The sequence below is a fragment of the Eucyclogobius newberryi genome, unplaced genomic scaffold, assembly GCF_026437365.1.
Source record: "Eucyclogobius newberryi isolate DKJ021-1_F unplaced genomic scaffold, fEucNew1.0.hap1 SCAF_11, whole genome shotgun sequence".
NCBI classification, from domain to species: Eukaryota; Metazoa; Chordata; class Actinopteri; order Gobiiformes; family Gobiidae; genus Eucyclogobius; species Eucyclogobius newberryi.
Window position 1 is genome coordinate 31637526 of NW_027315735.1, and position 60948 is coordinate 31698473.

The 60948-nt window shown below is 42.1% G+C and overlaps 6 protein-coding genes across 6 annotated transcripts; 4 read left to right on the forward strand and 2 right to left on the reverse strand.

Annotated features, from left to right (window-relative positions):
• The first annotated feature begins 6068 nt into the window (after positions 1 to 6068).
• LOC140347477 (N-acetyllactosaminide beta-1,3-N-acetylglucosaminyltransferase 2-like) lies at positions 6069 to 8970 on the forward strand. The gene is made up of 2 exons (XM_072433917.1): positions 6069 to 6131; positions 7060 to 8970. The coding sequence occupies exon 2, from the start codon at positions 7063 to 7065 to the stop codon at positions 8482 to 8484; it is 1422 nt and encodes a 473-aa protein (XP_072290018.1). The 5' UTR covers positions 6069 to 6131; positions 7060 to 7062; the 3' UTR covers positions 8485 to 8970.
• Positions 8971 to 20803: 11833 nt separating this feature from the next.
• Positions 20804 to 22270, forward strand: LOC140347488 (N-acetyllactosaminide beta-1,3-N-acetylglucosaminyltransferase 4-like). The gene has a single exon (XM_072433928.1). It carries the CDS (start codon positions 20834 to 20836, stop codon positions 22253 to 22255), a length of 1422 nt encoding a protein of 473 aa, XP_072290029.1. The 5' UTR covers positions 20804 to 20833; the 3' UTR covers positions 22256 to 22270.
• A 3049-nt stretch (positions 22271 to 25319) lies between these two features.
• On the reverse strand, positions 25320 to 27318 carry eif1ad (eukaryotic translation initiation factor 1A domain containing). Its single transcript, XM_072439914.1, has 4 exons — positions 27196 to 27318; positions 26403 to 26511; positions 26219 to 26327; positions 25320 to 25626 (listed from the first exon to the last, which is right to left on the reverse strand). The coding sequence occupies exons 1-4, from the start codon at positions 27280 to 27282 to the stop codon at positions 25383 to 25385; spliced, it is 549 nt and encodes a 182-aa protein (XP_072296015.1). The 5' UTR covers positions 27283 to 27318; the 3' UTR covers positions 25320 to 25382.
• Positions 27319 to 28769: 1451 nt separating this feature from the next.
• Positions 28770 to 40935, reverse strand: ctsf (cathepsin F). The gene is made up of 14 exons (XM_072439911.1): positions 40567 to 40935; positions 39617 to 39727; positions 38066 to 38147; positions 36679 to 36737; positions 34897 to 34972; positions 34141 to 34254; positions 33917 to 34065; positions 32872 to 32968; positions 32634 to 32714; positions 31669 to 31788; positions 31522 to 31586; positions 29571 to 29661; positions 29418 to 29476; positions 28770 to 28858 (listed from the first exon to the last, which is right to left on the reverse strand). The coding sequence occupies exons 1-14, from the start codon at positions 40840 to 40842 to the stop codon at positions 28784 to 28786; spliced, it is 1455 nt and encodes a 484-aa protein (XP_072296012.1). The 5' UTR covers positions 40843 to 40935; the 3' UTR covers positions 28770 to 28783.
• A 492-nt stretch (positions 40936 to 41427) lies between these two features.
• On the forward strand, positions 41428 to 51800 carry aup1 (AUP1 lipid droplet regulating VLDL assembly factor). Its single transcript, XM_072439913.1, has 12 exons — positions 41428 to 41701; positions 42415 to 42552; positions 42628 to 42778; positions 43918 to 44105; positions 46745 to 46817; positions 46894 to 46967; positions 47103 to 47169; positions 48967 to 49069; positions 49703 to 49837; positions 49922 to 50052; positions 50634 to 50722; positions 51533 to 51800. The coding sequence occupies exons 1-12, from the start codon at positions 41661 to 41663 to the stop codon at positions 51576 to 51578; spliced, it is 1236 nt and encodes a 411-aa protein (XP_072296014.1). The 5' UTR covers positions 41428 to 41660; the 3' UTR covers positions 51579 to 51800.
• Positions 51801 to 52471: 671 nt separating this feature from the next.
• On the forward strand, positions 52472 to 59011 carry fnta (farnesyltransferase, CAAX box, subunit alpha). Its single transcript, XM_072439915.1, has 9 exons — positions 52472 to 52652; positions 52996 to 53081; positions 53687 to 53801; positions 54005 to 54109; positions 54186 to 54312; positions 55093 to 55241; positions 55321 to 55383; positions 56180 to 56363; positions 57372 to 59011. Exons 1-9 carry the CDS (start codon positions 52528 to 52530, stop codon positions 57522 to 57524), a joined length of 1107 nt encoding a protein of 368 aa, XP_072296016.1. The 5' UTR covers positions 52472 to 52527; the 3' UTR covers positions 57525 to 59011.
• Positions 59012 to 60948: the final 1937 nt, after the last annotated feature.

Sequence of the window (60948 nt, forward strand, 5' to 3'; positions counted from 1 at the left end):
TTAACAGTTGAAAGACCTGTACCATGAGTCAGAAACATGTCCCCGCCCACTTTTCTGTCGCTCGGATACGGCACCACAACAAAAGCAAGTGAGATTAGACAAGACTATCCCAAAGGTTTTGTCACTAATGATAATGCACAGAGTCGGATAGCGTCTGGTAGAGGTGGAATATAAGACAAATACTTGAAAATATCTAAATGATTGTTTCGGAGATATGCAAATTTTGACTATCGAGTATTGTCTGTCATTTGATCTATTAAAAATGACCACAAAAAGTGATATTTCTGCACTTTTGTGGTTATTTTTATGGTCCGTTCGTGCTTTGTGCCATAGTTGAATCTCCACAAACACATTTTCACATTTGAGCTCAGTCATGATGCGACGGTAGAATATAGTCTGAATATCATTGTAGCGACAAAGCAAAAACAATACTCAGATATTCATTTTCGTCTATATCGCTCAGTCCTAGTGTCGGGCAGGTGTTTTTCCACAATTCTTAGTGAAGTCGCTGATTCAGTGTTAGTTAATACCCAATAAAACGCTTTGTATAATGCATGGATTATATACAGAGGCGGGAGGAGTGGCCAAAATCTGTTCTAAAGTACGAGTACATTCACTTCAAAATAATAATGATAATGATAATAATACACAAGTGAAAGAACAAAGTTGTGGTCCAAGTGTAAAAACATCAGTAACTGTCTTGATGTAATTTGAAGGACAAAACATTAAATAATGCACAAAATCGGTTGTTGTTTTTTTAAAGGATGGACACAAACATGACTGAAATGATGGAGCAAGAAACACAAATGTCCAAATCCTTTAATATCGTCAACATAACTCTTTTGTCACGTGTACATTTACTCACAGAGGGAAGAACTGAAGTAAGGACACTGCTACACTGACAAATATTACGTGAAAATATGGAAAACTAAGTACGATTTCATTAAAACACTAGTAAATGTGACTAAGCATTTTCCACCTCTGATAATAGATATCTCAGTTCATCTCTTATTTAGCTGCTTTTACCTCACGATGCTCGATATGAAAATCATTTATCTTAATTAAAAAACAGTTACGAGCCCTTTAATCACAACTTTAAATCCAACGACACAACATCTCCGTCCCGTAAAACCCTGCGCGCGGTCCAGGCTTCGCGAGTGAGTGATTCTGGACACAGCCCCGTCGTGGCGCGGGCCCTCGTGGCGATCGACGAAGCCCCCTTCGATCCCCTCGCCGCCACAGGCTCCATTGCACTGTTAGTCCCGCCCTCCCGGAGCAGCGATTGGCCAGAGTCCGTAAAACCAGTTAAAAACCCCCAGCCTCAGCCTCTGGCCTCTCGACTGCCCTCGCCGTTTCCTATGCCAGCAGCTTAGAGCCGCACTGTGTCTCAGGACTTTTCCCATCGCATCAGCCAAAAGACTCCGCCTCCGAACGCACATCCCCGCCCCTCCCGGCCCAGTCCACCTGAGTTCGTATGATTTCTACATCGTCATTCGTGGAAGAAAGCTTTGGGGGACTGACGGAAAAGATACTGCTGTCTTTGTTCTGTCAAAAGGGTTCATTGTGCGCGCGGTCGAAACGGTCACATTTCTGCGGCGCACTGCAGTTTTAGGTCCAGAGCTGCGAGAGTAAAGCAGCACCTGGGGGTTGTTGTACGGAACGTCAGCGTCGCGACCGCTGTGGGAAGAAACGCCGCGATTTGACGACGATTCGCAGTCGTCGACACGAGCGAACAGTCTGTCATTCGCCTTCATTCACGGCCAGAGTTCCTCCAGTTTGTGAAATCAAACTTTCTGAATAAAGAGCTAGATTTTTGGAGTATAGATTAGATGGATGTGTACAGTATTCCTTCCAAAAATTTACCTGATTTTGTTCTTACGATTGTATTGAAAAGTCACAATTATTGATGTCGCAAGTAGCACATTTCAAAGGCTTATTGAAATAATATAAAGTCCTACATAATATTCTGTACAAAATATTCTTCATGTCTTCATGGGGTCTTAAAAAACTGCTTCCCCTAAACTAAAAGTTTTATTTGCCGTTTGTAGTTTGTAAACCATGTTCAAAACCTCAAATTTCACATTAAAACATTAAAAAAAACCTCAAAGTTGACAAAGTTTGGCATCTGCAAGACACTTTATGTGGAGAAAAACAATATTTACTCATAAGAGGAAACTAATGCAGCTTAAAGGACAAATATTATGCATTATTTAGCCTTTAAACATGCTCTTAAATACTAAGATAATAATATTTACTTTGGCATCTCATGTTTTAGAACTTAAAAAAATAAATAAATTGAATAATTCATGTCACTCATGCCAGTAATTGACGTTTGGCTCCATCTCCTGGCAGCAGAAGCAATTACAAAGAAGATAAATAAAAACTTGTCTCCCTCGTTCATGCTAATTCAGCAGTTGTAAAGATCGTGATTTATGGACTTGGGATTAATTCACAGACTTAAAAACGGTGCAAAAAATCTCTGAGTTCTGCCTTTAACATCACAGATGGGCCAAAATCAAAACGGAGTGTTTTTGATGCTCGGAGGGGAGAGGACAGGAAACAGGATTCATCAAACAAGCGTGAATGAAGCTAAACACAACCTCCAGCTGTGTTTCTGATGCGGGAACAATGGTGGAACATGGTTAAAAGCACAGAAAAGTCCATTTAGCCTAATATGTGTCCTTTAAATCAAAACACAAATCGCAGTTTTTCTCGGCTCATATTTAGTGGATTAGACTTAGTAACAGTTATTAATAATGAATAAATGTAATATAAAACTCAAAATATAAAAGTTTTGCGTCATTGTCATTCATGGCTGGACCTATACTGCACTGTCCCGTGGAAATGTGGCTAACGACAACCGCTGCGTTGATGAAAGATTCCCCACGTTCAGGTACGGTATCAGGGTCTTACGTTTCTGCTCAAAGATGTCCTGGTTCCTCTCTTTGTTTCTCTCTCAATCCTGAATCTCTATTGCCTTCTTGCAGTTATGGTTTCACACTGTATCAATGGGAAAAGCTGTTTATAAGAGGTTTTGTTCGGCTCACAAACGGCACTAGCGATGCTAACGATGCTAACTGAAAAAACTGCATCCTCTGTTTTGCTTTTTGATATATTTCTAGATACTTTTGCTTGGTCATATTGACTGGATGATCCGTTACGTGTCTGTCTCCGTCCTTCCTGTCACCGCACATCTCCCGAATCTCCTTTCACGTTTACTTCCTGTTTACTGACCTCAGAAGCATCAACAGCAACACATTGGGAAATCACAAACACTCAAACACGTGTATTTAGCCGGGTGGTCTTCGCCGTGGGCTGTGATCGACATGGACAGGAGTGAACTTGACGTCAGTGTTAGCAAACGAGAGGCGGCAGATATATTGTCTACAAGATCATGTAAAAATTGCCGTTTTGAAAGGATTTCAAAGTTAAAAAATGTATTGTCTGTTAAAAGAAAATGGTGTTTTGACACTTTAAAAGATCCAAATCCTAAAATGTCTAAATGTATTTCAACGCTAAGGAAAAGGTTTGATACTCGATGCAGATTTCTACACTGCAATGATGATATCACGTCATTTTCAACACAAAATGACAGTACGAGTTCTGTCATAGATCAAGGCCATTCAAAAACGATTCAAGAAAAGGCCCAAATATGTCAAACGTATACGATTGTTTCAGTTTTTCAAGTTTTGATGTTAGTTGTAGTATTGTATTAGTTCGAAAAGAGCTGGAACTTGTGGCATAATCTTCAAACGAAGAGGATATTTTAAACTGAATAGGCTCAAAATGGAAGATTTATGAACGATGCGGAGGTGAAAACACATAGCTAAAGAAAAAATTAAACTCTGTGATTGTGGCGCTCCAGGCTGAGACTTCAAGGGGGCCAATTAGAAGAGCCATCGGTTGATAGAAACGGGTCCATCGATCTGTTCAAAACTGATTTTCTGTCGTTCTATCCTCGACACTCCACTTGCATGAATCAATCAAATTATAAGTTTGAGTGAGAAAATGATGTGTGACGTAAATTTGACACAATATGTCCCCTTTAAAACATCAGTGTAGATCTGGAACAGAAACAAGAACCACACTTTGGATATTTAATGTTCATCTATTCAATGACATTGAGAGAGGAAAACGACCACTCTTCTCTGGGATGCAGCTAAGGCAGTTTTGAGGGGCAGTGTAATTGCCGTTGCCTCGGCAAAAAGGAAACAAAGGCAGAAAAACTCTTAACATCTAAGAATAGAAAAAAAACATACTGTCCATGTTTATTCACAGCCTCTGACGGAGTGACAAAGCGACGGAGCTACTCTTTTACCACACAGGGTTTGGACTGAATCGCTCTTGATTTGAAAAGCTGTGTCGACTTTTGCTTTGAAACGACACAGGAAACGCATGAACCACGTTAAATGTTCAACTCAAAATAGGGGGAGTCACATAAGATTATTATTATTATTATTATTATTATTATTATTAGGCACAAATGACTGACTAGTTTAGATGCTTTACTTTTCGAGAAGCTGGAGAGAGTGAGGATGGAGTGTGCTTTTAGTCAGCTGACCTGGTCTCACACACACAACTGAAGCACACATCTCCACTACTTCTTCTTGTGTTTGTCGAGCAGTTTGTCTTTTTTAACCTACTCCTACCCCTCTCTCGTCCTCTGCATGTCTAGTGGAACTGGTAGTTGGGTGCATGGAAAAAGCAGCAAGCAAAATCGTTTTTCCACACAATGAATAAAAAAATAAAAATTAATTGTGTCCTCATTTTGACATTCAGCAATAAAAAAACCCTCCTTCTCTCATGTCCATTCTTCTTCTTCTTCCTCTTCTTCTTGGAATATTCTAGAAGATTTTTTGCAAGTTTTACCAGAAAACATTGCGACTTGTAAAAGAAGAAAGATCCAAAAATCCACCCCTTCATATGGAAAATAAAACTCTATTCCTACCACTTTGAACACGTCCTGTCGTCTGTTGTGAGTGAAGACGGTCGCCGCTAATGTCAGATCTCAAACTCAGAAGGTTACCATTGTAACTGTGGTTCTCTGAGACAAGAGGTGTTTTATTTGTACAGGGACAGTCTACCATATTACACCTACAGTTATAGAGAAATACGTACATTTTTACCCGTAGACCCGGTTGATGCCACAATATGGATAATCTGAATCTAAATGTAGCTGGATTATTGCCATTGCATTGTACATGTTTCACTTATATATTCAATTCAATGCGACGTGAGGGAGGGTTGAGGGACAATAGAAAACTCAAACTTTTGCCACAAGTTGAGAAATATGGACAGAAAATTACATTTACAGACTAAGATTAAGAGAATGTATATATATATATAAGTTTGGTTTCGTTAATGTAGTAAGATAAATAAAATATAAGACTTCTAGTTGACGAAATGCTCAAACAAAAAAAAGGACAGTGCACATTTTCAAATCTCCTCACGTCAATTGAAGTACATGGTGGTGGAAAGACCTGTGAACCAGCAAAACAAGTCGATACTAATGTAGAAAATATGTGTGGTGTCTGGAAATGTATAGATTTGGTCTTGTAAAGAGAGAGCAGGGATTGTACTTAAAGGTGGTATGGCCGATTTTTTTCAGCAAATTTTTTATCTTATTTCCTCGTGGCGTGGATAAATCATTTGTCCTGCCACGTATCAATCATAAAACGCACCTACCGCTCACCTGCAGCCGCGTCAGGCTCGTCCCCACGTTTCCGCGTGCCTAAGCGCATGGATCTATCATAATATAGTTCCCTCAGTGTACGGGGCAAAATGAAGACGGAGAAAGACAGTTCGAGCTGACGCAGAAGTGGACAGAAATCTACGGGAGACGAGCGATGCGATGCGCTCCGTTGCGCTAATAAACAAACACACGTGTGTGTTGTATCAATCCGCACGGGGGAGTGCGCATGCGCACTTCCACCTGCGTTCTCAAAACGCCGAAAAATCGTCCATTGCGCCTTTAAGAGAGGCATTTCCATAGGTGTCACAACAGGTCTGGTCTGGTCTGACTGGATCCTCTTGAAAGACTCACAGAAACTAAAGCAGGGACTCTGTGACGGTGGTCAACGCTTCAGCCGCAGAAAGACGAGAGGAACTGTGCGAGTGACACATCAAACCAGGTAAGAACACAAAACTATTTACAATTATGACAAATTAAATAATGTGTTTGCTCCATGTTGATTGATGGTAAATGGACTCAGATAAGATAAGATAATCCTTTATCGTCCACACATGGGGAAATTTCGGTGTTACAACGCAGTGGATACAGAAGGAAAGGACAGAAAACGTAACGTAGGAAGTTTAAAAAAATAAAAATAAACACTCTTAATAGAAGAACTCTTCTAAAGAAAACGAAAAGCTCTTATTAACAAAATTCCTCTCATATCTTAATAGGGAATGGAGGGGAAAAAATAAATAAAATAAAAAGATAAAGATAAAAATTAAATAATAATAGAATAAAGTAAAGTAAAAATAGCTAGCATAAGACTAAATAATACTAATACTAATGGTAAGTAAACACTCGTATTTACATCAGTTATATGCACATGAATAGATTCAGATTATCCCTGATTTTCCATCGACGCTGACGTGACGGACTTTTTCTAAGCATTACGTTTGTGTCCTCAGATACAATAAGTACTGATTTGACTTCAAACAATGTTGATTTATTCACAAACACCAACGCGTCGTGTAAAAGTATTTCATGCTTACATTGTGTGCTTGGGTCTCGAGATGGTAATCTGATGGTAGTCTGAAAGATCGACCGATGTGCGCCTAATGTAAACAGCAGAGAGCAGGACACAGAAAGTAAAGTCAAACATTCAGCAAAAGTTAAAATAAAGTAAATTTGAATTATTTTCCATTCCCTTTGGAGATGGAACCTGGACAACTGAGGGATTACACGCCGTCTGGCACGTCGGCTCCCAAGTGACCGACACATGTCCATCATCACTTGACTTATCGAAGCAGCTGGATAACATCATGAGCTTGAATACATTTAATTCCCAGCTGTCAGTGGGGCGTATGTTAATGACTGTGTGTTCTTAGGTGATGGCGCAGATCAGATGTCGCTGGAGGAACTGTCTGATCTGTGTGTGCACGTCCTGCCTCTGTGTGCTGCTGCTCTTCCTCTACGTAGCCGTCATGGTGACTCTGGCCATGAGAAAACAGACCACAGAGTCCGTTCATCTACATTACAACCTGGGAGAGGATATTGACATTGTGGTAAAAAAAAGAATTCCAGACCCGAAAGACCACTTCATCGCTCCAGGAGCCATCAAGACGGGAAAATACTCATCTACACCCAAATCATTTTGGGACAAAGGTGATAAAGTTGCATTGTGGAACCAGCTCCAAAAAGCGGTGGACCTTCAGTTCAACCCCATCCTGCGTCCGGGGGCCTCACACAGAGCCTCAGACCTCGTGGGGGCCTCTCTGCTCTCTCACTCTCTCTCTGGGCTCAGGGGCCCTGGGGGACACAGCCTCTTCACACTCCCAGAGCAGATGCAGGACTATGTGAGCTCCATGAGCAGAAGGCAGTACCCAGTGCTGTTGGAGCCCAGGGGCCAGTGTGGCGCCGGGGACACACATGAGACGGCACCTGCCCTGCTGCTCTTGGCTATCAAGACGTCGGCCCTCAACTACAGGAACAGACGGGCCATCCGGCAGAGCTGGGGCAAGGCGGGGTGGGTGTCCACACAGATGAACGGGGGCCGGGGGGCTTATGTGCGCAGGCTCTTTCTGCTGGGCACAGCGTCTTCTGACCTAAGGGACGTCTCCTCTGAACTCCTGCATCTGGAGAGCCAACATTATGGAGACCTCCTGCAGTGGGACGTGTGGGACAACTCTCTGAACGGGACAGTGAAGCAGCTGCTGTTCTGGAGCTGGTTCAGAGACACTTGTGGACACACGACCTTTGTGTTTGAGGGGGACGATGAGGTGTTTGTCAACACTCCAGCTCTGGTCTCTTTCCTACTGGAGCAGCTGCACGGGCCCCGGGCCCACAGACCCCTGCAGGACTTCATGATGGGGAATGTGGAGGTCCGAGGGCAGCCCAGCAGGAGCTCGCACTCACAGGAGTTTATCCCGGAAAGCTTCTACAGAGGCTCGTACCCATTGTACGCCAGCGGGGCGGGGCGGGTGTCGTCCGCTCTGCTGCTCGGGCGCCTGCTCCAGGTTTCTAACAGGGTGCACCTGTTCCCCATTGAGCAGGTTTACGTGGGAATGTGTATGATTCGGCTGAACGTGTCGCCCGACCATCACCCGGCCTTCTTCCCCTCTAAGTGGACTAAAGAGCAGGAGGAGGAGCCCTGTGCGGGCCGCAGAGTGCTGCTGCTGCACACACACAGCCCCACACACATGCTGCAGCTCTGGGACAGCGCCAACACTGAGCTCTGTGCCAACGCCACTGTGCCCTCACTCACCACCAGGGGCACTAAAGTCACCAATGGGATAAAAAAGCATGTGTGGTGACTCATGACCTCACTTTTTAAGGAAGATCTTATAAATCCATTTGAACAATAGCTACTGGAAGACAGTGTCTCCACCTTCAGCCTGAAGGTTACTTTTAGGTTTGTTTTTTGTGTCAAAAAGTGTGGATTCATTATATTTTGCTACACAAACAGCTGAAACAGGACAGAGGACCCTGGAACATCGTCCCTCGCCACCACAGACATTGCTTGATTCATTTTTACTGTGGGCCTCAGATGCAACCGTTGTTGTTATTTTAGGCGCTACAAAAATAAATTGAATTGAATTGAATGGCGCAATCAAGTTTTTCAGGTTCTACAAGTGAGCTCAGGGAAACGCTGGAGCAAAACAACAACTTCTCTTCTATTTAACAGAGCACATGCCTTGTTTTTCCGTTGCTCACTGTAATAAAGGATCATTAGGATGATCTCCAGTGTCTGTCTACACTTTTCCAGATCTTTCCCCGTGAATACAACAGACAAACAGAGGTTATGCACCAACTGCTAAACACTGAAAATGTCCTTCGTCATTCAGACTGAGCGGCAGAATTATGTGCAACACTGAATACACAAAATTGTTTCTCCGACTGTGCAGAGCTTTGCTAGCTTGTTTGCTAATGGCAGATGGAGATAAAGGACACTTCAACTCAACACAACAGTTATTTTCCTCAACAGACTCCGAAGCAGCTTATTTAAAGACCATCATTTTAACTGTGTGTGATCTCAAAGTCTGTGAAAACCTGTTGTTTATCAAGTTTTCTATTTATGTGATTTTCTACTTTTAGATTTCAAGTACAAACTAAAGATTTAGCAGATTTGTTGACTTTGACAGTGACAAAAGTGAATTTAATTATAGTACATTGTTGTGAACCGTCAAACCGGTGACTCCAGTCCAACTCCATTACAAGCATTCGTCTCTCATCTTAATCCCCATGCAAGGGCAACAAACAAAAGTGATGATCTTTGTTAAGTAAGTGTACGGATACGAAATAAAAAGAAAAAATAAATTGAGTAAAAGTATAATATAACAAATTCTACTTACGTAAAAGTATTGACGTATTCAAAGAGTTTCTCAGGTGCAGATCCTACATGTTCTCACCAGTTTAGAGCTACGCAACCTTTTTATTGGACGGAACGGGGTGATTTGAAATAAATTGCAGGACCCGTGGATGAGTGTAAAACCCGACCCGACATCACTTAGAGAGCCGTTTCCCCTCTTTTCTTTACTTAGCCTCATTTTGCCCGTGATAAACGGCTGAAACACCCGTTTAATCCCGTCAGGTGTTGAAGCAGTTTCAAAAGCAGAGAATGAGTCCATAGTGTGCTCCCGTATCTCACCCAAATGACTCCAAATGACTCTGAGTTCACTAGCAAGGACCACGACCCCAGCTACGAAGTGTTTATTGACATACGAGAAACATGAACAACACAAATGTACAGAAATGGATGCCGTTTTGGGGCTGCAGGCTCCCGGGGCCTCGATACCCCCAACGAGGAGATATAATTAGAATGATTGGAAGAGAGGGTGGGAGGGAGGGGCACAAAAGTCATGAACACCGGTGTGTGTGACATTGATGGATGCTTGAATAGTGTAGCCGCAGGAAGGGCTGTGAAAAGGGCGTGGTCATGCTCCCGAACTTAAGATGACAAACTTCTTTTCATTTCGTCAAACCAGATTCTAGCGACAGGCTTCTGACCATTTGACTCACTGCCCGGCAACAGAGCGATTCATTGGATTAGAACGACTTTGTGTGTGACAGGGACTACACCCTCAAAGAACAAGCACCTGCCAAATTGCCTGGCACCAACGATTTAACAAGGAAGGAAAGAGAAAAGGGACAAATAGGTAAGATGACTGCAAATTAAACTTCATGGTGATTAAAAATATGTCGTTGTGAAAGAACCAAGGGTGCACTGTTGTGGCAGAGTGGTTAGTGCTCCTGTCATTGTAAAAAGTTGTAGGTTCAATCAGGCATTTGCTCATTGTGTAACTGCAGGTTTCATAACTCACGTTACAGCTGTAGCACCTGATTTTCAAACTGTGAAATGAGGATGTAGATATGTATCTGTAGGTCTAACCTGTTCCTATCCTTCTCATAAACCCTCTGGCACATCGCTTGTATTCAGCCATTCTAAAGCTGGTTTTGTCCTGAGGTTTTAGTTTTCACACTCAGGAGAAACACCTGCGGATTTCTTTGGGTCTCTACAACTTTTGGTGTGAAAAAAACAAAAAAAAACATTTACTAATTCTTGCCAACGAGGTGCCAATTTAAAGAAACGGAAGGTACGATCCTACACACTTATTTAGACAAAAACTATATTGTTTTAGTACCAAAGCAGGTTAAAAAACTAATTTAAATAGATGAAGACAGCGTGCAGTCAGTAGTCTGATTCTTGTCGCTAAGTTGTGTTTTTACAATACTGTTTCTGGGGCGGAAACACAATTTCACAAATTTATCAGAAAAAAGTTGTGTACTTCAAACCCAGTTAGATATTATGTGGTGTGTTTAGTTACTTTTGCTGATCCTCCCTTTGTAAGCCAGAAAACAGATTTAAGTTTTTCCTTTTTTAATAAATCCTCTCCTGCTGCAAGTGAGACAACAGAACTATCACAAAAATCAATACATTTATTATTAACTATTATTATTGAGTGTCTGCGTCATAAAGCAGACACTATTAGTTCTGCTGTATTTTATTCTTGTATTTCAATTCCTTAAGACTTTAACTGATTTCAATAAGTTATACCTCTTCACTGTCTAACGTCTGCTATTACTTTTGACATTTGAACAACTTGTACTTTTTGCAGTAATTGCAAAAGTATCAATACGTTTTCCCATTGAAATGAATGGGGCATTGAACACAATTCAGTTTTTCAACAAATATTCAACCTTCCACACTTCAAAAGACTTTCAACACATTCACAATTCAACAAATTAGTACTTACACAAATGTAGTAGTCATTAGAGTCATATTTATGATCTTAAAGTACTCTTACACACATGTAGTAGTCATTAGAGTCATATGTATGACCTTAAAGTACTCTTACACACATGTAGTAGTCATTAGAGTCATATTTGTGACCTTAAAGTACTTTTACACACAATAAGTACTCTTACACACATGTACTAGTCTTACACACATGCAGTACTCTTACACACATGTAGTACTTTTACACAAATGCAGTACTTTTTCCAAATACAAATTTTGCACACTTCTTTACACAACTAAACTACATTACACAACTTCAGCTTCAACAAACTAAATGTTTAAGTCTAAAGAATAAAGTCTAAAGTCTAAAGAATAAAGTCTAAAGAATTAAGTCTGCAGACACTTGCAATGGCTTCAGCCATTGCACATTATTATTATTATTATTTTCAAATTGGGTAAAGTCTTCTATTTCAAACGGCATTAGTGACCTGAAATAGCTGAGTCGTTGTGTTGCGTTGACAGAATTTTGAGGGCCCGGGGCAAGAAGGCTCTCATGGGCCCCTTTTTATCTTCATCAACAGCTTGTCTGACACAGCCTTTCTCTTACAGCAGAATGGCACAATGCTTCTGCCACTGGAGGCGTGTGCTTTTTTGTTTTTGCGCCCCCTGCCTGTGCCTGCTGTTACTGCTGGTGCTCTACGTGGCCGCATTCATCATCCACACTCTGAACCCTCACACAAGACTACCAGTGAAACTACCGGCTTTTGCAGCTCCAGGAGCAATCAGATCCAAAATATATCCACCTATAGCTAAAATATTCTGGGAGGAAAATCACAATTTAACGTTTCTGGAATAGAAGCTGCTTTTTACACATCTTTGGCAAGTATTCTATGGACTGGATAGTGAGTGGGAATGAGAGTGACGAGTGGAAGAGACACTCAATACAGTATAGAGCTTTTCTACCTTCAAGGCATTCAACGCGCCTTATGTCAAGGAACCAAACACCAGTTGTACGCAGACTCTGGAGGAAAGTGTCTTGCCCGAGGACACAACAGCAGTATTCACCTGAGGCCGCCAACCTGTGGGTCAGTGGATCTGACCGCTCTACCAGGATGTTAACGTCGAGAGCTGATCATGGCAAAGTCACGTTTCCATCTACGTTTGGACTCTTTTTTCTTTTTTAGACTGTAATATAAACTTAAGTAGGGATGATTTTGCTTTTACTAAATATATTGTCTCGGTAAAAAAATAAAAAAAAAACATGCCACCACAACATGATTTTTCTTTTTTACAATAATTAATTAAATCGGTACTAAGTGGTGGAGCTGTGGTTGGGGCATGTGTTGTTACTGCCAAAGTTCAAAAACGGAGGCGATGGGCTCCGGGGCTTGTCTGCAGATGCTTCAGAGCTGAGCAGAGTTTTGTCAATATCATTATTTGATCCAAGCTGCGTCTTAAGGATTTTTTTTTTTATTGTCGTCACGTCACTGGAGCGTCATCTCTGATTGGCTGCTGCACCGCGTCCAACGCAGAAAAGTTGAGACAAGTTGAGCTTTGTTCAACTTTTCTGCGTCGGACGCTCTGAACGCTCTGGACGCTGCGGTGGGAACGGCCCTTAAGGCACACCCATGCAATAGTCATGCTCTCCCATCAGCATCTTTAATGCCTGTGAGGTGGAAGGGGTTACTAATATTAATTGCCCAGTAATACTTTTGACATATTGGTGAACATATTTTTGAGAGATGGGAAAAATGTCATCTTTGAGTTCAGCTCAAAAACTAAAGTGTTGCATTTATGTGTAGCGAACCGTAGACGACCTCCGAATGTTTCCATGGTGACAGGAATGCACGGCGTAAGGTAGTACCACATACAACCCCCATGTGGAGATTTATGATGTCTCTGCAGGACCAGAGGCTTCACGCTTTGAACTTTGGGAAAACCTTTTCCATCTAATGACTGCTTTTGGATTCAAATTAACTCACAGAGTTAGTTTAGTTTAGTTTAGTTTGGTTTGGTTTCATTATTTGGTCAATAAATATTCATAAACCACATTTGGTAAAGTATTAATTTCTAGAAAAGGGGTCAATGTCACGGATACGTTCTCACAAACCTCCAGATTAACGGGCAAAATTAATTTTTGATAAATTAATAAATTTAGATATTTGATTATAGAATTGTTAAATGCCTAATACAGGATAGTGTCCCACATAACTAATAAACTCTAATAAAAATACCAACTCTCATGTTGTGTGTCACATTTAAAATCTTGATCCAATTCTTTAATCGATATTAACTTTGAAAATCATCTTCTTTCAGAAGTGGAAGGACATGAAGAACATTACAGTATTTGTACGAGTAAAAATCCTTCACATATGTTTTTGTTCAATTTAAATCTTCCGCCTAGTCCAAAGTTTATCAAATTTGTCCATTTTCAAATTCATCTCATGTTAATTACTTTGTCAGTTCAGTCCTTGAAATCTCTAAATAAGTGGAACGAGAGACTTCTTTAGCGCCTTCTTTCCTTTCCTCCTTTGTGTTTTTCTCCTTTGCTGGTGAATCCTGGTTGACCAGTTTCTGATGCTATCACTTTAAATTTAAGTTAATTTACTAAACATAACATTATATCAAAGCTTTAAAAAGGTTACATTTAACTGTCAACATAATTATTTATTCAAATACTGTATTTCACCATCTTTTCCTTTTTCCAGTCACTTTTTCCCTTTTCGTAACAGATTGTACCTCACTTGATCACATACATGTACTGGCATTGTGCCTGCTGGATAAATACCACAGTGATGATTCATACAGTTACTGTTCCACAACAGGCCTGTTTGATTCAAGCAGGATTGACCTCAGAACTGGGAAGGCAAGTACATATTTACACCGTGAAACAGTGCATGAAATTACAATTATTTATATTCCATGAACCCACTAGTTTTGAATTAGATGTGGCTGTGGGTCCTCTTCTTACTAACACTTGATTGTGAGCGGAGAAACTGAATGTGACTGACTGGTCTCTTCAGGATGTTCTCTGATGATTTTTCTGCCACTCGAACAGCTTTAGAACAGCTTTTCAGACCGAAAAGTGAAACAAGCTGGACCACCGAAGCACAGCCAATCAGCTCTCATTCCAAAGCGTCATATAGCGACTCGCATGGCTCTTTCTTTCTAGTTTGTGAATGATAAATGTTTTATAATTAGACGTAGAGCCGTCTGTTTTGATCACAAAGTTCTGCTTTTACGAGACACTTTATGTGGAGAAAAACAATATTTACTCATAAGAGGAAACAAAACAAAAACACAAGGAAACAAATATTATGTACTAATGTAGCTTAAAGGACAAATATTATACATTATTTGTATTGTTATTAGCCTTGCCTTGAACATGCTCTTAAATACCTTTACTTTGGCATGTCATGTATTAGAAACGATGATTTATGGACTTAACAACGGCAAAAAAGATCGCAGGGCTCTACCTTTAACATCACAGATCGGGCAAAATCAGAACGGAGTGTTTTTGATGCTCGGAGGGGAGAGGACTTTCTAAACAGGATTCATCAAACAAGCGTGAATGAAGCATGAATGAAGCTAAAGACAACCTCCAGGTATGTTTTTGATGCGGCAACCATGTTGGAACGTGGTTAAAATTGACTGACAAAATATTTTGCATATTTACTAGACTTAGTAATAGTTTGAGTATTAATAAAGAACAAATGTAATATAATAATCAAAATATACAAGTTTTACATAATTGTCATTCATGGCTGTCTACACCACGATGATATTAAAACAATAGAACGTCATTTTCAACACAACATAACAATACGAGTTCTGTCATGGATCAAAACGATTCAAAAACGATTCAGGAAAAGGTCCAAATCTGTCAAATGTATGCGATTGTTTCAGTTTTTCAAGTTTTGATGTTAGTTGTAGTATTGATTATTGTCTATTCATTTTGTTAAATCCTTTCTTTTTTTTTCAAATGCTGCAAAAATAATTGATAGAAAAGAGCTAAAACTTGTGGCGTAATCTTCAAACAAGGATATTTCAATCTGAATAGACTCAAATGAAGACAATTGATGACAATGGAAGATTTATGAGTGATGCAGAGGTAAAAACAAAAACAAATACAAAGAAATCTGCAAATGTGGCTGAGACTTCAATACATTACCAGAAAACACTCGATCGTTGAACCGTGTTATTGTTTGTTTGGTATGTGGTCCACAGATGTGCCAACAATTGTGCCGGTGAACTTGAACAATGCTACCACTTTTTTCTGAATTTGTGCTGGTAGAAAAGATTCAGCACAATGAGCCAGGTTTTGTTTCAAGTGGATGGACCCAGTAATGACAGATATTAACCATGAACCAGGTCAGAACTGTTTGCCGAGTGTTGTTCATTTGAGGCTGCACATTTAAACACTGACACTGAACTGTTAACTGTGTCAGGCAGGAGTCTTTTCATTTTTCTCTGTTTACAAAAAAAGATTCTGCCAATTCAGAAATCCCTAAGAACCATCTGCCTATTCGGCTACATAACTATGGATCTAAAACAGCTTATTGATAGAAACGGGTCCATCGATCTGATCAAAACTGCAGAACTGATTTTCTGTCGTTCTGTCCTTGACACTTTTTTATTGTTGTAAAATGCTATGTAACTGTTTTTTTAATCTACATAACACGTGTTACCCGGAGTTGTTTTTTTTAAAGATTTAAAAGAAGTACAGAGCTAAAAAAATATTAAAATATCACTGTAGATCTGGAACAGAAACAAGAACCACACTTTGGATATTTAATGCTCATCTATTCAATGACCCTGAGACCCCCATCCTCTGGGATGCAGCTAAGGCAGTTTTGAGGGGCAGTGTAATTGCCGTCGCCTCGGCCAAAAAGAAACAAAGGCAGAAAAACTCTTAACATCTAAGAATAGAAAAAAAACATACTGTCCATGTTTATTCACAGCCTCCGACGGAGTGACAAAGCGACGGAGCTACTCTTTTACCACACAGGGTTTGGACTGAATCGCTCTTGATTTGAAAAGCTGTGTCGACTTTTGCTCTGAATTCGACACAGGAAACGCATGAACCACGTTAAATGTTCAACTCACAATAGGGGGAGTCACATAAGATTATTAGGCCCGAGCGCCACAAGCTGGCGAGAGGCCTATTAGATCCGTAAGGCTGTGCGAAGCACGTAGTGCGCACGAAATCATGCGCTCGCCCACTTTCAAACACTCACTAACGCACTCCTCCACTCACCTCCACTCATGCACGCCCCGTGCATGCTATCTAGTAGTAGGAAAATGGAACATCACCGTTGTAAACGGGCGAAGCCCGTGCAAAAGTGCGCACTAAACGAGCACTTTACATGGGCCGTCATCCCAATATAAAGCACTCGTTTAGGCTCACAAGTAGCTCAGGAATACGTTCCCCATCTCTTGCATGTTCCGTGTGTGGCAGGGCGCGCCTGCCATTTTCTACCGCCAGGGGGCTCCTATAAAAGGGCGCTCCCGCTAGCTCTCGCTCTCTGGCCTTTGACACTGCTGTCACTTCCGGGTTGCGCTGAGGGTTGGGCTCCCGTCGTCCTCAGGTATGATGACTGATAATGAAGTATTTTAATTTCAATTTTAAACCTAATTTGGCTTCTTTAGTGCCGTCGCTCCTAGGCCCTCACCTCTGCAACGTCTCGCTGGTGTAACGCTCCTGCGTGTGTCTGGTGGCCTATGCCCCCCTGTCGCTGTCGGTCACGTTCTCATCCACGTTTGGTCGGTTCCGCTGTCATATGCCCCGACTGTCTGGCGTAAAGCCTGTGGATTGAGGCGTGGTGCGCCAGGCAAGTGGTACGTGTTGCCGTTCGCTTAGCTCCCACACAAAAGAGGCCGTTATACTAACGAAACTTTCAATAGGTGATGGGAGATCACGGAAGCTGTTGCGTGGAGCGGCGGCACTGAGGACGACCTGTGAATTGTCTTGTCTTTAGTCTGGTCTTGTCTCTTTCTTATTCATTGTTTTATTTTCCTGTAATGGTACTGTCTGATGTGGCGGTCCTGCATCTGGCGTGGCAGGCTCCGTGAGTGTGGATGCGAGTTGACCTGAATGTATATTTAACTGGTTAACCGAAAAGACAATTAAAATATATCTAAACTGAACCAAGTGTCTGCCAATAACGAACCCGTGTGTCCTCAACTTTTAATTTCGGTCCTGGGCCTATCCCAGGTGGCGTTGTTGGTGTTGTTAAATCTACCCCTTTAGTTAAATATTAATGTAAAATTGCCTGCAACACCCTCGTCGTGCCACATTTTGGCGTCGGTTGGCAGGATATTGGCACGTACAGTACTTGTGTTCAGTTTAAGTGTGTGGTCATAGGGTGCAGCTTGGTAAAATCTTCCAAATTACAGTTTTACCTGGAGTAATTTATAATTTATTTGTATTTGTCTAACCCTGCCATCCTTGTTTTGGTTTTGAGTGTATATTTGTAGTGTTTTTGTTTGCTGTGTTTTACTGCGATTTATGTATATATTTTGTTACGCTAAAACATTGTTTAGGTTGTGGTTATCTGCAAAGAAATTGGTATTGTTGCTCTACCATGGCTGTAAATTGGAAAATGAAAGTGTAAATTGTTACTATGTATCTCAAATTAAATCAATTTCTGTTTTTTTTTTTTTAAACAAGACAAGACAGCAGTCGGATGGAGCGTAGCAACGGGAGGGAGTAGCTGGGCGTGGTGTCCAAGGTCACTGCACCAGTCCCAGGGAAGTGTTGTACCCAGGAGGAGCCTTCAGTGGGTGGCTCATACCCCCAGAGAACAGTAGATGGCTGGGAGATGTTTGGGACCGCTTAAATAGCCGTCCCACGTTTGTTCCTCCCCCATCGTCGGCGCTTAAGGTGCAGCAGTTCTCGCTATAGGCCCGTTGGTAGTCCGTGCCAGTTGGGTATAGCACTGTCCGGGTCGTTATAAATGCTACCCGTCATTAGCCTCATCGCGCTGGCGTCAGCCTTTAGGGCTCTCATTCACAGAGGTGATGAGTTTGGTACAGCTGAGTGAGCTGGTTTTTAATGTGTAAATATCGGCCGAACCTGTGCCCTGTTCCTTGTCGTTAAATGTTGTTATCCGTCAGAGGTATGCTTGATCATCCTCGTTCCTATTTTATTAGTTCTGTTGGTCCATCGTCGGGACGACGATACAAAAGGGAGGGACAGAATGTGGCAGGGCGCGCCTGCCATTTTCTACCGCCAGGGGGCTCCTATAAAAGGGCGCTCCCGCTAGCTCTCGCTCTCTGGCCTTTGACACTGCTGTCACTTCCGGGTTGCGCCGAGGGTTGGGCTCCCGTCGTCCTCAGGTATGATGACTGATAATGAAGTATTTTAATTTCAATTTTAAACCTAATTTGGCTTCTTTAGTGCCGTCGCTCCTAGGCCCTCACCTCTGCAACGTCTCGCTGGTGTAACGCTCCTGCGTGTGTCTGGTGGCCTATGCCCCCCTGTCGCTGTCGGTCACGTTCTCATCCACGTTTGGTCGGTTCCGCTGTCATATGCCCCGACTGTCTGGCGTAAAGCCTGTGGATTGAGGCGTGGTGCGCCAGGCAAGTGGTACGTGTTGCCGTTCGCTTAGCTCCCACACAAAAGAGGCCGTTATACTAACGAAACTTTCAATAGGTGATGGGAGATCACGGAAGCTGTTGCGTGGAGCGGCGGCACTGAGGACGACCTGTGAATTGTCTTGTCTTTAGTCTGGTCTTGTCTCTTTCTTATTCATTGTTTTATTTTCCTGTCATGGTACTGTTTGATGTGGCGGTCCTGCATCTGGCGTGGCAGGCTCCGTGAGTGTGGATGCGAGTTGACCTGAATGTATATTTAACTGGTTAACCGAAAAGACAATTAAAATATATCTAAACTGAACCAAGTGTCTGCCAATAACGAACCCGTGTGTCCTCAACTTTTAATTTCGGTCCTGGGCCTATCCCAGGTGGCGTTGTTGGTGTTGTTAAATCTACCCCTTTAGTTAAATATTAATGTAAAATTGCCTGCAACACCCTCGTCGTGCCACACGTGCATACAAACATGTTATGCAAAAATTTAACATTATTACTGTATAGAGGGCCAAAAACACAAAGTGGGCGGAGCCCACTCAAAATGAACAAAAGTACCCGTCAAAATGAACAAAAGTACCCGTCAATGCGAAAACATTGTTTTCGCATTGACGGGATATTCGCATATTCTTCTTTCTTTCTTCTTCTTCTCGGGACCAACCCCCCTATTTTTCACCCAGTGAACATTGACGAAAAGTCACAAAAATTTGCACACCTCTAAAAATCGTGCCTCTCTACATTCTGGCTATCTCCCTTTTCTAAAATCAAGCATCAGCGTCAAAAAGAGATAGGAAATGACCACAAAAAAATCTGATCGTAGAATCATGAAATTATAGACCCTTATAGACCAATTATAGGCGCAGAGGTAGATGGTGAAAAGCCGTCCGCCCAACCAAATGTCGGCCATATTGGTTCAAAAATGGCTAAGCATGACTCAGGAGTTTTTCCAAATGTCGTACTTTTACGAACTCCTCCCAGGGCGTTGGCCCTAAAAAGCTGAAATTTGGTGAAAATGGTGCTGAGGAGTGGGACATCAAAAGTTATTCAAATTACTTTGATACCTGTCACGGTCTCTGTAGACCTGTAGCTAGAATTTAAGAAATTTCCCAAATTTTTTATTTGCTGCCGTTTGCGCAGATAAAGTCCGAATTGCGTCAAATTAGAATCAGTTGTTAAACTCTTTGCCCTAAACCTACTTGAAGTGAAATAAATTAATTTGGCGCGACAGCGCCCCCTACAGATTTTATATGGATGGTAAAATGTTTAGTTTTGTGAAATTTTACCAAATTTGACACTATATTCAATTTTGGCATCCCGATCAAAAAAGTCAATGAGACGTAGCGTAGCCGTAGCGATGACAGAAACCTCCCATGTTATTCCAATGGGGAATCCAGATCTCTGAAATTCGAACATGCTTACACTTTATACTTTCACGAACTCCTCCTAGGGCGTTAGACCTATTAACCTGAAATTTGGTGAGACTCGTCTTCAGGGGTGGACCATCAAAAGTTATCAAAATTTGTATTCTAAGAGTCATGGTCTCTGTGCGGCCAAGAATTCAAAATAAAATATATTTTTGACAGCACTGACAGCTCCGCCAAAGCTTACTCGTTTCACCAAAAACACTGCTAGGCCTGGACATGTAGAGACAACAAGATAACCTGCTCCATGTCAGTTTTGACTTTTTTCAAAATACACCCAGTAATCACGTAGTTACGAGCTCCTAGACACGCCAAACAAAGGTCCCATCAAAACAGCTGGATAACATCATGAGCTTGAATACATTTAATTCCCAGCTGTCAGTGGGGCGTATGTTAATGACTGTGTGTTCTTAGGTGATGGCGCAGATCAGATGTCGCTGGAGGAACTGTCTGATCTGTGTGTGCACGTCCTGCCTCTGTGTGCTGCTGCTCTTCCTCTACGTAGCCGTCATGGTGACTCTGGCCATGAGAAAACAGACCACAGAGTCCGTTCATCTACATTACAACCTGGGAGAGGATATTGACATTGTGGTAAAAAAAAGAATTCCAGACCCGAAAGACCACTTCATCGCTCCAGGAGCCATCAAGACGGGAAAATACTCATCTACACCCAAATCATTTTGGGACAAAGGTGATAAAGTTGCATTGTGGAACCAGCTCCAAAAAGCGGTGGACCTTCAGTTCAACCCCATCCTGCGTCCGGGGGCCTCACACAGAGCCTCAGACCTCGTGGGGGCCTCTCTGCTCTCTCACTCTCTCTCTGGGCTCAGGGGCCCTGGGGGACACAGCCTCCTCACACTCCCAGAGCAGATGCAGGACTATGTGAGCTCCATGAGCAGAAGGCAGTACCCAGTGCTGTTGGAGCCCAGGGGCCAGTGTGGCGCCGGGGACACACATGAGACGGCACCTGCCCTGCTGCTCTTGGCTATCAAGACGTCGGCCCTCAACTACAGGAACAGACGGGCCATCCGGCAGAGCTGGGGCAAGGCGGGGTGGGTGTCCACACAGATGAACGGGGGCCGGGGGGCTTATGTGCGCAGGCTCTTTCTGCTGGGCACAGCGTCTTCTGACCTAAGGGACGTCTCCTCTGAACTCCTGCATCTGGAGAGCCAACATTATGGAGACCTCCTGCAGTGGGACGTGTGGGACAACTCTCTGAACGGGACAGTGAAGCAGCTGCTGTTCTGGAGCTGGTTCAGAGACACTTGTGGACACACGACCTTTGTGTTTGAGGGGGACGATGAGGTGTTTGTCAACACTCCAGCTCTGGTCTCTTTCCTACTGGAGCAGCTGCACGGGCCCCGGGCCCACAGACCCCTGCAGGACTTCATGATGGGGAATGTGGAGGTCCGAGGGCAGCCCAGCAGGAGCTCGCACTCACAGGAGTTTATCCCGGAAAGCTTCTACAGAGGCTCGTACCCATTGTACGCCAGCGGGGCGGGGCGGGTGTCGTCCGCTCTGCTGCTCGGGCGCCTGCTCCAGGTTTCTAACAGGGTGCACCTGTTCCCCATTGAGCAGGTTTACGTGGGAATGTGTATGATTCGGCTGAACGTGTCGCCCGACCATCACCCGGCCTTCTTCCCCTCTAAGTGGACTAAAGAGCAGGAGGAGGAGCCCTGTGCGGGCCGCAGAGTGCTGCTGCTGCACACACACAGCCCCACACACATGCTGCAGCTCTGGGACAGCGCCAACACTGAGCTCTGTGCCAACGCCACTGTGCCCTCACTCACCACCAGGGGCACTAAAGTCACCAATGGGATAAAAAAGCATGTGTTTTGACTCATGACATGCACTGTGGATGTTTTTGTTTATGGGAGGAGATAAGCACGGTTATTTCACTTATAAATAAATCTGTCACTATAATTTGTGAAAGGTGAATTATATAAGGAGGGGGATGCTCCTCAGTATGGCATTAAACCTATGTATCTTATTGATCAAATTACAGATGTTTTTATTGCTATGCCATTAAAATGCCATTATTCTTACGGTGAGCGGGCTCAGCTCTCCACAGATCCAACCAGGAACTTTAATGTCAAACTTTATTTTGTGCGATGTATTTTCATATATATAATGCACATACCTTGATACTAAAACTAAAAACTCAGTTCCAGTGCTACAAAACTGACTACTTTTCTTTTCAGTACAACTGACAATAATTCAACACAGAAATGAAAAGAGTTTCTTGAATATTCAGATGTAGATCAAGACAGGTTAAAAATGGTTCGGGAGAAGTTCAAATTAGTCCTGTTTATGAGATTTGTACAGTATCAGAGGTATTTATCATACATTTGATAAATACCTGGGGAAGGAGGCCCGGACCCCCTTATTCTGGCCACCCCTTGGCCGCCCCTGATTCAAAAGCCTGGAGGCGCCACTGCCGTAGCAACGGGCCAATGACACATCAGTTGGGCACTCAGCTGGCTCAAATGTATGATCAACGTCTTGGGCGATTCAGCCTTTTATCCTTCTTTGACCAGCCGTAAAACTACAACAATACAAAATGTCGTATTAGGTGAATGACCTGATCATTCTTCACACATTTACCACTATCATTGAAAACAATGCACTCTTTAAAGGTCCCATAACATGCAAAATCGACTTTTCAGAGCTTTTAACCTTCTTACATTGCTATTTGTGCTTCATATATGTACCCAGAGTGTTTTTTTGATTGATTCCTGCAGTGTTTAGCCATATTACAGACCATCTCCTTTCCTCGAATCTCCAAACTGAAGGGGGGTGTCTACAAGACCGCGTCATAATCACAGGCACGCGTCATCATCCCCCCTCACCCTCCTCCCTCTCCACCCGCCTCCCCCTCCCGCCTGTTCCAGCCTATTCCAGTGACTTCGGACCATTTATTATAATCAGAGCTGGTTGACAAGATCAAATCTGTATAATATATCTGTGAATGTGTTTAATGAATCTGGACCATAATTGCCAAAATTATCCTCAAAGTGCACCAAAATGTTGGAAAAAAGCGGTGATATTTTCAAAGATTTCTGGGGAAGGAGGCCCGGACCCCCTTATTCTGGCCACCCCTTGGCCGCCCCTGATTCAAAAGCCTGGAGGCGCCACTGCCGTAGCAACGGGCCAATGACACATCAGTTGGGCACTCAGCTGGCTCAAATGTATGAATTATACAATCCAAATAAAGACCAACAGATATTTTCACATAAACAATACAACTTAGACACAACTATTGTCCCATGGCAACAATCATTTTGCGAGGAATACAAGCTCAACACACAAACAACCGGCCATCTTGGATTTGTCATGAGGTTTGACTGAGGCTAAAACCTGTATTACTCAAGGTATGACCTAAAATGAGCAGGACAGTATTAAATATGAGTGACAGTTGTAATAGTTTTAGTATCAATTATGTCTAACAACAAAAATACTAAATAATACTAAATACTTCACCTGGTGTGTCCCTGCTGAGCCAGTGACGCCAGTCCAACCTGACACAGTGTGTTGCAAACCTCATCTTTCTCCCTTAGTGCATTAGTGAAAGGTTTCATATAAAATGCGTTTAATAAACTCACAAACACAGGTTGGGTTTCCAGAATTGTTGGGACATTACATCGAATTACATTAATTCCCTGGATAGAAGGGTCCTGGGTAAACGCACACTTGCTGGACCATAAACAGAGGGACCGACCCTCATTTAGGTCTCTGTCCCTCGTCCCACTTAGAGAATGTCCCACTGGGTTGAAGGGGCACTGACTTGACCTTTAAGAGTGTTTGTATTCATTCTTGGAACACAAAATCCTCTTTCAGGTGTTCAGTAGGTGCAGCAAACATGTAACGAGCTAATCTTTTATTATTGTGTCGACTCTGTACTTCAGTAGTCACTAACGCCGTGCAGACACTGACTGTACCTCTTGATGTCCCGAGCCGTTTCAAATGTCGTCTTCGCACAGGTCCAGTCGGCTTCAGACGAACCCATCGCAAGCCGTCGTCCTCCAGATTCGACGTGTGACGGATCGAACTCCACGTCGGGTCCTTGTTCTGTGATGCTTTGATTCGCTTCACACTTGTTTTTGTGTCACTTTTACCCCAAAACTGCACTGAGATCACGTGTTTCAGAAGCAAGTAGATGTCAAAACACAACTGTACATGATTATACTGAAAACAGTTTGTACCTAAAAATATTCCAACTGTGGATTATTAAAAACATGAGCTGCAGCAAATTAAGCAAAACATGGTGACTATGGCAAACAGAAAATTATAACTCTCCAAAACTAACAAGTTTTCGACCTCCTCGTAAGTTTAATCGGTGCTAATGCTAACACTTTAGGATAATAAACACATCATTAACATTAACTAACACTAAACACTTAATCCTAACTCTAGTAAATGACTAGTTTGTCAATGATTAATAACTATTTATAAAAAGCTTTGGATCCATGTCTTACTCTAAAGTGATACCGTGCGAATAAATGCAGCAAAGTCGGGCGTCGTTTGTCATTATGGTCTACAAATGTAACAAAGTGGCAACGACATCACGAGTTTGGGTTCAAAATGGCGGTTTGTCGCTTGAAGAATCCCAAAAAGAACAAACAAACAAACAAAGTGACGAACCCGCGATGACGGCCGATGTCAATAACACACTTGTTCGTTCGTTCAAACACCAAGCGCCGCGTGCAGATTTACTTTGTTTTTATCATTTATTTTGGTCACGACAGTGTGGTTCATCGGCGTGAAAGTGTCGGATCACCACTTTCCAAAAAAACAGAAAAGGAAAACGATTACAAAGTACAAAATATCATATATAATTGCTCCTTTGAGTCAAGAGGCTCAGTCCGGCAGATTCTTCACGTTCAAGTCATTTACGCGTTTTGGTCATTCCAGTTTGCAGCGTTCCAAAACAACAGAGAAGGAGACAATCGTCCCTCGTGTCTCTCGATCAGGGTTTGTCCTCTGCTTTCTCCTCCTCGTCTTCGTCCTCCTCGTCGCTCTCCTCGTCGCTCTCGCTGTAGTGGTAGTTGCAGCGGTTCGTGTTCACAAACAAGTCGCTCTCGTCGTCCTCGGAGTCGGAGCTGAATTCCCCTTCGTCGTCATCGTTTTTCTCCTCTTCCTCCTCCGTCTTCTTGGGCCCCGTCGAGGGTTTGTCCAGCGCCGCGGCCTGAGGGTCCGTGAACGCCCCCGGCCTGAAATCACAGCAGTGAACGACACTCAGGGCGGGTTTTGAAAAGAAGTCAAACAGGAATAAAGTGTGACGCTCAAGAACGACCACCCACTACTGTAAACGTGAAACATATAACACCGATTTAAGCACATGGATCGATGGGTATTGCAGTAATGGAAAAGTTAAATGGACACAATTCCAGCCTCTTCACAGTAACATCTTAAAGCATTATGTTTATGTCAGAATTGAGGATTATTTTTGTCCAGAGGAATTTTCTTTTTGTTATAGATATGAAGAAATAAAGTTATCAAAAAAGAAAGAAAATAAATGAAATAACTACCACAGTAAGAATACAATACAATAAATCTGTCATATCAGCTAAACTCCCAGTAAGAACATAATCTATTTTATTTAACTCAACTTAGAATGATTAAAGTTAAAATATTGCACCTTCACATGATGTATTAATATTCACATTTTTTACAATTTTACAAGTGAAGTGACTTTTGCACCATGTTGACTGTACGAGATGCTTTCACTGCAGAGTTCAGCAGTTTGAGGCTGTGTAGAGCATCATGTTATTCATGTGTTTATTGCCTGTTGTCATGACGTACCAGAGCTGTTGTTTCTGCAGATCCTGAATCTGGTCTTTGTACAAAATGGAGCTGATCTCTGCCTTCACTTTTTCCCCTTCTTCAATAGATTCCACAATCACAAAATCCCCTGCAAACGGACAACAGGCCTTTACTTAAGAGGAAGAACTCAGTTTTACTAAACAAAAAGGAACGTGGCACACACCTCTTTTGATCCAGATGTTTTTCCTGAACTTGGTGGGCATGCTCACGAGGAAGATGGCCCCATCCGCCGTCACCACTTCATGCAGATTATTCCCACGACTTCCAGTCACCTGTGAGGTCACAAATATGACAGCTTTTATGGTTTTCATATTCTCACCTAATTTGTGGGATAATGCCTTTAAATATAAACTTAAGCTTTAAAATAATACTTAAGTTCTACTCTAGGAAGAGCACAATTTACAAGCATATTTTTCTGACACTTTAAACATGAATTCAACTAAATAAAAGGTGTTCTCATGTATATTTGTCAAATCATAACTTTTGGTCCAGTGAAAAACATAGTTGCTAGGTAATAGTTATGGAATAACTCAGGAAGTAACATTATAAACAATAAATAAATGCAAAAGTGGAGTTATGTCATTTGTTGTATTATTTTTTAGGGAAATCTTAAATATAATCATACGAGGTGCGTTTTAGTTGAATAATTAAATACATATACATTGAAATAAATAAATAATAGTATTTATTTCAATATATATATATATATATATATATATATATATATATATATATATATATATATATATATATATATACACACACACACACACACACGTATATAGAAATATATAAAAGGAACTTAATAGTGAATATTGTAGAAAACATAATAGTGAATATTGTACAAAACTTAATAGTGAATATTGTAGAAAACATAGTGAATATTTAGAAAACTTAATAGTGAATATTGTAGAAAACATCGTGAATATTGTAGAAAACATAATAATAGAAAATACCTTAACGATTTGTTGATTTTCAGTCGGCGTCACGAAGTTTCCCAGAACCTCTTTAACGACATGTTTGCGCTTTGTAGCTTGAGACATTATTATCTTAAGTTATGTTTAACTCGGTTTATCCACCTGAAAAAGTAAAGGTTATTAGAGTGTAAATAGTCCAAAATCAATGCTAGGCTATTGCTATCATAACAGACAGGGCTTTAAACTCTTTTATAACGATTTACGTGACAAATCATTACCTGGTCAAATCCAAATCCAAGAAGTGACAGATTATTTGTAAATCCAGTTTGAAAGTTTGATCAAAGAATGAAGAGAATAAAAACACGTCTCAGCTTTGCCACAGCAGTAAAACCCTCGTGGAGATGAACCGGAAACACCACCGTGCGCCGCATCGACACTTCAAAATAAAAGCAGCGTATTTTATTGCTCAAGAGAAATCCATTAAAATGACAAAAATGTGGTATATTTACAAATAAATATGGATCAAATCGCACAACTCTTTTGAAATTCAAATAGCTGGGGTTCATCTGAAATCATTCAATGTTAGGGTTTTGGTTTGCTTTTACTTCATTGGTGCACAGCTCTTCTTGTTCCGCAGCGGAATTGTGGGAAATAGAGTCCCGAGTTGCATTCAAGAGCGCAAATGTAATTGACTTCATATTATGTACTGTAATCATGGATCTAAACTTTATAGCCTTTGTATCAGTTTTCCATTCTGTCATTTAAAGTATCCACGGTCTTCAGAATGATGAAAAATTAGGACCGTTGCCATAGCGATAAAGGCATTTAAAATGTAATATTGTAGTTTCTGAATGGAAAAAAGTCCTTAAACTGTTGCATACAGTATAATATAGCATAGTATAATATAATATAACATAATATAATATAATACAGGAAGCTGAGGCTCATTAACTGGCACGTCAATATTTGGTTGTAGTCGGTTTGATGATAATAACATTTCAAACGTCAGTTCTCAAACGATCCATTATTCCTGCTGTAGTAACCAACCATAAAAAGGAAGATGTTTTGCCCATAAATACAGACATCAAAATAATGTAATGCTGTAGGTTCACATCACTTTCTTGAATAAATGTTCAATGCAAATAAACAAAGAATACTTCAATTGAATTTAACGTTTTTATTCAACCTTCAGAGCAGTGCCAACTTTGTCTTGACATAATTCATTTCAATGTGCACTTTGATAAAACCTTTAAGATAAGATAAGATAATCCTTTATTGTCCCACATGCTTTGAAAATAAAACACACCCGCACTCAAACACGTTCCAGCAATTAGTTTCAAAAGTGACACATGCCTTGGCAGAAGTAAAATATTGTCTTCCAAAAGCTACAGGTAAAATATTGCATTAAAACACAGGATTCATCATGAGTCATTTTAAAACAGACTAAAAATACAGCAGATGTTTGACACTTTTCACTTGCTCGTGATCAAATCCGGGCTAAAATATGTGGTAACACTGACAGTCGGCGAGGTACACGGGGGAAATATAGAGTTATGTTTACGGGGACATCAGTAGCGTCGACATTAAAGGTGCTGGTCTCTGGTGTATGTTGATGACGTGACGTGCTCTAGTTGACCACAGCGGAAGAAGCCATTTTGTTTATCCCACAGGCGTTGGACCCTCTGTACAGGTTGTAGTAACCCTGGAGCAAGCACAGTTAAAGGGGAGGAGCATGTGAGATCTTATGGCTCATTTACAGGAGTCGAGGGAAAAATAGTGTTTCTTGAAATGAGGAACGACATTGAAGCAATATCGCAGCAGTACAAAACAATACACCAATTACACAACTTCAGAGGTAAATTTAAAAACATTCCTTCTGTAGTGTGACAGTATATTGCTGGTTTAAAACTGTGCATTACGCAATTAGTAAACAGCAGAAAACAGACTCTACAGCGATTAGGTCTTCGATTAGTCCACTTACATTTGGACTTTTAAAATGCATTATCAACAGAATAAAGGTTGAACTATGACTGAAGGCTTCCAGGTAGGGAATATTTACAGATAAAGTGTATTAATGATGGAAATTTGGACATTTGGATGTGATATTCCGCTGTCTTTGTCATAAAAAAAGGTCTTTGTGTACATGTTGTAGAGTCTGTACAGTCCAGACAACGATTACGATGATCAAAGTACAACTATGATTACGAGTCTAAACTGTTTCCACGGAGCTGCAGGACCAGCGTCATGACACATTTTCTTACCTGCTCGCCGTAATCCTCTCCCCAGCTGTTTTTGATGGCCCAGAACGGCACACCGTTGCCTTGGTAAAACAATCACATGCGGTAAGTGAAAAGGTTTATAATGTCCCGAGGTACGACCGCATCTTAAGGGACAGTTTATGTACAGGGACTTACGGTTTCCATAGCCAACCATGAGCACGGCGTGGTCGATCATCCAGGGGTTACAGAAGATTTTCAGCGGGTGCGAAATTCCCCTTCGATAAAACTGCGAACATTTGAACAGTAAAGACACATGTGCACAGTAAAGACACATGTGAACAGTAAAGACACATTCGAACAGTAAAGACACATGTGAACAGTAAAGACACATGTGAACAGTAAAGACACATTCGAACAGTAAAGACACATGTGAACAGTAAAGACACATTCGAACAGTAAAGACACATGTGAACAGTAAAGACACATGTGAACAGTAAAGACACATTCGAACAGTAAAGACACATGTGAACAGTAAAGACACATGTGAACAGTAAAGACACATGTGAACAGTAAAGACACATGTGAACAGTAAAGACACATTTGAACAGTAAAGACACATGTGAACAGTAAAGACACATGTGAACAGTAAAGACACATGTGAACAGTAAAGACACATGTGAACAGTAAAGACACATTCGAACAGTAAAGACACATGTGAACAGTAAAGACACATGTGAACAGTAAAGACACATGTGAACAGTAAAGACACATGTGAACAGTAAAGACACATGTGAACAGTAAAGACACATGTGAACAGTAAAGACACATTCGAACAGTAAAGACACATGTGAACAGTAAAGACACATGTGAACAGTAAAGACACATGTGAACAGTAAAGACACATTTGAACAGTAAAGACACATGTGAACAGTAAAGACACATGTGAACAGTAAAGACACATGTGAACAGTAAAGACACATGTGAACAGTAAAGACACATGTGAACAGTAAAGACACATTTGAACAGTAAAGACACATGTGAACAGTAAAGACACATGTGAACAGTAAAGACACATTCGAACAGTAAAGACACATGTGAACAGTAAAGACACATTCGAACAGTAAAGACACATGTGAACAGTAAAGACACATGTGAACAGTAAAGACACATGTGAACAGTAAAGACACATGTGAACAGTAAAGACACATTTGAACAGTAAAGACACATGTGAACAGTAAAGACACATGTGAACAGTAAAGACACATTCGAACAGTAAAGACACATTCGAACAGTAAAGACACATGTGAACAGTAAAGACACATGTGAACAGTAAAGACACATGTGAACAGTAAAGACACATTCGAACAGTAAAGACACATGTGAACAGTAAAGACACATGTGAACAGTAAAGACACATTTGAACAGTAAAGACACATGTGAACAGTAAAGACACATGTGAACAGTAAAGACACATTCGAACAGTAAAGACACATGTGAACAGTAAAGACACATGTGAACAGTAAAGACACATGTGAACAGTAAAGACACATGTGAACAGTAAAGACACATGTGAACAGTAAAGACACATGTGAACAGTAAAGACACATGTGAACAGTAAAGACACATGTGAACAGTAAAGACACATTCGAACAGTAAAGACACATTCGAACAGTAAAGACACATGTGAACAGTAAAGACACATGTGAACAGTAAAGACACATGTGAACAGTAAAGACACATGTGAACAGTAAAGACACATGTGAACAGTAAAGACACATTCGAACAGTAAAGACACATGTGAACAGTAAAGACACATGTGAACAGTAAAGACACATGTGAACAGTAAAGACACATGTGAACAGTAAAGACACATGTGAACAGTAAAGACACATGTGAACAGTAAAGACACATGTGAACAGTAAAGACACATGTGAACAGTAAAGACACATGTGAACAGTAAAGACACATGTGAACAGTAAAGACACATGTGAACAGTAAAGACACATTCGAACAGTAAAGACACATGTGAACAGTAAAGACACATGTGAACAGTAAAGACACATGTGAACAGTAAAGACACATGTGAACAGTAAAGACACATGTGAGCGATGTAAGAGCGTCTCTACCAGAGGACAAACGGACTCACCTGCATCGCGAACGCATTCAGAGCCACGGAAACGGGTCCGTGTTCGGCCAGCCAGGCGGCGATTTCTGAAGGATAAAAGACAAAAGCGCTTTGGTACTCAGAAGAAGACCGACCAGGTTCCAAACTGCGCCGGTGACTTTGACGAACCTTTCTCGTCCTTCGCGATCTCCACGGAGCTGTTGATGTAGGCGGCCACTTTCAGGGCGGTGAAGTCGCACTTCTGCTTGTGTCCGGTGTAGGAGTAATCGCTCTCCGTCTCGAGACCGCCTGAAAGCAGAACGCGACGGGGTTTAAGCGTTTCCTCAGACCGGAGTGCGGCACATGGATTCCTAAAACAGCTTCTCCAAAGATCAGAGTACTTTCCACTCCACCGTGTGAAGGGTTAAGGGCCTGGAGCGACTTACACGCCGACTGCAGAGGACAAACTCTTAAACTGAGAGAGATTAAATGTGAGGACGGAAGCAGAATGTGGAGCTAGAACTCAAATAACCAGAACAAAACAAAAACAATAAAAATACAGATATTCTAAAAGCCTCTGTTGTATTGTTGTTGCACGTTACATCTTTTATATCACGAGTATTTTGTGTACATAGTAATATTTTGTGTACATCGTTACATTTTGTGTACGTAGTAATATTCGTTACATTTTGTGTACATAGTAATATTTTGTGTACATCGTTACATTTTGTGTACATTGTTATATTTTCTGTACATAGTAATATTTTGTGTACATCGTTACATTTTGTGTACGTAGTAATATTTTCTGTACATAGTAATATTTTGTGTACATAGTAATATTTTGAGTGCATAGTAATATTTTGTGTACATAGTAATATTTTGTGTACATAGTAATATTTTGTGTACATAGTAATATTTTGTGTACATACTAAGCCTATTTTTATTTTCATCCTACAGTAAATTTAAATAGTTTTTCTTTCATTCGTGCCCTTTTTTATTTTAAATATGTTGTTTTATCATTGCTCAGCGTTTTATGTTGCACCGAATCACCAAAGCAAGTTCCTATGTTTGTGAATCTTGTTCCTATGGCAACGGCAATAAACCTTTTCTGATTCTGATTGTGAAAAGCACCGTCGCCGTGGACAACGTCTTACCCAGCTTCTCGATGGCTTCATAGGCGTTAGAAGGCAGCCCTCCTCTGCAGGCCTGGTCCAGCCCATCACAGTCCACCAGCTCTGCAAAACATACACGCATCACCATGTTTTAAAAAGAAAAACGCTAAACAAAGACACGCAGTACAACATGTCCGGTTCCTGTGGCCTCCCGGTTCCTGTGGCGTCCCGGTTCCTGTGGCGTCCCGGTTCCTGTGGCGTCCCGGTTCCTGTGGCGTACCTTGTTCGGAGAGCGTGATCAGGGAACCGTTCTTGAGGAACCACTGTCCCTCGATGTTCCCGATGACGGAAAAGGCCCAGCAGGAGCCGCAAGCGCCCTGCGTCAGTCACACGGGGAAACAACAGACGTTCTGTGAGTTTAAACCGCCTCACTTCTCCAGCAGAGGGCGCACCGACTGCTCGCCTCTGTGGAGATGTCACTGCTATGTCTGGAATTCTTATATTATTGTCAATGTTGTTTTGAAAATCGGCACCATTTTCTACAGTAAAAACATTTTTTACTAAAAAATCTGATTAAAAATAAAAATTTAAATAGCGTGATGTTGTAAACTTTCAAATGAGGATATAAGTTGATGGATTTTACTGTGACTGATAATTTACTCTTTATAAGCACAGTATGTAACTTTTTTTTTTTTTATTTGTGTTGGTTTTATTGTTTTATTATGATGTAAATATGTATTGGTGGGGAAAAAAACCTCCTGCTGCTCGTTTCCATGGATTTATCTGCATGGAAAGTGTTCAGAAGTGACGTTTTAACTTTCTGTTTCCATGGAATTATGCAGGTGACGTTCAACCTCCAGAAAGTTACATACTGCGTCTTTAAAAAGCAGTTAAGCCAAAAAGAAAATATTCGCCTTAAAACTGACATAAATGAGTGAAATTATTGTTTGACCCCAAAGAGTGCGTTGTAAAAAGCAGCACTTTGTAACAAAATTAAACCACTGTGCGCTGTCTGCGGCTAAAAATAATACTTTTGAATTCTTGTCAACAAGGAAGTGAGAGCCGAAAGCAGCGCTCTGATTGGCCGTGCTCGAGTGGTCCACCCGGGCTTCACTTTGTGTCTAAAAAACGTTGTTCTAAAGCCGCGCGCTCGCCTGAAAATGACTGCGTGTGAATACGACGGGTCCGTGAGCGCTACAGGCGAGTTAAGAGAGATTTAAATAGCCACTTCCTCCTTTTTGCAGTTTGACACTCAAGTCGAGCGCCGCAGCTTTGAGATCGCCCTGAAACCGGAGCGTTAAAGGGCAAAAAAACATATGCGAGACCTGGTTCTTGACCGGACTGACGGCCCCGTGCTCCCTCCAGTCCCAGCTGTCGGGCGCGGGCTGAGCTGCAGGGGGCGCCATCTTCATCTGCCTGTGCTGCGTCCACTGGCTGAGCATCGGGTTCAGATACACGGAACGAAACTCCTCCACTGGACACATGGTAAAAACAATCAGACGGTTTGTTGTTGAATTGAGCTGAACCCTCACGTGGGTGCGAGCGTTACCGGTCAGATCGCTGAACTTGGTCACTCCGTACTCGGCCGAGCCCTGGTCCAGAGACTGAAGCTTCTCCGCCGTTTTCAGGTTTTTGTGGAAGATTTTCAAACGGCGGTCGACCTCTGCCAAAAAAAAATAAGAATATTAATAATTTATAATAGTTTAAATAACAAACTTCTTTTACTGTCATGTGTTTTATTCACTCCTTAGTCATTCAAAAAGCCTTCATAAATATGCAAGTAAATATGACTATTTTCATTATCATTATTGTTGATCATTATCTTCAACTATTCACTACTGTAGACGTGGGCTATATTATTATTATCATGTCATTATTGTAATATTGAGAATGTTGTTTTTGAGATATAATAATTGAAAATGATAATAGTAATAATGATAATAATAATAACAATTATAATAATAAAAAAACTATACTAATATAAAAACTATAATAAAAAACTATTTAAAAACAGTGCAAAAATAGATAATTAAAATTAAATCAACACATTAATATTGTAAACTTTTAAACAAGGGTATACTGCAATATTTCTGCTTTTTTAACTCAATTTTTCACGTTTGTCTGATGCTTAAACCTCAATAATACATTTACAGAAAATATTGTTTTATTGTTGTTATACGGAGTTCATTTATGTCACATGACACGTTTTAATAGTGGGCCGTGCATTATTTCCTGTCATAACTAATATTTTCAGTCATTGCGTTCCTGTGTAGAACCAGATTATTTGAACACTTGAGTGACAGACCTTCCTGTGAGCTGTAGTCTCTGTTGTATTTCACCATGAACTCTTTGAACTGGCCCAGCAGCTTCACAGACTCCACCTTAAAAACACATAAATACCATGGTAACATTAAACAAGACAACTCCCTCATAAACAAGACAACTCCCTCAGACTTCTGATGTGGAACATGCAGCAAAATGAGTCACGATGTGTGGAGCGCAAAGACAAAGTGGTTCAATGTCTAAATCATGTTTTCATAAAGGCGACAGAAAGTGTTAATAATCTGCAGCTTGTGGTGTTTTTAGAGCCTCGATCTGATCGGCAGAAGAGCAGGAGAAGGGCTATGGGTGACTCTGGAGCAGGGGAGGAGCGGGGGAGGGGCAGGGGAGGGGCAGGGGAGGAGCGGAGCGGAGCAGAGGAGGAGCAGGGGAGGAGCGGGGGAGGGGCAGGGGAGGAGCGGGGCGGAGCAGAGGAGGAGCAGGGGAGGAGCGGGGGAGGGGCAGGGGAGGAGCGGGGCGGAGCAGAGGAGGAGCAGGGGCGGAGCGGGGGAGGGGCAGGGGAGGAGCGGGGCGGAGCAGAGGAGGAGCAGGGGAGGAGCGGGGGAGGGGCAGGGGAGGAGCGGGGCGGAGCAGAGGAGGAGCAGGGGCGGAGCGGGGGAGGAGCAGGGGAGGAGCGGAGCAGAGGAGTAGCAGGGGAGGAGCAGGGGCGGAGCGGGGGAGGAGCAGGGGAGGAGCGGAGCAGAGGAGGAGCAGGGGAGGAGCGGGGGAGGGGCAGGGGAGGAGCGGGGCGGAGCAGAGGAGGAGCAGGGGAGGAGCGGGGGAGGGGCAGGGGAGGAGCAGGGGAGGAGCAGGGGAGGAGCGGGGGAGGAGCGGGGGAGGAGCAGGTGAGGAGCAGGGGAGGAGCGGGGGAGGGGCAGGGGAGGAGCAGGGGAGGAGCAGGGGAGGAGCGGGGGAGGAGCGGGGGAGGAGCAGGTGAGGAGCAGGGGAGGAGCGGGGGAGGGGCAGGGGAGGAGCAGGGGAGGAGCAGGGGAGGAGCGGGGGAGGAGCGGGGGAGGAGCAGGTGAGGAGCAGGGGAGGAGCGGGGGAGGAGCGGGGCGGAGCAGAGGAGGAGCAGGGGAGGAGCGGGTCAGGGGCAGGGGAGGACCGGGGCGGAGCAGGTGAGGAGCGGGTGAGGAGCGGGGGAGGAGCGGGGGAGGAGCGGGGGAGGAGCGGGGGCCTAGGGGCGGGGCAGGGGAGGAGCAGGGGCAGAGCAGTGAAATGTAGGGCCTATGGGGCCCTGAAAATAAACATAATGAGTAATGAGTTGCTAATAATATTATATCTAAAATGCACCAGAATACAGCAAATCTAATGATTTTTGTTGAGGACTTCTTGGTTGAGAGAACCCACAGATCCCACTTAGGATTGTGATCTCTGCAATATTTACAAAAGGATTTATAATAATAACATCAGAAATAGGCAAGGCAAGTTTATTTGTCGAGCAAATTTCATACACAAGGCAATTCAAAGTGCTTCACACTACAGGGAAAATGCATTCAAATCAGAAATAGTCCCCTTATGAGGGCCCCTACACGGCTGGCAGTGGCCCTGACCTCTCGTTCTGGTTGATCTTTAGCTTTAGACCTGGATGAGTGTTTCTACGGCCCACATTTACGGCCCACATGTCCCTTCCCTTTGTTGTCATTGTCACATGTAAATTAGTTTCGCATTTATCCCTGGATGGCTTTGACATTTTGTTCATTAAGTATTATTCTGGAGCTCTTTTGCACGTCTTGGTTAGTTAAACGCCTCATGACGACAGCCGTACCTCTTCCGCTTGAACAGTCGAGTCCTGGATCCCGTTGGTTTCTTCAATTTCAGGATCCACTGTGGAAACAAGAGCACAATCATCTGTAATTCATTTGTACAGATCTGTTATAGACGGACACAATTCAGCAAAAGTGCAATAACGATGATATAGTTTCAAACGGATTCAAACTAATGTGAAAGAAAATGTGACAAAACCATCTCTAAAACGGTTAGAATATTCTACAGCGTTTCATCGAGATTGGGCAAAGATAATTATGGATCGTTCTGGATTAATGTAATACGAGAACAGACCATGTTTCTTATGTGATTGATACAGAAATACTACATTAAAGTGCAAATATTACAATAAAACACGACAAGCCTTTACATTATTTGGTAAGTTTGCTCTAAACGTTTGTCGTTATCTTCTAATATCTAATGGAGCTCAGTGGTCCCGCCCACTTCGAAGGCCGTCCGGGTTCAAGACGTGAACTTTCAATCGATTTTCTCCATAAACCTCTCTGAAAACTGGAGGTATAAAAGGATAAACCGCTGTTTTCAGACTAAAAAAACGATACATTAACTCAAAAAAGTGCTAGAAATAATTCATATTTCTCTTGTTTTTAGTATATTTTGACAGCCTTTAAGTAAGATTGCCAATGGAACAAGCATAAAAGCAATAAGAAAAAGACAAGCGTTTTCTCACTCAAAATGAGACAAAAATGCTACTACCGTATTTTCCGGACTATAAGTTGCACCTTTTTTCATAGTTTTGGGCCGGGTTTGACTTATACTTATATTTATACTTATACTCCGGAGCAACTTATGTGATATTATTTGTTATTTTCACACTTGCAACCGCATTTCATACTCCAGTGACTTATATATGTTTTTTTTCATCTCTATTATGCATTTTTTGGCTGGTGCGACTTATACTCCGGAAAATACGGTACATTCACTGGAATAATGACCATCTAAAATAAGAGATGTTAAAAAGTGCTTGAAATAAGTCATATTTATCTTGTTTTTAGTATATTTTGACAGCCTTTAAGTGAGATTACCAATGGAACAAGCATAAAATATCGTGTTTTCTTTACTTAAAATAAGAAAAAGACAAGCGTTTTCTCACTTGAAATGAGATAAAAACTACAACTCCTGAAATAATGACAAAACTAACTTGTTCTATTGGCAAACTTATTTCAAGAAAGTCAAAATATACTAATATCAAGACAAATATGACTTAATTCGATCACTTTTTGACTTGTTGCCTTATTTAAGATTGCATATTTTCCGGTGTTGATGAAATGTTTGGAGAAATTGGCGGTTTTCTCAACTTCACGAGCAGTTTCTAAACATTGAAACTGTTGCTATGCTTTAGTCTCGACGTCTCAAACCGTTGGACTCACGTTTGGGCTCGCACTTCTGTTTGAGCAGAGTGGAGCTGCCCTGCCACGGGACGTCCCACACCTGGAATAGGCAAACCTCCGTCTGGAAACACAAACCACACGTGAGGAAAGAACGGCCCGACGTACCGACACGAACGTCAACACTGCGTCCACGGCGACAAGGAGACGACAAAGGAACAGCTCTGTTTGGAAGAGAGGCCTCCGTTTGATAAAGTGCTGAATGTTACCACACGTTGTGAATGAGTGAATCCATCATTATGACTCTTCAGGCCACAAAATAAGTCTTAAGAACTAAAAAACATATGTAACTGGGATGATTTTACAAAGAATCTACACTTCAAGACGTAAACCTGGATGTAAAGTGCTTCTTTGTCAGTTTGTGTCACATTAACTTTACTTTGAGTTCATAAAGCTGGCCACAAATGAAGGATTTGGTGGTTCACGGAGTCAATCGTTTTGAATAATTCTGTGAAAAACCTTATATTTCTTTACACAAAAAAAGTAACACAAAAGAAAATGTTAAATTGTGACTTTCCTCAAGTGTAATTATTAAAATATAATGAAGATTCCACTAGATCCGAACACACAGCTACATTATTATAGTTAAGTTATATCAATACTGTCATTATGAACTTAGGCCCTAAACAGGTTAGTACATTTATAGTATGTTAGCTTTAGCTTAGATCAGGGATGTCCAAACTACGGCCCAGGGGCCAAATGTTGCCCTCAGACCAAGCCCTCTGGTTTCCCCTTAAGTTAGTCCAAACAACAAGTACTTTTTACTGTAAAATTGGACAAATTCAAGCATTTAGATGTCATACCGACCTAATATTAATGTTCCAAGTCTTATTAAAGATGTGGAGGCATCAAAACTATGTCAAATGCAACATTTCCAATGATTAATTTTGTCATTTGACAAATTCGACATTGTCGGGTCGTCTGTGGCCCTCTGCTCCGTGTGAGTTTCAAAATGCGGCCCTCTGTGAAAAAGGTTAGGACACCCCTGACTCAGAGACAAAAGACTTTTATAAACACTTAGATGTCTCCAGGTGAAGTAAATGTCTGAACATGCTGCTGTCATTATCCATCCTTTGTGTTCGTTAATTATAGATTTATTAGCGAGACTCGGCTAATGTGTACAATGGATCAACAATCCTTTAGTATGTGAGTAACTTTATGAAATCAAACATTCTGAACGATAAAGTTACGTTAATATGACATCAACTTTTTCATAGATCAAATTGGTTATGAATTGCTTCAGAAATGTTTTAGTTTTTAGTTGTGTGAGCGAAATAACTTCCATCATCTGCATAAGCTTGATGTCCGCACACGACAGCAGCAGCAGCATTTCTCTTTCTGCAGAGACTTTGGAAATGCTGTAAAAGGGTTAAATCGTGTCACAAGATCCGGAGCGAGTCGACGTGTTGAGCAAACGGGACGAGGCTGTTGACATTCCACTTCCTCGTTCAGCTCGGATCTGGTCCAGACTCCAACCCTCCCCCCCACAACACTCACAAAACTCACAGATAAAACTTAAATAAAGCAGTGAACCTTGAGTCTGTGCGGCTCTGGGTCGAAGTCACATGACCGGAGCGCCGCCGACTTCTTGCACTGCGTGTTACTGAGCTCCACCGTGAGGGAGTAACGGACGCCCTTCACCACCTGCACAACAAACACACACGTCACTTATATAGAGTCACTTTAGAGTCACTTTAGAGTCACTTTAGAGTCACTGTATCCCAGAACAGTCGCTCTTTCATTTGGTGGTGTTCATACATACATTTTTACTTTCCTAAAATCAGAGCAATGCATGACAGTATTTGAGTTCGCACAGTTTAGGCTTCAAACTTCACAGAATTAAAGAGAATAAGAGAAAACACAGCTCTAATTGTGAGTTTATTACATTTTTCTTTAGCTCATTTGTGATTCACGCGTAGAATATAAATTGAAAAAATATGAGCTTTATACAGTAATTTTGTATAAAGACTTGAAAGGACAAGTGGACTTCACTGTGACCGGCGGTCAAGACTCTGAGCTTTAGACTTGAAACTGTTCTGTTCCTTGTTTTATCTGCTCTCTGAGCTTTCAAAAATATTATTATTTGTTTGTGTTATGATTTTAATGCAGATTTTGTCCAGTTTTGTTTGGAATTACCTTTTAGTACAAATTGTGCTCCACAAATAAACTTGCATTTCTTTGCTTGAGACTTGCAAAACAAAGACATTGACCCCACCTCTGTCAGAAATGTAGCATTGAGTTAACAAGGGCCTATTTTCAACTACAAAAGCTGGTGTTGTTTGGCCCCTGAACGCATCAGTCACTGTCCCGTGACCAGGGTCTTTATGAAGCCCTGTCATCACGAGATGAAGCCTTAAATACTTGTAAATATAGATCTAGTTGTAATAAATGCTTATAAATATAGATATAGTAGTAGTAAATGCTTATAAATATAGATATAGTAGTAGTAAATGCTTTATACAGCGCGTGCTGGTGTAAATGACCTGTTTGGTGGCGGAGATGAGCCTGCTGACTCGGCGCAGATGCATCGCGTTGGAGCCGCGGTTGTAGCGCTCTTCTGCGAACTGCAGCGCTCTCCTGAGGCCGGGGTCCGACTCCTGCAGCCGGACAGCGGATCCAGGGGCCGGCTCCGGGTCCTGGGCCCGGGCGAGAGGCGAGGAGCCCGCGGGAGGGACGAACAGAGGCCGCTGGATGTCTAAACCCAGCGACACGGACACAAACAAGAACAGAAGCGGATTAACGCGCAGCGCCGCCGCCATTTCGGCTCTGGCCGCGGGGATACTGTGAAAGAGAAGTTTGTTTGGAGACGACGCGATGACAGAAGCTCGAGCGGCTGGTGTCGTTGTGTCGTTGTGTCGCGGTGTCGTGTCGTTGTGTCACTGCGGTGTCGTTGTGTTGTGTTGTCAAACAAACGCAGACGGGGCGGAGACAGGAAGACGCGTTCAGGAACCTCTGGGAAAAGGGGAACAGCGCAGTCATTACGCACTGCAAATGTCTAATTACTGCGAAAAGACTTGTTTTGCCTCACGGTGGAAAGGACGATCCGCACTGTGTTTGAGTTACATTTATAATCAAGCCAAAAAGCATGTTTTGTATTTGATATTTGCAAATTTAACAGCAAATCTACAAGCTGAAGAGTTGTTTATCCGCAAGAGGGCGACACACCAACGATTACACATGTTTTCAAAGTAAGGAGCATTGTGCTTATTGTATTCTCTATGGCTCGGTGAAATGTGAATAGTACTTTGAACAAGGTTTACGTGTGATTAATCTGAGCAATGTCTAAAACACTCGTCTTGTTTGCTTTTAATCTCTCAAAGGTCTTATTTTGAAGGCACCGCCACACCGGATGTGTTTGTCCTGCGGACCCGAAGAGACACATTTGTGAACGACATCAAAGTTACAGCTCAAACTCAAGCATCAAACTCTTTCACATCTGCGAGTTTGACTTGATCCGTCGGCGCTTCTGTCCAGAGACAGCGCGGGACGAGGACGTTATTATGAGTCATTTTATTTACAGTCTGCGGACGCTGTCTTAGCATTAGCATTAGTTAGCTTCGTGCTAAAGTCTGGACAAATGGAGTCGCTTGGGGTTAAAGATCTGTTCGACTTTCGGCGGTGAGTAGTGCAGAATATTCCGCTTTATGACTGGACCAGGGCCATGTTTGCACGGAGAGTCACACCCGGTGGTTTAAGTCAGCTCTGGCCTCAGATGCTAACTGCAGCTACATGTTATTTATAGCTCCTGGGTTAACTTTATTTCACAGCTCCTGTTCAGATCATATTGGCTTGTTTATGTTGCGTCAGTGTGAAACAGTGAAACTTGTTTACTCTCAGTCCCAAGTACAAACCTCAGAGTCAATAATATGTTGACCTCTCCAGCAGGAACCACTTTCACAAAGGTTAATTTCTAATCACATTTAAATCTAAACCAAGGAGTAGTAATAACACCATTATAACAATCATATAAATATAATAGACTCATTCAGTTGATCTGTATCATTCTGTATGGTTGGAATAAAAGGGTCTTGTTACGCATAACTCTGATTTTCCATGTTTTCACTCATCACTTCTGGCTTGTGTGGCAAAGTAATGTTCTTATATAATCATGTGGAGACACGTGTTATAACTGAAACGAAACCTTTACACAAATGAACAAGTGTTTCACCACAAAAACACACACAGCTGAGTGCAGTTCTTAGTTTTATGTACATTTTACACATACGGCCAGCATATAAACACTTACAGAACAGGCAGAACCCCTAACAACATGTTTAATTGTTTGCGGATTATAGTATTAAAAGATTAAATGGTGATTTTTCCTCTAACAGGTTTCCCAAAGACCCTCTCATTTTGCTGCTTTTGCTTCTTTATTCCCCCATTGGAATTTGTTTATTGTTCATTCGGATCTTTATCGGAGTCCATGTGTTTTTGGTGAGCTGTGCACTTCCTGAATGTTTCCTTAGAAGGTGAGTTCATTCCGACTATTTCCCCAATTCCATATCATGTCCGTTCATTATTTAGCGTTTGTTTGTTTGTTGCAGGTTTATTGTGCGAATAATGTGTGCTGTTCTGGGGATGAACGTGCGACAGAAGAACCCTCGCTCCAGAGATAAGAACACAAAACTATTTGTCTGTAACCACGTGACAGAGTTCGATCATAACGTCCTCAGCCTCCTGACGCCATGCAACACGGTGAGCACTATACCATCATATTAACCGTGTTGCAGAAGATAAAACCACCATAAACTAAACTTTAACTATAAAAACAATATATGAAGGTGTGGACGATTTAGATGGGGAAACTCCAGTCGCGTAGCTGGACCGGTTTGTTTGGTGGTTTGCTAGTTATCTTTTCGCTCTGAAAACGATATCTATTCTTTAATGGTATTTTCTCACTCTTGAAACAGTTTAAATGCAGTGTACCTCAGGGCAGCTGTTTTCAATATTCACCGGTGCCTCTTGTCTTAGATCATGCTAAAGCTGTGATGTACGCAGATGACACCACCATATCTGCCCAGCTGACGTACGGTCAAGCACCTTGAATGCTGATCCCAAGTCTAATTGGCAAATAAGTTGGGTTTAAATATTTACAGAGGAATGAGCTTTTGCAACTCTTTAAGCTTGAGATATATTTTGGGGCGATCGCAGCAACAGAACGTTGCAAATATTGCCATTTTTAAAATACGTTATTGGAACATTGCAGTGTAGTTATATGTGTATTTTAACTTTTGTGAATTCAGAATAGATAAAACTATTCTGAAGAGGAAAGGCAAACGGTGATCTAAATAAACACAACTGCTGTTTGGAGTACATGGCAAATGACACAACATTCTGCCTCACACTTTGGTACTTTGTGTTAATAGGACAGCTTTAACAACAGAGGTCCTGCATTTAAAGCTTCACTACTGAGAATAATTTGTCATTCAGCTGTGGCCGTTCTAGTGCGTTTCATTTAATCAATATTAGCCTCTTGTATTTCAAACATTTTTGGTTGGTTAAAATTCTGTGCTGAGGAAAGATTTTGGGATTGACTTGATCAGGAACGATGGAATCCGGGACGTTTATTTGGACCTAATATGCTTTAACATTCTTTTCTTTGGATTCCGCCCCTTCCTTATTTTCTCATTTCATTTCTTACTCACTTGGTTTCTCTCTGGTTATTTTGAACATAAAACGACTAAAAGTACGATGGAATCCAAGCAGTTTCATTATCCAAACAGCTTTTTATTTTTTCAGTCTCAAAGTTAGCTCTTGGCGTTGTATATGAATTGTGTGACATAACGCACGGTGGTTTACGTGACACGCGCTCGTCTGTGGTTTCCCCCCCCCAGCCTCATCTGGAGGGCTCCACCGGCTTCGTGTGCTGGGCCCGGGGCTTCATGGAGATCCACGAGTCGTCCGCTTCGGCTGCGCTCGGCGACGCGCTGAGGAGGTACTGCTCGACAGACGGCACCGCGCCCCTGCTCCTGTTCCCCGAGGAGAGCACCAGCAACGGACGCAAGGGCCTCCTCCGGTTCAGGTCCGTGCCACATCGAACCCCAACGTGTTAGGAAGAGTCTGCCATGGGGATGTTGAGATTCTAATCGGAAGAATTCTAGAAGCAAAATTACGTGTTTTTTAGTTCAATCTATCGTCCAAAAAATCGGCCTAGATGTAAATAACCTTTATAATCTGTCTGTTTCTGTCATATTTAAGTTTATTTTGTCTTTCATGAAGTTAAATTTTATAAAGCCCGTCACAAACTTGAACAGTCTCAGAAAATTTAAGATTTCACTGTCGTTTGGTCTCAATAATCGTGAATATCTGTAAACAAGCCATGGATTAACCGTGAACTGAAGGCTCTGCTGAAGGAGAAGAAGAGAGCCTTCAGGTCAGGGAAGAAGGAGGAGCTGAGGACTGTGCAGAAGGAGCTGAGGAGGAAGATCAGGCAGGCTGAAGCCGGCTACAAGAGGAGGAGCAGCTGCAGCAGAAGAACATTCAGGGAGTGTGGAGAAGCCTGAAAACCATCTCGGGCTTCAAAATCCCCCCTGCCCAGACAGAGGGGGATCAACAGTGGGTGAATGATTTAAATACTCACTTCTTGAGGTTTGATCGGTCACCCACCCCTCCCCCTGCACAGCTGCATGCTCCCTCTTCCACAGCTGGACAATGCCCTGCATCAGTTCCTCTTCACTTCTCTGCCCCGGACCATCAGCTCCCCACTTCGCCTGGACTCACCCATCCCCCCAGCACACAGTCCCCCTGCCAACCACTGACTGTCTCAGCAGCACAGGTGAGGAGTGAGCTGAAGAGGATTAAAGTGAAGAAGGCAGCAGGACCTGACGGCATCAGCCCCAGGCTCCTTAAGTCCTGTGCAGATGAACTGTGTGGAGTTATGGAGCATGTCTTCAACATGAGCCTGAAGCTGAGGGTGGTACCACAGGTCTGGAAGACCTCCTGTCTGGTACCTGTGCCTAAGACACCGCGCGTCAAAGACCTCAACAGCTTTAGACCGGTGGCTCTCACGTCCCACCTGATGAAGACACTGGAGCGGCTGGTCCTGGACCACCTCCGCTCCACCGTGAGCTCAGCCATGGACCAGCTGCAGTTTGCGTACCGGCCTGGCATCGGAGTGGAGGACGCCGTCATCTCCCTGCTGCACCGCTCTCTCTCTCACCTGGAGAAACCTGGCAGCTCTGTGAGGATCCTATTCTTTGATCACTCCAGCGCCTTCAACACCATCCAGCCGCTGCTCCTGAGGGACAAGCTGGAGACGGCTGGAGTAGAGTACGACCTGGCAGAGTGGATCCTGGACTACCTCACAGACCGACCCCAGTTTGTGAGAGCCCGGGACTGTGTGTCTGACACTCGGACCTGCAGTGTGGGGGCGCCCCAGGGCACCGTCCTCGTGCCCCAGGGCACCGTCTTCGCGCCCTTTCTCTTCACCCTTTACACTGCAGACCTCAGACACGACACGGACAGCTGTGTCCTGCAGAAGACGACTATGCCATCATCGGACTCATCACGGACGACGATGATGCAGAGTACAGGGGACTGGTGCAGGACTTTGTGGACTGGTGTCAGCGGAACCACCTCCTCATCAACGCGAGGAAGACCAAGGAGATGGTGGTGGACTTCAGCAGACGCCACCCCACTGCCCCCTCACTAGTGAACATCCAGGGAAGGGACATTGAGAGAGTGGACTCATACAAGTACCTGGGTGTTCATCTGAACCACAAACTGGACTGGACTCATAACACAGACGCACTGTACAGGAAGAGCCAGAGTCGGCTCTACCTCCTGAGGAGACTCAGGTCTTTTGGAGTGACAGGGCGAACTCCTGAAGACCTTCTACGACTCTGTGGTGGCATCAGCTCCTGTAGGTGTGGCCTGCTGGAGCAGCAGCATCACAGAGAGGGAGAGGCTGGACAAAGTCATCAAGAAGTCCAGCTCCGTCCTGGGCTGTGCTCTGGACTCGGTGCAGGAGGTGGGGGACAGAAGGGTCCTGGCTAAATTCACATCTATGCTGGACCATGAGTGTCGCCCCCTGCAGGACACTCTGTCCGCTCTGGAGAGCAGCTTCAGTGAGAGACTGATCCACCCTCGCTGTATGAAGGAAAGGTTTCACAGGTCTTTCCTTCCTGCTGCTGTCAGACTTTATAACAAACACTGTTAGTCCTGAACACTCGCAATACTGACCTAACCATGTGCAATTCCGTCATATTCATGTGCAATTCATGTGCAATTACTGTCGTGATCACATGCAATGGTATTTATTTATTTATTTATCTTTATTAGTTTTCCCCTCCATCCCTTGTTGGGAAATGGGAAGTTTTGTCTATAGGAGTTTTTGTTTATAGGAGTTCTTCTATTGAGAGTGTTTTTCAAACTTACTATAAGTTATCTGTTCTTTTCCTCTGTATCTACCTGCGTTGCAACAATGAAATTTCCCCATGTGTGGACAATAAAGGATTATCTTATCTTATCTTATCTTAAACGTAGCAATAAAATTTGATTTTGTGCGACATCCCTAGTCCGCAATCGTGCAACGCCATTAGCGCAACATCGCTATCACTTTTAGTTTAACAGCATTAAGGCGATATTGGAACGAGAATCGCAGTTTTGATACGATTGTCACTCCTCTCGCCGCCTGATATTCCACAGTCTTGTCTTTTCCAGCTCGTGGCCGTTGTCCCTGACGGAGCCGGTCCAGCCCGTGGCCGTACGCGTGTCCAGACCGTTCATCGCGTTGGTAAATCACTTTTAAACGCTTCTAATAATCGCTTTTTGATTGGACTGGCAATACTTGACTGCGTTTCTTTTCACAGAGCATCCCTGAGTGCAGCTGGCTGGTGGAGCTCATGTGGACATTCTTTGTTCCGTTCACAGACTATTACGTGAGGTGAGAAGAATGTATTTTATCGTTGGCATTTTGTAACTTTGAACATGTATACGTCATTGTCGGGTTGATACCTTTGTCCGCTGCGTCTTTGTTTTAACATATGAATAACAGTTTGTTTATTGTTTATTGCTGTAGTTGGCTCTCTCCCGTGTCCAGACAAGATGGAGAGTCCGCACAGGAGTTCGCAGATAAGGTCCAGGAGGTAAAACGCGTCTCATTGTTCTTTTTAGACTGAGAACGGAGAGATGGCATGGTAATGCGGGGCGGGGTCTTTATAAGCGCTGGTGTCATGGTGACGCTAGCATCGCAGTAGGACGCAGTGCGCAGCTGCCGTTAGCGTTGGTGTATATTGACGGCTTTATTCTTCTCCGTGTCTTTGCGTCTGTATCTGGTACAATAAAACTCCTGAAGTCCGTGTTTGCTCTTGTTGTCCTTCGTAGAGCAGCTTTTCTACATTGAAATGAATGGCTTGATTTCTCTCACACGGGCTCTACTTAACTGACTCAACTTAAAAACAAACGGATTAAAAAACAATGGACAAAATGGGACTTTCTTCCTGATAGCAATCCCTTACTTTCTACTTTTTACGCCTTTACTTACTTTATTTTCTCCCTGACTCAGCTCGTTCTTTGTGTGTGGGTGTTTTTTTTTGTGGGTTTTATTTCATTTATTTATTTTGTGTGTGTGTTTTCTTTTTCCCCACCTTTTTTATCTGTTGTTGCTTAAAAATGTACGTAAATAGCAACAACAAAAAGCAAAAAGTTGGTTTTATCCAGATGCTGACTGACTGTGCACTTTCAGTTCCTTGTTTTACACATGCAGTTTTTACGCACGGACGCACACAGACACACGCACACAGACACACGCACACACACACGCACAGACAAACACACACGCACAGACAAACACACACACACGCACACATGCGCACAGACAAACACACACACGCGCACAGACAAACACATACACGCACAGACACACACACACGCCCACACACACACAGGCACAGACACACACATACACGCCCACACACGCACAGACACACACACGCACAGGCACAGACACACACACGCACAGGCACAGACACACACACGCCCACACACACACAGGCACAGACACACACACGCACAGGCACAGACACACACACGCCCACACACACACAGGCACAGACACACACATACACGCCCGCACAGGCACAGACACGCACAGACACACACACGCACAGACACGGACAGACACACACGCACAGACACACACACGCACAGACACACGCACGCACAGACACACGCACAGACACACGCACGCACAGACACACGCACAGACACACGCACGCACAGAGACACCCACGCACAGACACACACACGCACAGACACACGCACGCACAGAGACACCCACGCACAGACACACCCACGCACAGACACACGCACGCACAGAGACACCCACGCACAGACACACCCACGCACAGACACACGCACGCACAGACGCACGCACAGACACACGCACGCACAGACGCACGCACAGACACACGCACGCACAGACACACGCACGCACAGACACACGCACGCACAGACACACGCATGCACAGAGACACCCACGCACAGACACACCCACGCACAGACGCACGCACAGACACACGCACGCACAGACACACGCACGCACAGACACACGCACGCACAGACACACGCACGCACAGAGACACACACGCATGCACAGACACACGCACGCACAGACACACGCACGCACAGACACACACACGCACAGACACACACACGCACAGACACACACACGCACAGACACACGCACAGACACACGCACGCACAGACACACACACGCACAGACACACACACGCACAGACACACACACGCACAGACACAGACACACACAACATCACTATTCCACGACACGCTTATGGATTGGCATTTATTAATAAACTCAATTTGATTTCGTTAGAATTACAATGTTTTGAATGTCATGAATTGTTTTTTTGTTTTCTTCTCAGCTGCTGGCCGCTGAACTTGGCCTCGCCGCGACCAAATTCACCAAAGCCGACAAAGCGGAGCACATGAAGAGGAAACGACACGCTGCTCCACAGGCTCAGACCAGTACGTCCAGCTGTCACTCAAACGTGTCGTGCAAATGTTTAATACAATTTAATAGCTTCACGGGACGACTGAGATTTAATTAAGAGGTTTATTATTGTCTGTAAGGTTTATTCAAATCAGATAAATGCATAAAACTCTATTGGCTCAAACCTGGATTTGAAAAATACTGAATTGTAATTTTTCTGACAAATGTGATAAGATTTGTCATACTTTGAATCAATTGAGTTTTCAAAAGTCCAAGAGCATTATGATGACAGAAATCCCCCAAATTGTTAACTACTAAAGTAAGAGTCACTTACCGTATTTTCCGGAGTATAAGTCGCACCAGCCAAAAAATGCATAATAGAGAAGAAATAAACATATGAAATGCAGTTGCAAGAGTGAAAATAACAAATAATATCACATATAAGTCACTCCGGAGTATAAGTATAAATATAAGTATAAGTCGCACCCCGGCCAAAACTATGGAAAAAAGGTGCGACTTACAGTCCGGAAAATACGGTATTTGTTGTATTTAAAATACAGCGTGTGCATTTCTCTGTACTTTACACAACCTCACGCAGAGAACCTCACACCTCCTACACATACATCCCGCTCCATTCTGAATGATAAACCGCTGTATGTCTGTCCCAGGTGTCAGACCCGGCTCCATCGGTCTCGGTTTTATCCAAAGCCTTGGAACAGACGAGCGCCGATTAGCCAAAATGGCGCAGCAGGTGAAGGACGTGCTTCCTCACGTCCCTCTGAACGTCATCACGAAAGACTTGGGTGAGATTAGATAGTCACTTTGTCCACTGTAAAACAAAAGGCTGAAAATGTCTTTAACTTGTTATTTTTTCATGTTTTGTTCAGCGAAAACCAACTGTGTGGATACGACCATCACCAATTTACTGGAGAACAAAGAGGAGACGCTGGAGGCTTCTGGGACGTCGGCGTTCAGCTCCGCTCTCGGCTCCTTCTCCAGCTCCGCCCCCACCATCAAGGTCGGACCCTCTGCAGCTGATCGACACGTACAGCGGGTCGTGTAGTGTAGAAAATACATACTTTGAACTGTGCCTCCATTAAAACGGAGGGATAAAGCCTCATGAGGTGTAAACACAGCAAAAACCTCTAGAAGCCCTTTTATTTTCCAAGTTTACATGAAAACATAATAATTCTAACCTTTTCTGCAATTGTGGCAAGTAAAACTCCTAAGTGACATCTATTAGGGTGGAACAATATGCTGCAAAAGTATTTATCACTATAATCGATATCGCAACAAACTAAATCTATCTCAATAACACACATCTGACTGAAATGTACTGTTTTAATATGAAAAGGGCAGATTTTTATGAATAATTAGCCTTTTTCAGTCTAAATTGACCTTGGTTTCTTCTCTGCACTTACAATAACAGTCATATCACACATTTCCACTATTGTGCAGCCCGAGTGTCCATTAAAAAACACTAGAATAAATCAAACGCTTTTCCACACCAGAAAAGTAATTTCCTGTCATGAAAGTTAATTCCACGTGCACACATAGAGTACTTTTACTCATGGTGTTTCCTCTGCCCTTCGTCCACAGCCCGCGGCCAAAGCATTTGGGAAATCACCAGTCGACAGACACCTGTCGCTGCAAGAGAGGAAAGAGGCTCTGTACGAGTTTGCCAGAAGGTGAGCTTTCTTTTAGGATTGTTTTTACATGTTTAATCTATGTTCAACTCTGTGCACGTTTAGTTATAAGAGTTATCCTTTTACTGTCAACGTTGTCTGGCTTTACGGTGTCTCTGGATAATATTTAGTCATGTTTTAAGTACACCTAATAATCGTGGTCATAATAAAGGTGACGTCATAATCAAAGTGACCACCAGGTTCACCACAATGAGTTTCTGAGCACTTTTCACCACGACCAAAGCCGCATCATGCTAACGGCGCACTTCCTTGTTCGCAGACAATAAAAGCTCTTAATTAAATGCAGATAGCGCTCAGGGGCCTCATTTTGATCCGAAGAGCTGCATTTACAGTTTAATATAATATGTACTTCATACGATTCTGGAAAGGTACAACTCTGTTTAAATGAATTAACTTTGCTACGATGCAACGCTCATCAAGCCTCATATTCACGCCATTCCTGTGTTAAGTTGGAATTATAGAGAAATCTGGTCAATTGTGCTACAAATGTTCACTATGGTAGCGATGGTGGAGCGCTGCACTGGATCAGAGCCGGTTGAACTTACAAAAACAGGTGCTTTTTGGACCGTTAGGCTAGAATTCTCGCACTAAAACATTCACTATGTTTAATGCTTTTCCTGTTGTGTGAAGCACTTTGAATTGCCTTGTGTATGAATTATAAATAAACTTGCAATGCCTTTTTAAATACCCAACCATAGAATGATCCTCTGCACTCTTTGATCCATTTGATAAACTCTTGTGTGAAATGACATATTATAAATGCTAACCCCTTTATCCTGTCCATTTTTACAGACGCTACATTGAAAAACATGGACTGCCCCAAGAAGATGGTCACTAAACTCTGGTTCAAGCCCAAACCTAAACCTAACCCTGCCGCTCTTCTAAACGGTTTTATATTCAGCATTCTCAACACGTTCACTTCGGTGTTCATTCAATCATCCCTCATTTTGGCTGGTTCATCATTTTGATAACAATTTGTATTACAACAATCCACCGACTGTGAATCATCTATTTATTTTTATAATGTCCAATTATGGGAATAAAGTTATGCTTGACCTCATGTCTGGTATTTGTTCGTATTTGTATATAAGTGTTTCATGGCGCTCAAAGCACTTTTTGTAGTTACGGGAGGTTTATATGAATCCATTTTTTTATCCTCTTGGATGGTCTGTTAGATCTACATAAATTGTGGTTTTGTTTAATATAACATCTGGTTCAGATGTTCAGGCAGTAACTACTGCTTCAATCAATATCTTGTCTAGGTAGAATATGATCAGCTGCCCTGGGGCACAGTGGCAGCCATTCCATGCCAAAGACCACCAAAGAACGCCACCCAATGAAACAGTTTGCACACTAGGTCAATAAGACTCATTAAAATACAAAAGTGATCATTGCAGATTAAATATTGTGCCGAGTGTGCAAAGTGCAACCAGAAGGTGAAGCCAAACATAAACATTTGACCAATGGCAATTACAATTTCAGTTTAAATTAAAAGAGCTAACGGGACAAAATAAAAAATAACACATAAACGCAGCGAAACCTACAATTCAAATACATAGTTAATGTCAAAGTTCAACAATTTAAATTAAGCTTACACTGAAACATTTCTAAAAGCATTATGGTTCACTTTTAGAAATCTACATGTGTGTATATAAAATAAAATATAAATATATATAAAAGAAAACAAAAAAAAACGTTATTTTATTACCGGAAGTTTGAATGCCGTTTTCCGGTGCGAGTGCCGGAAGTGCAGTGGATTAGGCTAAAGGCTAAAAAGCTAATCAGAAATGTCGGGTTTAGAAGAAATAACAAGTGAATCGGCGGTGATAAAAGAGGACCAGGACATCGGGGGAGAAGTGGAAGACTTGTCCGACGACGAGTACGTGGATCCGACCCGATACGTGTTTTACAGGTGAAGCATTTGAACTTTGCATCAGTGAGTTGGTAGTGTTGGGTTAGCATAGTGGAAGCATCACATCAACAAATGTTACTCTGAACCGTTTGTGTGTCATTTCTCGTCCGTTTTTGCATCAGCACTTGCATATTTAAACATTTCCCTATAAAGTTTAAGATTTATACGGTTTTTCTGTGCCGGGAAAAGTTAATTCCAAGCTTAATTTCAGGTTATGGGGCGTCTCCTCATAACCTCATAACTAACTGGGTCGCTTTAAGAAGAAGTTATATCTTTATCTCTCCGACTTTATTGCAGTTCATCATTTTGATGTTAAATATTTCGTTTTTGTGTTTTGTCACAGAGACAGGAAAGAGTGGGCTGATCTGAAGCCTGTTCCCCAAGATGAAGGTCCAAACCCAGTGGTGAAAATCGCCTATTCTGACAAGTGTAAGTGCAGCAGGATCGCGACCCATTTGCCCAGGACTAAAACCTTTAAAAAGTGTGTTAGAAAAAGCTCTTAAGATTTCAAAATGCAGCTAAAAACATGACAAATTGATCTGGTTTTGGCAAATGAAACCCAGACAGACACATGTGAGTGACATCAGAGCCTGATGTTTAGATTTTACTGAACAAATACCCGATTTTGTTTAGATTTTTCTCATGCTCCAATACGATCGTAAGACTAGAAAATGATTTGCTCTTCTATTACAAAAAAAATATTTTTTTAAATATTCAAAGTTGTTGAATATTTTTGTTGTTGTAAATACTTGTTGCATTTAGATCTGATGTCTGTTAAATCTTTGAAAATATATTATGGTCTATTTGACTTTGTCTCCAGTCAATTACAATCTAACATTTTAAAAGGTCTACGTGTTAATAATATAAGATCTTCCATGTTTTTTTACCGTCTTTGTAAACGTCGAGTGGTCCGTCTAATCTGAAATCTGAAAAGCACAAGTGCCTCTGTGGCCGCTAAATGTAGAAAAAAGCATTAAATTAAATGTAAACGCAACCACGTGTGCATCATCGCTCCTTTTTTTTGATTTCCAAAGTCTCTGATGTTTACGATTATTTCCGAGCGCTGCTGAAGAAGGACGAGCGAAGTGAGCGGGCGTTGTCGTTGACCTCGGAGGCCATCGACCTGAACGCCGCCAACTACACGGTCTGGTGAGAGCCAAGTCCAATTACAAGCATTGTGTCCAGACGTTTTAACGCACCGGCAACGGACGGACGCCGTCTTCCAAGCAGCAAATCCTGTTCTTAGTATTTGTTTATATCTCGGTTGTTTTTAGAAAACTCTTAGCTGTGCAGCCTTTGTTGATTTTGTAAGTGAGACCAAGCTATGATGTGTCTTTATTGTGCATTCTCAGGCATTTCAGGCGAGTTCTGCTCCAAGCTTTAGGGAAAGACCTGAGAGAGGAGATGAGGTACATCACCGCCATCATCGAGGAGCAGCCCAAGAACTACCAAGTCTGGTGAGCTCCGCCGGAACGAACGTGTTGCAAATGCATTTGACGCGCGTTATTAAAAAAGCGGCTGACGTGTGTCCAGGCATCACAGACGGTTGGTGGTGGAGTGGCTCGACGATCCCTCTGAGGAGCTCGAGTTTATCGCCGAAATTCTGAGCCAAGACGCCAAGAACTACCACGCCTGGCAGCACCGGCAGTGGGTCATCCAGGTAAACAAAACAAAAGAGTGTCCTTCATTCTGATCTATTTCTTTTTTCAAACCCGACATTTGGTAAAAGAAGCTCCGAGGTTTAAGAAGGGCAATTGTTTGACCGTAACAACTCCGGTAAAGGTGCACGAATTTTAGCTTTGCAGATGACGGGCTGCGGAAGGATTACTTAAACGGGCAGGAATTTTATTTTCCATATTTTATTTTGTAAAGCACTTAAACATGTATTTAGCATGTATTTTTTACTTCGATAATGATACATATATATTTTTTTTTTCCTTTAAGATTTTGTGGCCCATTGGCTTTATTGGACAGAATCAGAAAAGGTTTATTACAATTGTCAATGAACAGAATTCACAGACAGGAATTTGTTTCGGTGATTCTGTGCAACATAAAAACAATGATGAAACAATCTAAATGAATAAAAAGCAAAACAATTTAAATCTGCTATAGAATAACAATTAAGATGGGCTATAAGATTAAAAAAAAGAAACATTAGGCAGGAGAATAGTGTGTGAAATGGGGGATGAGAGAGAAGGGAGGACATGCAGTAAATTGTCGGTGTCAGGATTTAAACTCGCAACACCACGGCCGGCTGCACGTGGAGCCCGGCATGAAAAAACTCAACCCTCGTTCTCCACAAATGCACAAAGCGCCATTCTCTGCACGCTTTTGAAAACAGTCCGTACGTCTGTTTCGTCCTGTTTTCACTATTGCTTTGCGCTCAAACTGGAGCTCCTGTGACGCACTCAAACTCCTCCCCGTTTTCTCTCTCCTTCAGGAGTACAAACTGTGGGAGCACGAGTTGTCGTACGTGGAGAGTTTGCTGGAGGAAGACGTCAGGAACAACTCGGCCTGGAACCAGCGGCACTTTGTCATTTGTCACACGACGGGCTTCTCCGACCCGGCCGTCATACAGCGGGAGATCGAGTGAGTGACGCGGGCTGTAAATACTGACCAAAGCCTGTGGAGGGTGGGATTATTACAGCTTGTGCTCTGTTTGTTGCAGCTATTGTTTGACCCAAATCAAGAAGGCGCCTCACAATGAAAGCGTCTGGAATTATTTAAAAGGGTAAGACTTGCTTTACACCTTTTTTATTTATTGTTTGTCTTATTTATTCATGTTGCGTTCAGCACCTTTTTAATACTTAAACAAACTGAACTTCATTGCAATTTATAAGTTTTAGTTTTGGATGAATTGGCCAAGATCGACATTTCCCATCATAGTTTTAAATATCTGCTAATGTTTAATTGTTTTGGCGTTTCTTTGTTTTTAAAAGGAGCTCGTTGCAGAGTTTTACTGCTGCCTCGTACTTTAATTCACCACAAAATAATATTAGTTTGTGAATTCTGGCTAATGGAACAGGATGTTGGCTACTGACTCGTCCTAAAAAACGTAAAAATCATGTTTCTAATTTGCAGGTTACGGTTAAATTAATGGGTAGACCGTTTAAATCAGTCAGTCCGGCTGTGTGTGGTCGTCTACTGGGCTTAACTATTCAACTGAGGACCATTATTTGTTTTATTTTGGGTCGACTGACTGTTAAAAGAAGGACAAAGCTTTAATATAACACTTTACTTTTACAGTCACAAAAGCAAGTGAAGTTAGTGGTAAAACGGCTGTGGATGTCTGAATATGGTTTCTAGTGTCATCATTGTTCCTTATTATCACGGTTTAGGCAGTTATTGATTTCGTCCTAATTGAAATTAATTTATTTTGGGGTCGATTTTGCCTTAAAATATCTGCAACGGCCACGAAAAACCCATAAACTCTAATTCTAAAAAGTCGAAAGTCATTCCTGGAGTGGTTTATTCCAGGGCTCGTTAAAGTAGAGCCTGTTAATAATCGGTAATTGGCTGTGACGCAGGATGCTTCAGGACCGCGGCCTGTGCGCTCAGCCCGGCCTCGTGCAGCGCATCCTGGACCTGAAGGAGACGCACTGCTCGCCGTATCTGCTCGCCTTCCTGTTCGACTGCTACGAGGATGCCTTGGAAACCAGCGGCCAATCGGAGACGGAGCAGCGGGCGGACACGCTCGGGAAGGCTCTAGAGGTGAGGCCTCGTTTGGGTTCCAGGGTTTGTCACGGTAACTAACTAGTCCAACTTTGAGATCGATGGTTTAAAAACGGACCGGGCGCCAAATAACATGTTTTTCTGACTTAACAGTTGATTTATATTTCGGTGAATTTAAGTGTTGCAAAGTGCTACACACAACGTATTGATTTTATCTGAAAAGAACATCCACTGTTGAACCCTCAGTCGGTTTATTATGCCACTATATTTGTTCAACCACATCCTAAAATAGTCATTAAAAACACATAGAAAAGTGCCAAAATTACTTTATTATCACCCCATCGACATGGCAGTTCAAGAGCACATGACAGGTTTTTACAATTTTCTCATTTTGACTTTATTTGGTGTATTTCTACCTGTTGTACATATAATTTTATAGTTTGACACCAATCAGCTGGGTATTTAATTGTGGAGAAAACATTGAAAGATCTGTAGAAAATGACAGGAAGTGATGTCACAATGGGGACACTCATTCCAGTTTATGCACAAATTACACAACAAAATAATCTCATATTTTAATTTGTCAAATAAAGAAAAAATGTCAAAAACGTAAGATGAGTTTTTGCCCAGTGTTTGCTGGGTAATTTCCTAGTGTGATGTCATCAATTTCAAACAGGAAGTGAAATTATTCTGGATTTTGCTTTTTAAAAAAATTATGAAAATGTTGACCCAGAATAATTTATTTTGAATTTAACGGAATTTTAATTTCCCAGACCTCATCAGGAAAATTATCTGATGTTTATTTCCATTTTTCGTTTCAAATTATTGTCATTACTATTATTATTTTTATTATTAGTATTATTATTAGTATTAGTAATTTTCCGCTAGCGTTTACATTGACTTTGGACAAAAAAAGCTAAACTCCTGAAACTGTTGTTACAAAAAGCTACAATGAAAGCAAAAACATGACGTAAAGAGAAATCCCAAATGATAAACTCTATGGTTACACAATTGACGTATTATTATACATTTCTCCTTCTGTTGCAGATTTGCGACCTTTTGGCGACCAAGAAGGACACGATACGTAAAGAGTACTGGCTGTTTCTGGGACGCTCTCTGAAGAACAAATACGGCGCGGCGGACGTGAACGGCGACGAGCCCGAGTCCGTCCCGTCGCCGGAGCCTCGGGAGCGGAGCTAAAGCCGCCTGCGTTTCCTCCGAGCCGTGCGGCGCGAGTCACACCGTCAGTCACACCGTCAGTCACACCGTCAGTCACACCGTCAGTCACACCGTCAGTCACACCGTCAGTCACACCGTCAGTCACACCGTCAGTCACACCGTCAGTCACACCGTCAGTCACACAGTCAGTCACACAGTCAGTCACACAGTCAGTCACACAGTCAGTCACACCGTCAGTCACACCGTCAGTCACACCGTCAGTCACACCGTCAGTCACACCGTCAGTCACACCGTCAGTCACACCGTCAGTCACACAGTCAGTCACACAGTCAGTCACACAGTCAGTCACACAGTCAGTCACACAGTCAGTCACACAGTCAGTCACACAGTCAGTCACACCGTCAGTCACACCGTCAGTCACACCGTCAGTCACACCGTCAGTCACACCGTCAGTCACACCGTCAGTCACACCGTCAGTCACACGCTCGTCCTCCTGCTCGAAATGTGCCTCTGCTGCGAAAAGGGTTAAACGCGCTTGTAATCGGAAGTCGAGATCCAGACTCGTTTCTAATCGTCAGTGATCGTTTATTTCTATCTGTAAAAGCTTGTGGTTCTGACTCGGGGAAGAATAAATGTCACAGTTTGTCATAAATGGCCATGATTAAAAGTGTATTTATGTTTAGAAAACTTTTGAAAGCGATGTTATTTGATTTTAAGGCAAAATAAAATTGAAAATGTTGATGCAGTTTGTTAAATACGGAGGATTGTCACAATTTTCTTTACATAGTACGACTGGTTTTCATGTTTTTTCTTATTGATATAAAAGTTGTTACAAAAATCATACACGTCTAATAATTTGCGTCAAGTCAAGTGGCAGTTTGTGACAAAAATGTTTCTTACAACTTAAATCTTTACTTGAACAAGTTTTGGCCCTTTTTTACAGTATGGTTGCTAGGTAACGGTTATGAAATCGTGTCCAACCAGGAAGTATAATTCTGAACCTCACCACTCCTCTTGTCTGTCTACGCTTTAATAATAATGCTGAATACGTTGATTTGAGTCGTTTTTTGTACTAATTTGGTAATAAATTAATATGAAATGGTCCAAATTACAAACAAAAATGAAGATTGATGTTCTCTGTGTCATTCTAACCATTTTTTATGTATTTAAAAAAAAAACACTTCCAAAGGGGTAGAAAAAAATGAACATAGAAAGGGTTTATGCTTCACATATTTGAGGCTAGTATTTCACAAATCTAAATAGTATTTTACTCTGTGTGAATAACTCTCCTACAGTGACTCGTGCCACACTGCTCCTCTGGACACATGGCTTTATTTTGTGACTATAAATTAGCATCATGTATAGCTTATGTTGAAATGACGGCTGCTGGAGGACTGTGTTTTACTGAAATGAACCTCTTTTCCCTTTGTTTTGTTTGATAATGTAACATTGTCCCTTTAATCTGTGGCGCAATCAAATGTGTAATAAAACTAATTACATCTGTGAAACATTATTTATAACTCAGAGGTGAGTAGCACTCGGTTACATTTACTCTGCTACGCCGTTACATTTATACCGTCACCGTTACCCTGTTACTCGGTTGAATTTAGGCAGTTACATTTATGCCAATTCCTTTACTCTGTTACAGTTATTCGGTTTAATTTACGCCGTTACCTTTTCTCGGGTACTTTCACGCCGTTACATTTAAGCCGTTACATTTAAGCCGTTACATTTATGCCGTTACCTTTACTCAGTTACATTTAAGCCGTTACCTTTACTCAGTTACATTTAAGCCGTTACCTTTACTCTGTTATATTTAAGCCGTTACCTTTACTCTGTTACATTCAAGCTGTTACATTTAGGCTGTTACATTTAAGCCGTTACATTTGGAGTGTTGCATGAGAAACCGTTTCAAGAAATTGTCCTTGGAGTAACTTTTGACACTACAGTTTTACTCTTAATATTTTATTGAAGTAACTTTCTCTTGAGTAAAAGTGTTTCTCTTTTCATCGTGAGTAAATCCACAAGCGACAAAAGCTTTATGTTGACAATATTAAATGATCTGAACATTAGAGTTTCTTGCTCCTTCAGATAAGATTTTGTTTTTCTCGTTTACCAATACCAGCCTTTTTGTATTATATGATATTTTATACTTCCAATTTCATAAACCTCTAACTATAAATCAGATGTTACTCTTATATTTACTCTTGTACCACTGCTTTGTACTTGAGTAATATCATTTTGAAGTAACTTTACTCTTATGTGAGTACAACGTTTGGCTCAACAGTGGCTTCTATGTCAGAGCGTGTAGTGTGGCCCTAAAGGGACATTTCATATTTGCATAAAGTAGTAGAGACTGGGCTTTTTTAACCTTCACAATAACAATTAAAGATGAAACAGCGTAAATATTGTGACGTCGTATTGTCAAAACTCTCCCCCCGAAACTTTAACACGACAAATCACATTTCCAGTCATTTAGTGCATTGTGGGGGTTTCAGGCAAATCAGGGAAGAATTATGGTAAATATGCTAAAGTGTGTGTGAACCAGCTCTGATTTCAGCTTTTGGTTTGCAGGAGGCCTCAACGTGGCAAAGAACAGCAGAATGCAGTAAAGTTTACAACCAATCAGACGTAGCATTTCTACATGTTTGTTTGCCTCTTCCAAATGTCTCAAGAACCAATTAAATAATGTATGACAATCTACTGGAAATATGCTTAATTGTGCCTGAATGTCTTGTTTAAGTTTAGAGCAAAATGTGAAAGTTGTAATGGACTGAAAAATGGAAGCAAAGGTGAGGAAATCTTTAAAGATTAATTCGAAAATGTGTTTTATTTTATTTTTTTAATCTCTAAAATAATGATAATAATAATAATAAATACATACATACATTTTCAGTCCACACAGTTGTTTCTTAATCACACTCTTTTTATTACTCCCCTTTTTATGACAGAATCAGAACAAAAATACATGACAAAAAAGCGCCTTCATATTCCTAAAACAGACTTTTGTTGCATTTTGAAATAACATTAATGACATTATTTATCTGCCTCATCGATCGTCGTATGAATCCAAACTGAAACGCTGTCGTACTCGTTCCACTTTCGCTGAATTTGCAAAGTACATGACATTTTTCTAATTCAAAAGGAAACAAATAGATAGTTAATCAAATATATTAAAATGTCACTCTTCAATCAACACCTTCTTTCCAATAAGATAAGATAAGATATTCCTTTATTGTCCCACATGGGGAAATTTCATTGGTGCAACGCAGGTAGATACAGAGGTAGATACAGAAGAACAGATCACTTATAGGAAGTCTGAAAAACACTTCCAGTAGAAGATCTCCTATAAATAAAAACTCCCATAGACAAATAAATACATAAATACATAAATACCATTGCATGTGATCACGACAGTAATTGCACATATGTGTCACGACGGCAC

What these genes read in the sequence shown, in the direction of transcription:
- LOC140347477 (XM_072433917.1), top strand. Translation starts at nt 7,063, where the DNA reads ATGGCGCAGATCAGATGTCGCTGGAGGAACTGTCTGATCTGTGTGTGC.
- LOC140347488 (XM_072433928.1), top strand. Translation starts at nt 20,834, where the DNA reads ATGGCGCAGATCAGATGTCGCTGGAGGAACTGTCTGATCTGTGTGTGC.
- eif1ad (XM_072439914.1), bottom strand. Translation starts at nt 27,282, where the DNA reads ATGTCTCAAGCTACAAAGCGCAAACATGTCGTTAAAGAGGTTCTGGGA. An exon ending in AAAATCAACAAATCGTTAAG is followed by an intron (nt 26,512 to 27,195) that starts GTATTTTCTATT and finishes GTGACCTCACAG; the next exon opens with GTGACTGGAAGTCGTGGGAA. An exon ending in CTGCAGAAACAACAGCTCTG is followed by an intron (nt 25,627 to 26,218) that starts GTACGTCATGAC and finishes CTGTGATTTCAG; the next exon opens with GCCGGGGGCGTTCACGGACC.
- ctsf (XM_072439911.1), bottom strand. Translation starts at nt 40,842, where the DNA reads ATGGCGGCGGCGCTGCGCGTTAATCCGCTTCTGTTCTTGTTTGTGTCC. An exon ending in CGACTGTTCAAGCGGAAGAG is followed by an intron (nt 34,973 to 36,678) that starts GTACGGCTGTCG and finishes TGTGTTTTTAAG; the next exon opens with GTGGAGTCTGTGAAGCTGCT. An exon ending in TCAGTCCGGTCAAGAACCAG is followed by an intron (nt 32,969 to 33,916) that starts GTCTCGCATATG and finishes TGACTGACGCAG; the next exon opens with GGCGCTTGCGGCTCCTGCTG.
- aup1 (XM_072439913.1), top strand. Translation starts at nt 41,661, where the DNA reads ATGGAGTCGCTTGGGGTTAAAGATCTGTTCGACTTTCGGCG. An exon ending in GATCTGTTCGACTTTCGGCG is followed by an intron (nt 41,702 to 42,414) that starts GTGAGTAGTGCA and finishes TTCCTCTAACAG; the next exon opens with GTTTCCCAAAGACCCTCTCA. An exon ending in TGCTCCACAGGCTCAGACCA is followed by an intron (nt 49,070 to 49,702) that starts GTACGTCCAGCT and finishes TGTCTGTCCCAG; the next exon opens with GTGTCAGACCCGGCTCCATC.
- fnta (XM_072439915.1), top strand. Translation starts at nt 52,528, where the DNA reads ATGTCGGGTTTAGAAGAAATAACAAGTGAATCGGCGGTGATAAAAGAG. An exon ending in CCCAAGAACTACCAAGTCTG is followed by an intron (nt 54,110 to 54,185) that starts GTGAGCTCCGCC and finishes ACGTGTGTCCAG; the next exon opens with GCATCACAGACGGTTGGTGG. An exon ending in GTCTGGAATTATTTAAAAGG is followed by an intron (nt 55,384 to 56,179) that starts GTAAGACTTGCT and finishes GCTGTGACGCAG; the next exon opens with GATGCTTCAGGACCGCGGCC.